Genomic DNA, 51,572 nt, shown 5'->3' with positions numbered 1-51,572 from the left:
TGGAAAACACGTCTTTAGTTGAAAGATGTAGATCATGAATATCAATAATAGGAGCAAGAGTACCAAGGAAACCATAAGGACTCCAGTTGTTGAACCAGAATGAGGAGGATCCCGAGCCCGCCCGCCCTCCAAGAGTAACCGTGTTTTAAGATGTTTTTAGGACGAATAATGGAAGACCAAGAGGGAGAGCAGTTGGCGTGAGCATTAGCATGAAGAATGTTTGGGCCACCTGTATATTTGTTGGAAAAGAGGTTCACCCAAAACTTATTTTTTGATTGGACCATATCCCAAACAAGTTTTCCAAGAAGACATGTATTGGCTTCCTTAGCTGCTATAATATTCAAACCACCAAGATGCTTTGACTTAGTAATCTTCTTCCAATTTACCAAGTGGACTTCCTTATTGTTCAAACCTCTCCAAACAAAATTCCGGGTTGTTTGATAAATGTTATCACAAATGTTTTGAGGAAGCCAATTAATTTGCATGTAATAAAACGGGATGGAAGATAAAATAGAAGTAGCTAGAGATAATCTACCTGTCCTGTTGAAGTCGCTTCTCTTAGGCCGCCCTTAAAGGATAGGGAATCCCAAATATTTGCTAAGGGATCGATACAATAATTATTTGGGAGAACTCAAGTCTAAATTTTAGTCGATACAATAATTAACTAGATTTTATTTATCTCTTGATCGATTGAACTACCATGATTTATTTCCTTTCAAAATCGAAAGTTTAAACAATAAAACAAGACAGAAGATGAGAGTTCTTTTTTTTAAACAAAGGTAAGTATGTAAGTTCAGCTCCTTAAAAAAAAGTATGTAAGTTCAGATTGAACTCATTTTTTATCAAAATATTTTTATAAAACTCAAATAATTGAAACTGGAATTTCTATCAATAGGTTAGAGTATGAAAATTCATTCTATGCATGTATATCTTTACTTTTATATAAAAAATAAAAACACGAGAAATCCGATTCAAAGACTTATTAACTTAAAAGATGAATCCCACCATATATTAGCAAAGGCTCCAATTAAAATTAGAGCAACACTTTGTATGGATGGACCATATCCGTCTCCTAATTTACATGTTATCAAATATGCACACAATATTAAGGAAGTCCGATTTTGCAGTTTATGTTTAACTAGATATATCCAAAGTATATTCTTGAAGCATCGTTCCTAATGGACCGATCATTCTCCACCATGTCTTGTAAACTTCATACTGTTGTAGTTATTAAATTTTAAGATAGTCATATATTATGCACCTAATTACAAGTCCCACATCGTTCAATTAAGAAAGTGTGTCAGTGTTTATATATGAGCATATTAAGCTACAAAAATACCGGGCTTGGTAGCGCAAGCCTATGACCCAAGTGGGGGTATTAAGGTGTTGGAAGTGGCCGGTGATATGTGTTGTGTCGGAAGAATCTTGGACGGAGCATCCTTGAGGAGGGAGTGTCCTGAGATGGGTTTTGATTGATTCGGACTCAAGGCTCAGGACGGAATGACCTGAAGAGTTCAGGTTAGTGCTGTCTTACCAGAGCAGCGCTCTCAATAAGTGGAGGTAATTCCAGTTGCAATCTGCCAAGATATCCCTACTTCCCAACCTTGTCATCTGGCACAACCTTCATTTTTGTGAAAAAGAAGGAAATTGTATATCGGATGATTATTGTATTTTTCTATTCTCATAGACATATTATGACCCATCGACATGATTGTGTAGTAGGAAAGTATAGATGAGAACCACAAAAGGAAAAGAGAGTTTGATGTTATCCGCGTCAGTGGCCAATCTCCAACGCGTACAAACAAATTTAATTTTTCTATAGGTATAATAAATAATTAATTTAAAATTTGAATTATTGTAAAAATAGTTTTTATTTTTAGCAAGTTCACACTTTAAATTTAAAAATAGTTTTTATTAACTCGGTTCGATCATCGATTCGACAGAAGTATTGAATCATTGAGTTAATGTCGAACTACTAAATCATTGATTGAAATCCATGATTAAATCATATTAAAGCAAATAACTCAATTAGTTGATCCAATATGAATATCAAAAACTGGCACACTCAACATTTATTCCAGCTTGAGGGGCTATTAAAAGATAATTTATATTGAGATGTATATGTTACTTGTGTAGCAAGTAACTGTGTGAAACTTAACTAGCTTGATGTAACAAAGTTAGTTAACTACATTAGTTAGTTATAGTTAGTTAGAATTATTGATTACGCTTTATATAAAGCTATAATGCTTCATTGCAATACTTAGATTTTGAGATAATAAATAAGAGCTTGTTTGAAATAGTTTTTGTTTTCAGTTTTTTGAAATATACAAGTTCTCTTTTCATAATGGTTATTATTTTACATGTTTTAGTTTTTTAGTCCCCAAAACTAAAAAATTCTAAACAGTTTCAAAAACTGTAATTTTAAAAATAGTTTAGTAAATAAGTTTTTAATTTTCAAGTTTTTAAAAACTAAAAAGGAGTTTTTGGAAAGTGTTTCAAACAAGCTCTAAAATTTCTTCTTCTCATTTTCTCGGTCTTCTCCGAAACTATGCACATTGCAAACTTAGTTTTTGCATCTATGGAGTTTGAGTGCATCTATGGAGTTTGAGATTACCTCTTAACATGTATTGTTGTTATGCTGCATTGAGTAATGCTAACAACACTCTTTCTAATACTCATTTTTTTATTGATTTAAATCATTGTTGTTCTACACTTTGAAAATTGAACCTACAAAAAATGGTGGAACATACATTGATTTCATTCAATAAAATAGTAAGTGCTAAAGAGAGTGTTTAAAAGTGGATGTTGCTAGCATTCCTCTACTGTATTTTATAATAATAAATCAATAAACTACTCGTGCTACGCACTCCAAAAATCAAATCGGCTGTTTTATGTTTTTCATAGACTCCAAAACGGACTGTTTGTTAATTTCCTTGAAATCTATGAAAGAATAAAGAGATGTTGGATTTATTTTATTTTTATTTAATTAACGATAAAGGACTCAAAGTTTATAAGAGAATGAATATGTATATTCGGTCAAAAAAAGAAGAGGGTATATTAAATTCATTATCACATCCTGATTGTCAAGAAAACATTATCACATCCTTTTGAAATGTTAACAATTTATATGTTATTAAACGGTTCCAATAATATTATTTTATTTTGTAAATTTCATGAAGTTAATATATCCATCACATATAAAATACATAGTTAGTTTATATCACTTTTCTACTAGTTTATCTCATTTTGTGTTCTACTTCAAACAGGGTTTGAATTTATAATTTAAATAAATAGTAATTAACAATACATTTTCTTTCAAAAACAATTCATTTGCATGTTATTTTATATTTATCAGGTAATTCAACCCGAAATTTTACCAAATAATTTAAATTTAATCTACTAGATTATTTCTCATCCATTAGTTTGTACCCAACAAATATAGACATCTTCTTGAAGATTCATAAATGGGGATACCTCCCACTTCCATGTATATTCCGTGCTCATCGAGGACATTAAGGACTTGTTGAATTCTAGAGGTTACACGCTCCACCACACTTTCAGATAAGGCAACTAAAGTGCGAACTTTATGGTGAAATTAGGAGTCTTTGTAGATGATGTTTTCACAATTCATTCCTCTTCTCCTGAAGGCTTGTTACCGCTTCTTAGGGACGAATTGGGAACACTCTTCATTAGAAACTAGTTGTTTTATCTTCTATTCCTGTTTTTCTTTCTTTTTTCCTGTTTTCTTTTTTAATTAGCCTTGTAAAAAAAAAATGGTAGAAAGACGTATCTTGAATTCAAAACCTTTAAATTTTAGTTATGTTAGTTTCTTTAAAGAAGATAAGTGTATATCATTTTTTTTAAAAGGTAAATTAGCCCACTTAATTTGACATAGAGTGAATTAAACTTGAGATCTTGAAGAGGAGCACACTCCCATCTCAAGCCAATACCACTAGACCAACGCAAATGAGTTGATAAATGTATATCCTTATGTAATCGTTCTTTGAACTTTAATGTGTTTATTCCCTACTGATGAGAAGATTATCCTTTTTATGCTAGAGCACACTAAGATAATGATCCTCTTGACCCAACTTAGATTGGTTTAAGCAATTTGTGTGTTGTATATGAAGTTCAGAATCCCGGCATCGTGATCATTAACCGTAAAAAAATCTCACATTTTCTGTTAGTTTTTTTTTTTTTTGTTGACAAAAGGGCTTAGTGTACTTGCCATCAAAATTGAATGAATCTATGAAAATAGACGTGATGCTTTGTGCTAATTTCTGTCCTCTGTTTCGTTCTTAATTACAAACAAGGACAGTTGTTAAGGGCGCTAAGTCTATCCCTACAGTAGACTGAACAGAGCTCCCATTTTAAGGACACTTTCAAACTTGGTCACACCATCGAACCGAATTCTGAATTATTACAACCCCTTTTCCCTTATAAATTAGAGGGCTATAAAAAAAATATATCAGGTCTAATCTTCATCTAAGGATTCTATCTATCAAGAATTAAGGAGAATGTAAACAAATATTTTTAAGACATCAATAAAAAGTTAAAGGAGACACTTTTATATAAGAAAATGATATGTACCTCCATTCCTTGTTACGAGAGGCATTAGAAAAATTTATCGATATTACGAGAGAATTGATTTTGTCATCTAAAAAGGTCTAATGGTGCAGTTTGTTGCCCGCTTGTCTTTTATTCAAATGTAAATAATGGTTTATATATATACAAATTCCTTCTTAGTAAAAAAAGAAATGTATTACTTTTATAAACTTACCTCTATAAATTATTGGTATTATAAAGAAAGAAAAATAATTTATGTTTTTCAATTATAAATCAAATATAAACGTTTTTTTAAAGAAATCATGTGGAATTTTAAAAACCATCCTATATCAGAGAACTATTGGAGTAAAGAAATGTTACGATCAATCACACCCTCCGAGAAGGGAATCAATGTGCGGATTTTTTGGTTAAGTTTTGTGCCTCATCATCAAACTTTGAGTTTCTTTGTCACGAGTCTCCTCCAGTGGATCTTTTGAATCTTCTTCGAAGTGATGCAGCTGGAACTTTTTATTTGAGAATGTAGCTCTTTTTTTTTTCTTGTTTCTTTTGGTTTCCTTTTTCTCTTTTGTTTTAGCTTTGTACACCAAACAATAAAGAGAACTATTTATTTCGACACAACCCCAACTAAAATATATTTAGGCACACTCATACAAAAACAAAGGAATTTAATTAAAAAAATTATTTGTGTAAATGCGTTTAAGCATTCTTAATTTGAGGTTGTGACCACATAAGGCTAACTCTTATATTAAGGGACACACAAAATGGAAAAGTGTCCTTAACAAACTTTTATTTTGATCAAGTCATGTATAATGTCTAATAAATCTGCGTGCTTCTGCAATAATAAATAAATAAATAAATCTGAGACGTCCTTGAATAATCAACACAGGCTGCTGAGAATTTATATGCAAGAAAAATAAAGTTTGTCAAACTCAATTTAAATTATTGTTGTGTTATTGGACCACAACTTTTTACACAAAATGGAACACCATATACCATTTAGATTACTCCATAACCACTTTATTTCATAAAAATATGGCTTAAATATGTAAATCGTCTCTGTAAATTCGCGTGTTTTTGATTTTCATCCCTATATCTTTTTTTTTGTTTAAAAACAGATTCTGTAAGTTATAAACAGACCTTATGTGAGGCTTATGTGTCATTCCAGATGTCCATGTGGCATAAGGTTTATAACTTACATGGTCTGTTTTAGAACAAAAAAAGATACAGAGATAAAAACCAAAAACACGCGAACTTACAGGGACGATTTACATATTTAATCTAAAAATATATATACTTCTGGCAATTTGTGCATATGTGACATAAATGGTTAATTGGATAATGAAATAATAAAATTTGTCAATGACACAATCTTGTGTTTAAGTTATATATATAATATTTTGAAATTGTCCAAAAAAAGGACGGTGTTCCATTTTGTGTCAAACTTTGTATTCCAATACATTTTCCACATTGTCATGCTCAAATATAACTTGAAAGAAATTTTATGCATAGCATATCCAAGAAAAACACACCGTAAGGCACGAGGAGCTAATTTACTACGTTCATGTTTATGAAGATGAACAAACACTACACAACCAAAGATACGAAGTGGTAAATTTGGAACTGTTGGTGCAATAACAACATCACTAAGAGCTTTAAAAGGTGTTTTATATGCAATAGATCGTGACGGTGTTCGATTAATTGAATATACTGCAAAAGCAATAGCTTCCCCCCAATAGGATAATGGCATATGAGCCTCTATTAATATAGCACGAACAACCTCTAACAAATGACGATTTTTTCGTTCAGTAACCCCATTTTGTTGGGGTGTATTGGAACAAGTTGTTTGATTAATAATGCCTTCTACTTCAAAGAAGTGTTTCAATTCAGAACTTTTATACTCTCCTCCATTGTCACTCCTAAGAACTTGAATTTGAGCATTATACTGAGTTTTAATCATTTTATGGAACTTCTGAAATAACAAATTCACCTCACTTTTTGATTTCATTAACCACAACCAAGTTACTCTAGTACAATCATCAATAAAGGTAACAAACCAACGTGAGCCACCTAATGTTGAAATTTTAGATGGCCCCCACACATCAGAATGAATAACCATAAAAGGAAAAGGACTTTTATTTAAAGTAAGAGGAAATGAAGTTCGGTGACTTTTTGCAAGTTCACATACATCGCAACGAAAAATTGAAGAATCCAAATTTTCAAACAAACTAGGAAATAATCTTTTGATATAGTCAAAGGATGCATGACCCAAACGTCGATGCCATAGCCAAACTTCAGTCTTATTCTTATTTTGCTTAGAGCTTTCCACTTTCAAAGCTTGACACAACAAATTGCAGCCTTTTGAAGTCAAGTCCAAGTAATACAGCTTCCCCCGCTTAATACCATAACCAATCGTCTGCTTTGTTCGGATGTCCTTAAAAACACAAGAGTTAGGCCAAAAAATAACAACACATGACAAGGATGTTGTGATTTCAGAAATAGATAAAAGGTTATGATTTAAAGATGGGACAACTAGAACAGAGTCAAGATTTAAAGTTTCAGTGAGAGATAAAGACCCTTCACCAACAACTGAGGCCTCACTACCATTAGCAGTACAAATGGATTTTTGTGAAGAGGGTTTAAGATTTGCAATATGTCTAGAATCAAAAGTTATGTGATTTGTAGCACCAGAATCAATTATCCATATATTATCTAAAACAGGTGCAGAGATATTTAGAGCCTTACCATCAATATTTGTTGTTGTCACCAATGATAAGCCCATTTTTCCATTGTCATCATTTGCATTTGTTTCAGCAGCAGCAGCAGCGAAAGCATTCTTAGAGCCCCGCTTTTTAGGTGCTCGACTGTGATCCCACCACTCTGGATATCCCACAAGTTCATAACAGCGATCTTTGGAATGTCCAGTTTGATCACAGTGGGTACACTTGTAAGCAGATTTGTCTGTACCTTTACTTGGTCTTTGTCGATTTCGAGTCATCATTGCAGCAGATTCAAAGTCTTTAGTTTCCCCCTTTAGAGTAGCGTGTCGCACAGCTTCTCGCCGAATCAAGCCATGACATTCTTCCAATCCTGGAATCGGATCCCTACGCAGAATTTCCCCACGAACTTGCTCGAAAGTGCCATCCAACCCAGCCAAAAATATATGGACCCTCAATCGATCAGTGGATTTTTTATATGCAATTGAATCATCAGGATCTTTCATGATCACTGTATCCCGATGATCCAATTCTCGAAATATCTCAACTAGTTCTCCATAGTATTCAGATAAAGGCCTTCCATTTTGTCTAGCAGCAAAAGCCCTTTGATTCAATGCAAAGACCTGCAATTCATCACTTCCATCGTAGAATGCCTTCGACAAGGCACTCCATATTTCATGGGCAGTAGGTATACGTAAATACCTCTTCATGATTTCAGGTTTCATGGACATCAATAACCATCTCTTCACTTTCTGATTTTCAGCATACCATTTCTCATACCCATCATCAGTTTCAGAAAGTTTCTTCATTTTGCCCCTAATATAAGAGAGTTTTTCTCTTTCAGCAATATGCATCTCCATCAATTGTGACCAAACATCATAGTTTGATTCATCAAGAACGATTCCAGCATTAAAAACGCCTTCAGATTGAACCACAACTGGAATTGATTTTATTCCAGATGCTTCAATATTTTTTTCACTCATTTTGGCTAGGGTTTCGAAAAGAAAAAAATAGGTATCGCTCTGATACCAACTTGAAAGAAAGAAGTATTTTATTACTGATACTTTCTCAATGAATCAGATGGGTACATACCATCAATATATATTGTTACAAATAAGCTACAACTTAGGAGTGAATTAGCATATCAGAGGCTATAAATTAGGAAAAACAAATAAAGCATACAACTGTACAATCCCTTAATCTAAGGAGATTATAGAGAGAGATATGAAGATAAAATCTCAACAATATATCCATGTACACCCAACAACACCATATTACTATAAATACTAGTGTGGCTATTACATCTGAATCATTATCTTTTTAACTTTTACATATCACAATGGCTTATGCTTCTTGTAGGAGTGCTTTCTTCACCTTTCTTCTAATTCTTACCTTTCTTTCATTTTCCCACATCAAAGTGTCTGAAGCACAAGCCAAACCTCCTCCTATAGTTAAGGAAGGGACTATCATGGACCTTCTACGATTCAAAATGTCCTAAGCTTGAATCTATCATCAGAAAAGATCTTCAATGATGATGTTGGTCAAGCTGCTGGCTTTCGTCGCCTTCACTTCCATGCCTGCTTTGTCCAGGTAAATACATTTAATGTATATTTAGCTTAATTAGTTAGGATCAGCTTATACTATAAACAATACTAATTAAGCATTACAATGCTTGTAATTAGCATATGTGGTGATTAAATTAGCTAACTTTGGAAATCCAAACTTATTATATTTGGTTATTTATGGATTAAAAAAATGAAAATGCAGGGTTGTGATGGATCAGTATTATTGGATGGATCAGCAAGTGAGCCAAGTGAGAAAGATGCACCACCAAACTTGAGTCTTAGGAAAGAGGCCTTCAAGATAATCGAAAAACTTCGTAGTCCCAACAAATTTGATAATAAATACTACCTTGATCTTATGAACCATCAGGGTCTCTTTACTTCAGACCAAGATTTGTACACTGATAAGAGGACTAAGGATATTGTTACTAACTTTGCTGTGAATCAATCTTTGTTCTTTGAGAAATTTGTTGCTGCTATGCTTAAAATGGGGCAGCTTAATGTTTTGACTGGAACTAAAGGAGAGATTCGAGCTAATTGCTCTGTTAGGAATAAGGGTAGCAAATCATTTCTTACTTCTGCTGTGGAAGGATTTTTAGAAATGTGATAACTACTAGGAAATATTTGTTTCTCTTTTCAAGAGGTTAGTTTTACCAGAATGTAATAATGTTCCTTACTTGTACTATAAGTAATGGAAAATCTAAGTGAGTGCTTTTTCATTTTGCATACTTGCAAGAAAGTTAATTTGGAAAAATAAAAGCTTGTATATTACATGTGTATGTGGCTATTTGTATCAATCGAGTGCATCTTTGGTTCGGTGGTGAAAAATATTGAAATCTAATGAGTTGATTTTACTTATAAGTAAGTTGAACACAAAAGTGATTTGAATAATAAAATTTACCTTAAAATCACTTTTATCATAAAAAATTATGAATCATAACATTAAGTTAGAATTATTTTTTTTAAGCAAAATCAATTCTATGCAAAAACAATCGAACATGTTAAAATCAATTTTAAACCTCGAAAATCAAGTATGACAGCCAAATCATGTGTTTTTTTTTTTTATCATGTTGTAGGTACAACTTAGGAATCTCCTAATCATGTGTTTAAAAGGCCAACATTTTCTATTTGGATAAATTCGTTGTAGCTATTCAAAATAAAGTTTAAATACAACAAAAAAAATTTCCCTCAAAACCACTTATTTTTTTCCTCAACTCATCGATTCAAAATAAGTTTAAATACAACATGGTAAAAAAAAAAAACACTATTTTTAATTAAAAATAGATTTTTGACCCGTGCTCCGCTAGGGTTTATTGTAAAGGATTTAACATACGAATAATAAAATGCAATATATAATTGGTAACGGTGAAAAAAATAAGTTCTAAGGTCACGTCTTTCCATTTGCAAAGTTCTAAATATAAAAATATATGAATTTTGTGTTGTGTGAAATTTTTACACGGTTTAAGGTTTTTTTGTTTTGTTTAGAGAGAAACACGTTTAAGGCTTGGTATATATAACCAAGTTTACATGGAAATTAGGGTAGCCGAGTTTGCATGGAAATTATGGTATTCAGTTTGTAAACGTATTAAATAAGTGTAGAAAATATTGTAAAAAAAAAGAGGCAACAGGATAGGAATGAAATAAAGGCATGAAATTGGTTAAAAAAAAAAGTGAACAAAATATTGTAAAAAAAAAAGGCATGAAATTAGTGCGATGAATTTTTCTAGTATTGTGTACAAAATATTGTCAAAAAAAAAAAAAAAAAGCAAGAGGATAGCAAAAAAAAAAAAGAGGATATGAATGAAATTGATGCGATCCATTTTTTTAAGGGAACATCTACGGTACACTCACAAAGTGAGGTGTACCGGTACTCCTGTTTCATAATTTTATAAATTAACGATCATTTTTTATGTAATAAATAGCTCTTTGTCAATAGTTATATTTTATAGAACATCATTTCATAAAAATAAATAAAAAAAACATCATTTCATTATTTATAACAATCATAATAATTTTTTTTACATATTATCGTAAAAAATAATTAATGTTCTCAATTATGAGCGAAAAAAATTCAAAAAATAATAATTTTATTTTGTTGACATTTTTTATGAATAAGATTTAGTTATTATAATTATAAATGATAAAAAATAATATTTTTCTTCAAAAAAACAACTCATTTAACTATTAATTTAAAGAGCGAGTGTATCAATACACTCAAATATATTGGGTGTACCATAGAATTTGCCTTTTTTTAATATTAAATAAGTGTACAAAATATTTCCTTAAATAAGAAAGTGTATAAAAAATTGTCAAAAAAAAAATAAATCCAAAAAAAAGTATAAAATAGAAGGCATTAAACGTGATCATTGATATGCTTATCGTTTCTAGAACAAACGTGCAACATCAAATAAGTGTAGTAAATATTTCCTTAAAAAAAAAAGGCAAGAGGATAGTAATGAAATTGATGCGATGCATTTTTTTCGATGTAATTTGTTAGGTTAAATAATTGCAAACCTAATAAGGCAAATGAGCGAGAAAAAATTAGGTTATATTGATGCAGACCTAACAAAATTAATAAATAAGGATAAGGATATGATCATAGTTTCTAGAACAAACGTGCAACATCAAATAAGTGTAGAAAATATTTCCTTAAAAAAAAAAGGCAAGAGGATAGGAATGAAATTGGTGCGATGCATTTTTTTAGATGGAATTTGTTAGGTTAAATAATTGCAAACCTAATAAAGCAAATGAACGGGAAAAAATTAGGTTAAATTGCTGCAGACTTAACAAAATTAATAAATAAGAATATGCTCATAGTTTCTAGAACAAACGTGCAACATCAAGTGTCGAAAATATTTCCTTCAAAAAAAAAAAGCAAGAGGATAAGATGAAATTGGCGCGATGCATTTTTTTTTTATTAAATAAGTGTACAAAATATTTCCTTATATAAGAAAGTGTACAAAAAATTGTAAAAAAAAAAGTATAAAATAAAAGGCATCAAACGTGATCATTGATATGCTTATAGTTTATAGAACAAACGTGCAGCATAAATAAGTGTAGAAAATATTTCCTTAAAAAAAAAGAGGCAAGAGGATAGGAATGAATTAATTGGTGCGTTGCATTTTTTAGATGGAATTTGTTAGGTTAAATAATTGCAAACGTAATAAAGCAAATGAGTGGAAAAAAATTAGGTTAAATTGCTGCAGACCTAACAAAATTAATAAATAAAGATATAAAAAATCATTTTAATGTGAATACCAAAAACCACTTATTTATAGAAAAAAAAAAAAAAAAAAAAAAAAGGTTCGGAAGCAACAAAGAATCAATATAGTTTTTAAATTATCATTCTATCACCAATAATCTTCAATCTTTAAACTATTAAAATTAACTAAAATGTCATTAAATTATACTTTCATCATCAATTTAGTCCTTCAAAAGAGACCAACAAAATGGATAGGAGTATAGTTTATAAACTTCATATGATTTTTATTAGTTTATGGATCAAATTGACACGATAATTCATTCATGCATAAATTGGCTGAAGCCTCCCTTGACCTTCCAAAAAGAGAGTTGTATTAATTACCACCAATCGATATCATATCAACAACACTCAAACGTGATACAATCATATTTAAATTTATTCAAAATCTTTTTTATTTGATTTATTTTTTGAAACAATGAAATAGATTTGATCATAAAATACAATCAAATAGATTTGATCATAAAATAAAACAACACAAAAAAACACAATCTTCCTTTCACTTCCATGAGTATCTTAACACACACACTCTTAATCCCTGTCTGCCATAAAGATGAAAATCCCCCTAAACTACGACGAGTCTTCTAGAGTTCACCATGAACAATACATCAGGAAAAAGCATGACCAGTTTTTCAAACTCCTACGAAGTTATATATACACAAGTCCTAAGAGGTTTTTTAAAGCAAAAGTGAAGATGTTTAAACGCAGCATAAACCTCCAACATCTGGTTAGTAGTTTATCATTATTCATTGCACTTCTCATATGTTCATATATACTTTTCTGCACTTTTTTTTCTATTTATATCCGCCATGTTTCTACCATATATATGCCATAATGCCATGATTTTTTATTTGTTGCATCCAGTGACATATTTAAATTGTTTAATCTTTGTTGGATTGAGTATAATGGACTGATGGAGTCTTTATCTTTGGAGGATTAAAATAGGGGTTAGGGGTTCATGCATTTTATGTCACAGATAAATAGAAACAGCATATGCTTATATTACCTAACATTGTCATTGTTGTGATACAAAGGAAAAAAGGTGAAGAAAGTAGTTTTCAGAAAAATAAAACCGAACAGCATTGACTGTTCATTACTTGATGTGTACTACTGAGTGTTGGGTGATAAAGGATCAACAAGAGCATAAGATAGCCTCCTCTCAGGAAGAAAAAAAAGAGAGCATATACCATTATTTGATATTTTTGTTTTTCGATGAATGGTCATACCAAATAAGATCATAAACGAATCTATTAGAGAGGAAGTAGGTAGAACTCAGGAGTAACAATTCTTGAAATGAATCTGAAGTGTTTTGAACATGTGAGAAGATGAATAGAAACACCAATCTTGAGATTTGATCGTTAACTAATGCCACATAAGGTGGTCTATGTATCACGGGTGCGGTTATCATGCATAAGGAATCCTTATGCACCCTGCATAAATCCCAGCTCATTATGCCAAAACCATTTTGCAGTGGAAATGGTTTCTGTGAGTTGGACTCCAAAACCATTTTGTTGTGGAAATGGTTTCTGTGACTCGTACTCCAAAACCATTAGATGTACTTAATTGTTTTCTTTGATCCAGCAGGGTGCAATTGAAAATAGAACCGCCGGAAATCAGCCTCGGGTGAGGAGGCGACCACCATCGGCTAGTGCCAAGGTCACCTAAACCAAACCCAAAGCCCGGATTCAAGCCTCGATCAAGCACTCGAACGCCGCCACAATCAAGTCGCCGGTCACAAACGCGACCAAGAAGAACTTCTCCTTTCCACTAATAACAACAACCGCTCCTCCGATCCCAAACCCTCTGATTCCGACCGCCGGGATCGGGACCGTGGCCGTGGTCACGATCGAGACAGTTACAGAGAAAGAGAGTTGTCGCTGTTGAGCTTCGATTTCAACGAAAACGAACAGTTGCTTGCCAGCCTCGTTCGTGTTGCTTTCCTCCAATCTGGTTCAGATCGAGCTTTGTTTCTTTTGCATTGGATGAGTTCACTGCAAAATTAGTGTGGAGAAAGGAAGAAAGTTGCCTGATCGGTGAAATATATTCTAAATCTGATGGTTGTGAAGTGTTTATGCAGGGTGCATAAGGAAATGACTTACGCATAATAACTTTGCCCATGTATCACTACCCGTATTTGGTCTTAGATACATACACACATGGCCCAAAGGTAGACCTTATGTCTTTAAAGTCTCAGGCCGAGTATGCATCACAATATTTTAAGAAAAATGTTGAAATTGCTAGACCGACACCTTGATCGGGATTGAAACCCCGACTCGTCCATTTTTATATGTGAGTTTTCAAATGTTATTGTCATTTTGTCTATCTATATAAAAAAATAGTAATATTATAATAACGTGATAAAATAATATGTCTGATGCACAACAGAATATGTAACTTATACATAAGCACTTTTGTAAGTACATATGCTATAACACCATTCTGAATTGTTATTATCAGCATCAAGGATCATATTTGATTTGGCTCCATTTTAACACAATGTACTATTCCATTTGATTGGCTCTACTTTAATACAATGTTCTATTCCAAAATAACTTATACTCTTGAGTAATTTTACATCACAAAAGAATCCAATAGAAAACTCTCACGAATGATTCTGTTGCAAAAACACATGAGCATGTTACATTAAACAAAATGGAGAGGAATGATAATAAAGTTAGGGAACAACTAAAATTGCTCCTCAATAAGAAAAGAGTATCATATTCAACAATATATTCTTAAAAAATTCTAATATTAACAGCCACACTAATATGACCATGATATAAAAATGGCAAAATCAAAATTGAGTGGCATGCAAATTGTGAGATTGGATCTTAAGTCAAATCAAAATTACCAATTATATTGATTTGAAATAGTCCAATAATCAAAAGAAAGAGATAGAAAAAAGAGCAATGCATGAATAAACAATTAATGAGGACCCCTAACTATGGGAGACATCCCTAAATGCATAGTTTCCAGGAACAGATACACAAAAACTAAGGACTCATCATATTTGAGACATCCTGGCCAATTGACAGCGATACTTTTGCTTCTCAACAACATTCTTCAACTTTTGATTTTTGATTTTTGATTTTGGAATGGCAGACGTTAGGAAGTTAATTGTTATATTAGTTTGTTTTCTTCCGCTTGATTTAAATCCTGAACCTCCAACTCTTTAACTATTAATTAAAACTAGTTAAGCTATCCAACCTCTATTTCTTCAACTTTGATATATACACTCTCACAAAATCTCTCTACATTCATTTAGATTGGATTTGAGTGCAGTTTAACTGCATTATCACATTTGGATGATCTGGTCTAAATCGAACAGTCTAGATGTTTTGACTGCACTTCAGTTATATAGTTCAACCGAACACATTCTCAACCAAGTTTGCGTTTATCTCTACAACATTTATTCTCTTAACTTTTCCCTTTTTCCCTCCTATTCAACTCTTTGAGCATGGTTTTACTCCCATGTCAAAAAAAATTCTTTTAAGGAACTCCCATGTCAACTTATTTAATGGTTCAAATATTTCTATATACGTTCTAGATATAAATGTTATATTAAAAATATTTGTTCATCTTAAATTATTTGTAACTTTAAAATATAAAGACAGTTTTTTATTTTATTTTAAATAATACTATATCATTTATTTAAATAGTCCCGTAAAAAATTCATTTATTTAAATAGTTATTCCATCTAACTACTCCATCTTCTATACTTTCGATTACTTAAAATATTATGATGTTTTTCTTTCACAATGGTACTTTAATTTTTAATACACTTTCCACGGATACTAGTAAGCTTAATTCGATTGACATGGACAATGCATGTTATACGCAGGGTCTGTGGTTCGAACCCTGACCACGATCACCACAAAAAAAAAAAAAAAATCATTTTGCATTAGATGAAATCCGTCCAAAAACTAGTACTCCCTTCGTTTCAAAATGAGTGTCGCTTTAGCAAAAAAAAAAATTGTTTTAAAATGAATGTCACTTTCAGTTTCCAATGCAATAATAATTTTTTCTTTTCAATTGTACCCTCCAATCATAGTTTTGAAAATCGGACCGGACCGTCCGGTTGAACCGGTCCGACCAGGAACCGGTGGGGTGACCGGTTCGAGTTGATAAATGGATCGGTCATGTAATCAAACCGGACTGAACTGGCGTGACTCGGTCAAACTCGGGAAAAACCGGTGAACCGGCGGGTTTGACAAACCGGACCGGTTTGAAGTAAAGCAGAAATTAATTGAATTAATTAAGCCAAAAAATGGCAGCGCTGGGTGTTTAACCCGCGTCTCCGAGCTTGCAAGGCAATCGCTTATCCACTGCAACATGAACCTCTTTTGTTTTAAAATTACTTCTTATTATTTATATATAATAACTGAACAGTTTTTTTTAGGGGAACGAAGTACACTCTATTTTTTTTAAGTAACCAAGCACACTCTTATCATTTAAATATTATTGTCCGACATCTCAAATATTTTAATAACCATTTTTTTTACAATATTTTTTTTGAAAGATTTTTTTTATTTTACTATATTTATTTGAATATATATTACTCTCTTCGTCCATATATTTAAACACCCATTTGATTTTATTTTTGTCCTTAAATGTAAACCTTTTTTAAATTACAACACTCATTAATTATTTTAGTTTCTAAAGTGACCGAGTCACCGATTCAATCCGAGTTAATCCGATTAAATAACTATATAAATTTAATCTAAGGACCGAGTTATCTAACCGAGTCATCCGAGTGGTTCCGATTCAGTCATGCGGTTCGACCAATGACTCGGTGGTTCGACCATTGACTCATTGACCCAGTACCCCCGCCGAGTCGATGACCGAGCCGAGTTTTAAAACTATGCCTCCAATTAATACTCTACACACTACTTCCAAAATATTACTTTTAAAACTAACCAATAATTAATAAGGATAATTTGGTAAAATAATTATTCTCTTTCTTTTAATCATTGCATTTATTAATATGTGTGTAAACACCTAAAACGACACTCTTTTGAAACGGATGGAGTATAATTTTAGAGAAATGATATTTGAACGATCATTTTCTAACAACTTTCTTTCTCATATATAAAATGTGTTTTTACTTTTTCTCTCTCTTGCTTTGATTTTGGGTCAATACTCACATTTTCTTTGTATATTTATATTGTCTCGTAAGTTGTCAACAAAAGTGGTTGTTCAAATAATATTCCTTATAATTCTAACCTTGATTCTTCCCTATCCTGAACCTACATAAAAATCATCATACGAGAAACAATCATGTCATTGCAATAAAAAATCACGCCTGTCGTTAATTATTGAATGGCAAGGTATCAGATGCAATGAACTACTTACCAGTTACCACATTTTCCTGATATAAAAAATGTGTGTCAACAAAAGTACTGCATTAAGAAGAATGGACAAGAAGTATCTATCGAAGATTGAGTCTAACAGAAGGAGTTAATCTCTCGCAATATGATCTAAAGTTTAAATTATAGTTCAGATAGATGTTAATATTTAGTATCTTGCAATGTCTTAAATATGATTACTTTTAATCGAAGAAACTATAAGAAACTTAAACCGTAGAACAACAGACAGAGGAGGAGACAAAATATATAATATATATACCAATAAGTAAATGACTAATTAGAAACTATATTAAAAACATTTAAAATTAGGAATTAAAACACTCAAATTAACACTAAGTAGTAATTACAGAGAATAAAAATGTAAAATAAATCCTCTGCACCATAACACACCAAACTACACAGAAAATCCATGTCCATAAAATCTATATGCAGCACATTACTATGCAAATTGCAAACGTTCGTTTTATACAATTTAGAGCAAAATTCAGTATTCACATACTGTTTAATACTAGTACTAATCTTACTACGCCTAGCATAATAATGATTAGAACACTATTAACAAAAGACACTAGTACTATAAGACATGATTATAGTTTGCAGCAGACATTACTCCTCAAAATATGAACAACAGCGTGTGTCGTGTGAAGTCTTTATCTGCGTGCCTTGTGTTTTCACAGATGCATGCCTTGTGTTAAAAGGGTAAAAGTACCCAAAACTGATCAGTTTAATAATATATGAATAATTCCAAATAAAAAACATGTGATATTAATAAAGATTGAAATGAAAAGAGAACATATTATCTAAAGAGTATTCTTTAATGGTAAATATTATTTTATCTTTTGTCAGAATTTGAACTTTGAATTTTTAACTTTTTAACTCATTTAATCTTACAGTTCAGTCGAGTGAGCTACACATCCCCATCGAAGCCAAAGAGTATACAAATTGGATGTTGAACTTATTTTTTTTTATTTCATATAACATTTCTCTTAAAAAACATAATAGGCAATTGAGTAATGGAATGTGAATGAATAATTGTTTTTCTCTTGTACGAGTCATTATTTAAATTTTGAGGGGTCATTTTTAGTAGTTACTGAAAAATATCATTAAGAACATGCTCAAGTGCCAAGGAATGCTTGTGGTAGCATTATGATGACTTGGCATTGCTGTTACGAACTTTGGATGAGAACCTAAGCACTCACCAAGTGTCCATATGTTATTACTTTCAACATGAAAAATATTCATATTTAGAGGGATTGTTCTAATTGTCTTGAATTTTGTGGTCCACAACAATTATTGCGAAGCTGATTTTACAATTTTAACTGTAAACAAAATCATATGCTTTTAACTCTTTTCAAAATAATATTGACCTTAATCGATCTACACCTAGACAACCACTAACTTTAAATTAGAAAAATACCATAAGTAACATACGTATAATTTAAGTCAAATATTGAGTTTAAGAATTATACTTTGTCATGTTAGTCATGTTTTATATTCTCACCAACCAGTGATTTGTCATCTATCTCATGAGTGCATGCAACGTCTTTCTTTGGGAAGCTTCTCATTACTCATTAAAGTAGGAATTGGTAGGACAAGCAATTTTCTTATACATTTTTATGATATAATAATAAAGATCAGTAAGTAGTAGTACTAGTTAATAATGTTATGTTAGTGATATATATAGTTATCATTCACTCACTGCAATGACAATGCTTTCTTTTAACTAATGGCAAGGTTTGGATGGTACACATCATGATATCAAGCCATATGCTTAAATCTCTTTACCACTATTGCATAATAATTTCGTTAAACAAATGGTTAAAAAAATTGAATTTTTTGGGCTTACAAAAAAAATTGATTCCTTTAGAAGGATTGAAATAATTGATCATACTTTATTTGCCTTTTAGTTGAACTCTAGTATAGTTTTCTTTTAATTGACATACTAGCTAGTGAAACAAAAATAAAAACAGTTTGATCATCTAACAAAAATACAAATGTATATTTTAATATATTTTTTTAAAGTATAATATAAACCAAATAATAAAGAAGTTAATAAAACCAAATAATGGAACAGTTGATTTGTAAATGGTTATTTTAGTCAAAAAAAAAAATCTTTTTATTGACTACTATCTTTAAAAATTATACAATATTTATCAAAAAAGAATATTAAATAAGAAATTAATAACAAAACTCAAATTTTCCAAAACAATTCTTCTGAAGGTCATTAACTATTGAGCTCAACATAAACATAATGAAAATGTGATAGCACATATGAATAAAAAAATATTGTCGTCGTCATTGTTATCATCATCATTATTATTTTTATAAATATTAACATGTAAAGTTTTTGGTATCAGAACATTTAGGAATATTTATTGTGATTTATTTTATGGAGATAAGATAAAATACCTCTTAGGAATAACGCATTTCCAGGAATAACTAAGAATATTTCTTTTTGTCATTTACATTGTTTATAGAAATGTAAAAGAAAGTTCACTTTAAAAGTCTCTTTTTTCACTTGTTAGCAAGTAAACATAGCATGTCGGCAAGTTCTAACTTAATTGGTAATGTCAAATTTATTTAGCCGAACATTTTATGTGCGAGTTTTCAAATGTTGTTTGTCGTGAACAAAAGGGCAGGAAAAAGTCATAAACTTTCATCTTCATGGTTTTGATTGATGTTTAGGTTGCTCGATTAATCCATGGACCATGATTGTGTTCAGTAACCAGCATGTTTAATTTTTCATTTTGCTAGAGGCTTGCAAAATTTTGGAATCTGAACAGCGCATATATTGATATGATGCTTGTTCTTGAAGAATTCAGACAATATTAAGAATGTAGGAGTGATTGCTTATCTAAAAAAGAAAAGTAAATAGGAGTATGATCATTTTCGTGGAGCTTCTTACTAAAAATCGTGGATGGGTCTAATACAACTGTACAAAATCGGTTTGTGAGGTGCTAAACATATTGTTAGGATATATATTCGATGTGGGACTCTTTAACACACACCATCACGCCCAAGACTGGGCATCTGGGATGTGGACATAAATGGTGGATGGTTTGATAGCAAAAATCTGATAGCATGTGGTCTAACGGATCTTGAAGGAGACTCTGATATCATGTTAGAAATTAGAAATCGTGATTAGGTCTAACGCAAGCCCACAAAACCAACTTGTGATGTGAGGAATGTCCCACCTATAAAACACATTGTCAGACTATCTCTTATTGGAACTCTTAACACTTCTGCAATTTTTTTTTTTTGTTACATTTATTGAACTTACTTTTATTTCTCACTTTCTTTTCAATTTGCATTTTCCTTTTTTCATCTTTGTTAATATATTAACAAGAGAAAATTCATAAAGATGTTGATTGCTCATTGGACAAAATCGACCAACTGATTCATTTAGAAGCTATAAATATTCGAATCTATAAGATAAGAAGAACCAAAGCTTTTAAAACCCACTTAAATTGGTACTAACCTCATACTACCAAACATGGGGGTCTACATGTACCCAAAAGTCTTTTATTTTCGTTTTCTAGTTTTTATAATCACGAACATATCGAAACAAAGTCCAATTCAAACTCTATCTTCTTTTTATATTTTTATAAATTATTTACTAATAAATTAAATTTCATGAATGAAAGTTAAGATCTGATCATTTAGATATGTGACAGCACAACTTGATCACACCCTCAATTATGTGGTATAAAAAACATATTATGTTAAATAAAATTTCGAAGGATATAGATTTTAAGATATTCATTAATAAAAAAATTGTGTAGCACAAATGGTTTTGTCCCATTTGTAGTTTGTACTACTAATAATACCGATATGACTTTGGAAAATCAGAGTTAGGCAGAGATGATAATTGCATTACATAATTTGTCTCAAAGCAAAATTTAAAATCTAGGCATGCAATACAATGCAATCTTTTGAATATGTGATTTGCATGAGAGTTCAAGGCCCACAAAAGCACTAAGCCACTGATTTTGACATTAGGTGGAAGATGACTCCAATTTTCATTACATATAGAAATGGTTGGGACACTAGAAGCTCCCCATGACCAAACAACATACATAAATGTCGATGAATGATGGCAAGCCAATAAACGTTTTTAAAAAATTAAATCGATATTTAACCAACTAGACCTCTGAATTATAGTTCAATCAGTTCAATCTGATTGAACTAAATCATGGTTCAACCTGATTATAAACTCAACCGATTGAACCGTACGATTCGTTCCGATTTTTAAAACATGGCAACAAATAAAAATTTAGCATTTGTTAAAAGCAAATACTAGTGCCTTATCTCTCTATCAAAAACTAGATAAAGCAACCAACTTTGTCCCCCCACTAAAAAGGGTAGGTCCCAATCTATTGCAATGAGAATTCACATTGTATCATCACTATTAGATAGTGGCATCTCCAACCAAAACCTCTAAAAGTATGTCCCACTTCCCACACTACCAATGACATTCATGATTCTTAAAATTCAAAAAGAGGCAGCTATGTATCCAACATCACACATGGGGTGCCACCACACATGATCATGACTTAAATCTTCCCTTCTTAAAACCTCACAACTTTCTCTTCATGTAATACAAACATTTCATGTTTCATGCAGTGAGAGAGATCAAAAGGAAGGTTGCTTTTTAGAAACAAGTGTGCTTTTTTGGTGATGGAGAAAAGCAAGTCATTTCCTGAATACTCTTGTTCTTACACTGAATTTGGATACAGTGAAAGGTCTAACTCATATAATTTCAATGGACCAAGTGATAAGGGAAGTGGTTTTTCTGCATCAAATGATTCAGAGCTTAAGAGGAAGAAGAGAATCAAGTCTTATAATGTGTTGGCAGTGGAAGGAAAGCTTAAAAGTAGTGTAAGAAACAGCTTCAAGTGGATCAAGAACAAGTTCAGCGATGTTCGGTATGGCGTGTGAACTGTGACTAGCCCTTAGATTGAATCAAATGTTTAGTAATCTTAGCTTTCAAGGTAAGAAATTGAAACAAACTAAAGAGGAAAAATATTTCTGGATGTATTTGTAAGATAAGATGTTTTACATGAAAAATGAATTAGGGAGCATGTTGTGTTTTTTTGGAATATATGTGCTTTGTAATGAAAATGTCATCAAAGGTGTCTAATGTTTATTGTAAGAACTTAGAACAAGTGAAAATTAGCATGCTTTGTATCAAACAAGCAAGAATTCTAAATGTTTCTAAGAATTGAGATTACTAATCTTAAGTTTTTTTCTTTTTGATGCATGGTCTATGCTTTTAATAACCATAAAAATATGATATTGAATAAATCTTAACATAGTTTACTTCATATATAAACTCAGCAAAAAAGACATTCCTTCGTAAATATTTAATTCTTTCTCCTAAGTTTTCATCTTATTTTTTGGCTAGGGTAGTTGTTGTTATGATAATAAATTTGCGATCTTACTTAAACAGTAATTTAAACAGCTTCAGTGTCTGTTATTGACTTTTATCTTAGATGCCAACCAAGTCTAGTCTAACCTGCCCAATTCAACTTTTGACCTTCTACTAAAATATTCTCAATAAGCTGATCAACAAAGAGCTGTTTGAGTTGATGTATTTGAGCTTATCAATATGCATAAGCTCATGTGATACTATTTGAGAGAGGTTATGGCAACAACAACTTACGACGTGTTTATAAGTTTTTTTCAGCTTATTTCTATAATCTTTTTATGCTAGCTTATGAAAACAACTTATATAAAAATCATTTGACTTTTTTTTTATATATATAATCTGAGAGGTGCAAAACCCTCGTTATGCTAGCAAGACATCTCAGCTAAGTTAGTAACTCAAGCAAACAACAATCATATGTTGCACACTCGAGAACAATAATTTAACTTTATTTTATCTTTTATTATAGAAATAGCTTAAAATAGACATACTAACAAAAGTGAACCTTTCACTGTTAAGGTTTGGAATTTTTACTTGGACTTGACCAATTGAGTTTCATTGTTTAACAGATGGTACCAAGGCTGGTGATTATCACAATATCACTTAACAGCTCCTTATTCACCATTATCTCTTTGTTCTGCATACCTTAATCCAAAAATTTAATGGTGGCACTCTATCAATTGATTATGAAGCTAAAAAAAAAGACAAAAGAGTAAAACAAAACAAGTAGGAACGATTAGAGATTTTCTCAAGACTATCACAGAAAGTGACAACTCAACTAACTTCATATAATGTATGACGTGAACAATTAAAAATATCTAGCCTTAACAATGATATATGTATAAGTAAATAAATACTTTGATAATTGGTACATAAGCATAAAATAATCAATTGCATGTTTCAAATTTCATTTGTGCCAAGTGTTAGCTCAATGTTACCGTAGTTATTCTTTTCTTCATTCTTCCAAGTTGCAATATATTAAAGCTTAAATAGTTGCTAAAATGCTAACATGGTAAATAATTGCATAACACTTCTATAACACATAGTAAACTGTATTTTTCTTTAATTCAATCATTGAAAATGACCCTTTTATTTCCAATGACAAAAAACGTTGAATATGTAGAGTAACTTTCAAAATACATAAAATCAAATGATATAATGAAATAATCAATTTTTTAGGTATACATAATCTTGGATTGCCTAATCAAAGAGTAAATGTTCTTCTGTTTTTAATTTTCTAAATTCTCTGGTGGAAGTGGACCTGAAAATCTGGTCTGTTCTGTATCTGCCATCATCTTTCTTGGTTGCATTTGGTTTTGGCTTGGATAATGGAGGAAGGTTCTTGATGTTTTTTTCACCAATATTTGCACGCCTACTATGGATTTTGTGGGGTTGCTTTTGATCAGAACCAAGAAATGGAGAGAGAAATAGGGGTGAGTGGTCCCCAACTCCAGCTTGGTTTACACTTGATGAAGTACTACTTGTTGCACTACCTGGTTCTTCACTTGGAACATAAGTTTCAGCCTCAGCATTATTTCTGAGTACCTGCAATAATAACCATGATGTTTATAGCACCATTTGCATAACTAAAATGATAATCTAACCCTGTGAATGGAAAAATTTTCATTAGTCACATGATGTTCTAAAGCATAAGGTTTAATACTCACCTCTTTTGAGGATACAGTATGTTCTATTGGCCTATTAGATGCTAAATTCTTGCGACGCTCCATAAATGTACGAGAACGCCTGATTTTAGAGTTAATATACCTGTAAATAAGAGCAAAGCAATAATTCTCACCAAGAAACTAAGATATATCACATTCACATTAGACGTATGATAATAAAATATAATGTATCAAAACCTTTATAGACAAGATTAACTTACTTTATCTGTTCTTTAGCTGGAGTATGCTCATCTTCTTCTTTGTAGATTGCAGGCAGACCAGATAGATCACAAGCCAATGGGCTTGTAAAGAAAAACTGCGGGAAAGAGATATTTGTAAATTCGGAATTGCTTAAGCATTAAACTGTTTCCTTGCATGAGCCTATATTGAGTCATCGTGAGAACATAAAGTCTATATTATGTTTTTTTTTCATCACAAAAATGATTAGTGAAATTAAATTGCACAAATTCATTAGACCATCAATGCTTAAGCAGAACACATATCTGTGAGATATGTAATTCTACAAGTCACTTGATTTATGGTGAACATACAAAAAACTTGGGATCCACATCCCCTTCAGTAATAATACCACGCAATAATCAATCTCGACCATTAATTCTTGATCAGATGGTCGAGATGAATAATTGGGCTGCAGGGAATATGTTTCCACAAATTTGACAACTCTTGTAAAACATTTCAAACTCATGTCATGAAACGGGAGTTAAATATAAGTTAAATACATACATGGATAAATAGTTCAAGATCTGAACCACATTAAGGAGAAGAAATTGCTGTCTTTACTCACCGGATTTTTAAGAGCTTTAGACGCACTACCGCGGAATGCAGGATCCAAAGCAAGAAGAGTACATAAAAGACCTAAAGAAGATGGGGGCAGATCATTGAAAGTTTCTACCAGACTTGGTCTATAAGACTTCAGAGGTACAAAAGTTGTAGAAAGTTTCAGCTTTCTCCAATACTCTTGCGACGGTGTGCCACATAACCTAAAAATTCTATGAAGTTGCTCAACCTGGAAGCAGGAAAACTTCATGATTAGCAGCTATACGCAGACGATATCTCACAAAATTATGCATAGAGCAATCCTTAAGATATATATGACCAAAGTGGTTCTTATAATGACTGCACAATTTTCACCTCTCGAGCTAGATTCTGGGATTGAATTAGGCTTAAAGACCGAATTCTAAGAGCAAAATAAAAGACAATGACAAATAGCCGAGTACACTTATCATTTGAGCCTAATTGTTAGTTACCTCTGTTCTTCCAGGCATGATTGGAATTCCTTTAAACATTTCTGCAAGGAGACATCCAACACTCCATAGATCAATACCAACTCCATAATCGGTGGAACCTAACAACAATTCAGGAGCTCTGTACCATAGCGTCACAACCCTGTTTGTGAGAGGCTGATCTTGATTTGGACTATAATAATTGGCAAGTCCAAAATCTGCAATCTGAAGCATCCCATTTTTATCAATCAAAAGATTTGACCCTTTTATATCTCGATGCAAAATTCCTCTATCATGGCAATGCTGAAGACCTGAAAGCAATTGATGCATATAGCATTTGACCTACATTGACTTTATAAGATTATTAAGGAGAATAAATGAATCCAACTGCTAAAATGTTCAATTCATCAAAGAAAATTCTTCTAACCTGTGGTTCAGTTAGTCTTTCTCCAGGCCGAGAAATAATTCTTGACAAATCTGTTGGCATGAAATCAAAAACTAGATATATGCTGTACTGCATTCTTGAAGTTGCTAACCCTTTAAGTTTTACTACATTGGGATGATCCAATCTCTGTAATATAGTTATTTCTCTTGCCATAAATTTAATGCTTTCAGGCTGTGATGTATTGAAGCGAACCTTTTTGAGGGCCACAATATCTCCGGTGTCTCGATCTAGAGCTTTATAAACATTGCTGTAGGTTCCTTGTCCTACCTACAAAATGTAAATAACATAGGCCAAAGTCAACTATAGCTTGCTCTCTTCTGCCAATATTTTTAGTTATTATAATCTTCCAATTTGGTTTTCTCTAAACAAACTATAAACTAATGAATTTCATCAAGACTTTCATATTAGATTGTCAATGATTAGAAAACAAGACCAAGAGGCTTAAGTTGCATTGAATATTGTACCAGACAATATTATTCTATTTCTAGATAGAAATCAATATTATGATTCCACGATTGCTTAAACTTTCCCGATATAACTAACCAATTGGATCCTTGGTTACACTTAGTACATACTTATGACCTATGACTAACAAGGCTTTGGAATTGGCAATTCAAATCATGTTTCTTAATTTGCAATTCAAATGCAAAAAGATTAACTTTGGAACACCTTAGATTCAAGCAAAGAAAAATATAACTTGCTGAAGAATGATGCCTCATCATGAAAAATGTCTGGAAGCATTGTTAGATATCCAAACTACCAAAGTATTCACATTATGAATGTAGTATTGAGACCAGACACAATAACGGATAGACCAGTAATAATTTGAGAAAATAGAATAATTGAATGTTACTAAATGTGTACACCGAACAGTGAACACGCTACATAGCACACTAAAGCCGATAGCCATTGAATTACCAAATCATTTTGTACTTGGAATTTTCCAAAACCCTTGACATAAATCATTGCTTAATCCATATATACTATACTACGTTTAAAAATCATGAAACAGAACTGTTACATGAAGAAAGAGCATCTAACCTTATCAATCATTTTGTAAGATTCGGCACTCTTGGCAACAACACCAGCCAACACTTGAGAAGGAACATTATCAACCAACCATTTAGGCCAACCATCCACCATCTCATCATCAAAACACCTATTCAACTGCTTCTTACTATCTTTCAACTCACCATCTCTCTTTCCTCTTGCACCACCAATATTGCCATCAACTACTTTATGCTTTCTGGGTTGTCTCTGATGTACATGATGATCAATATCCTTACCCTTTGCAACATATTTTTGACTTTGACCAGTAGATCTTCTGTGTGCAACAAAATCAGAACTTGGAACATACCCATTTTCCATCTTGAACCTGTCTAGTCCTCTATAGTTAGCTTCAGATTCTAATGGTTTGGCTTGAACACAGCCCATATTAATGGACCCTTGTAGATATTCAAAGTTTATTTTATAAGTATAACTCTCCAAAATAAAGAAAAGGTAGAAAGAATGAAAGAGAATAATGTGAATGCGAAAAGCCGACCATGGCCGGCACAGTTGGAATGTATAATAGTACACAAAACAGAAACCAATGGATGGAAATTTGCAAATGGCTTTGCTTAGTCCGAAGAGAGAAAATGACTGCGTAATACAGTACGTATTTATTTGGTATAGAAAAGAATATAATAGAATTAGAATGAATGAATCTGTCACATACAGTGCATTGAGTGAGAGAAGAAGAGAAAGACATGGACGTAAGACACGGAGACAAAGTCACACCCACTGTCAGAAACACACACAGTATTTAGGGGATCTTAAAAAAAGAATAAATCATTAATATTTCACTAATTTAACCTTTAAACTATGTAAAAGTTAATTAGTGAGATAGTCTTAGATTTTAAAGAAAATTAACAAATTTAATTATTAAACCTTTCAAAATAAAATAATTAAGTGGGGTTTGAATTTCGATCATTCTATTTATTTATCTTAATAATGAATTTATAGCCATTGATTACTTCATCAAAAGAAAATAATACTATCGGTATACATGTTATGATGAATTTCGAAAGCGTACCTATATCATAGTGCAAATTCTATGGTATATCCAAAAGTTCGAATGTATTGGTACACCAAATCCTTAAATTAATAGTTAAATGAGTTATTTTTTGTAGGAAAAAAATATTTTAATGTTAATTTTATAAAGGCTTAAATATATTATTGGTTCTTGCACTTTCAACATATTTTGATATTAATTTATGCATTTTTTTTTTTTTTTGGCATTGATCTCTATACTTTGTAAAAAAAATTGCAAATAATCATTTTTTTAATACCGATTACTACGCAAAAGATAGATGACAAAAATTGCAAATAATTATTATATTTTTTTTATAAAAAAGATAGATGACACAATCGTTAAAAAAAATACTGATTATTACGCACCATGTGGCACACTAGAAGACAGGATTTGCAGAATTAAAATATTTCAACTTTTTATTATTATTTTATTCATTATTTTTTTACTTAAAAGTATCATTAGTTCATTCATTTTCAGCACTTTAATTTGATATTGGTCATCGTGCTTTGGTATTGGTCCGTGAATCTTTTCTTTTAAATCTTTCAATGATATTATTATGTTTTATTATTATTTTATTCATTATTTTTATTGAGAAATTATCAAACAAAATAAATAAATAAACCTTTTTAAAGAAAGATGGGTGTGTATCCTGTATTGAATATTTGAAATGTATTTAAAAAAAGGGTAAATCAATTGAAATGTATTTGAATGAACCGTCTGTGCTTAAGGGAGTGTGGTTGTGGAACTGGTGGTTGTTTTGAAGCTCAAGAAATTGAAGGGATCAATTGGTTTCCTCTTGTAGAAATGGGAGGAAGAAATGGTACATAACATTTTTTAATGGTGTAGATTTAATGGAAAAAGTGGTTCAAGTTGCACTCATCTACTTGGTGGTGTAAACTAAATAGAATCAGAAGTGGCCGCAACTTACACATTTGTCGAGTAGTCAATCCAGTGGCCGCAGCTCACACATTTTTAAATGTGGAGAAGTGGGGTGTCAGGGTTCGAGCCCCTGCCCCTGCATAAATCATGTATTGTCTCTACCAATTGAACTAAGCTCACGGGAACTTGACGCTTAATAATTTAATTTGGAAATCATTGGTAATTTGGGAAATTCACCCTTTAATATACTTTCTAAAAAATATTTAATCCATTTGTCAATATAATAACATGTGTGTAATTGTAAAAAAGAATGAAAAATATAGATCTGGCACTGACATTGTTAATACTTAATTGGTTATGTCTATTTTAGTCGAATTAGATGTGTGATTTCATGTTGATTAGATCTCTAAAAGGATAATTGGTCATGTAAACATATATTGAAGATTCTGATTGTCTAAATTCAAGTTGTTGATTCATTTCTAATCGAATTATTTATAATCTATTGATCGGATTTATTTTATTTATATCATTAGTTGGTTGGGTCTATTTTGATCGACTAATAAGTGTAATTTCATCTTAACTATTTTTTTGAAGGGATGGTTTTTCTGATTGATACAAAAAATTTAATCGTCGAAATTTGAGTTTTTGATTCATCCTTTGTCCAATTATGTCATATCTAACCATCATATTAATTTTATTTGTCACCGTTAGTGGGTTGAGTCTATTTGAGTCGACGGATAAGTGTTATTTCATATTGATTAGGAATTTGAATAAATAGTTTATCTATTGATAAATGGAGAAGATTTGATCGTCGAAATTCGAGTCTTTATTCATTATTAGCTTAATTAGATCCTACCTAACGGTCAAACCAATTTATTTGATACCATTAGTAGGTTCAATATGTTTCGGTTGTCGGGATGTTTTCTATCATGTTGATTATGATTCTGAATGGATAGTTTGTCGGATCCGACAAACAATCTCTTTACAAGTCAATCCGACTAACTATCTCTTGAGAAACATATTCAACATGAAAGGACTTTTTCCCATCTAATGAAGCTTAATCGAATAACAATATCAAATAAAATTATTTTGATCGTTAGATCTTACCTAATTAGACGAAGAATGAATCAAGAACTAGAATTTCGACAATCAAAATCTTTAGCATAAGTCTATCCAAAATACTTACCATTTAGAAACTTAGTTAACATGAAATTACTATTCTCTATTGATTGAAATAACATAGTCGATTGACGATATCAAATAAAATTAATACAATTGTTATATATGATCTAATTCGAATAACAATGAATCAAAACTTGATTTTCAACTATCACAATACTCAGTATAAGTCAACTTGATAAATTATCCCTTGAGTAACTTAGTCAACATGAAATGACTATTCATTATCGACTGAAACAGGCTCAATAGAATAACAGTATCAAATAAATCATTATGGTCGCTACATATGATCTAATTGGACTAAGATTGAACTGATAATTTAAACTTTGATGATCAGAATCTTCGGAATATTGTCAATCCGATAAATTATCCCATCAAAAACCTAATCAACACGAAAATAATTTCTTTTTGTTGTGGTGGTTGGGGTTTGAACTCTGGACCTTACATATATTATGCATTGTTCCTACCAACTGAGCTAAACTCACGAGGACCGAAAATACATTTCTTTATTGGCTTGAATAAGATTTTTTAATTTTCAAACGTTTAAAATTTATATTTAATTCATATTTTGTTTCAAAATTTTAAACTTTTGTGGGTGAAATTATTATAATATTCTTAACATCTTTGTAAAAGTTCATGAAAAAATGAAAGGTACATATGAGTTGACTTAAGCATTTAAAAATTCATATTTTATTACAAAATTTAAACTTTTGTGGGAGAAATTTTTATAATATTCTTAATATCTTTGTAAAAATTTATTAAAGAATATACATAGTACATATGAGTTAACTTAAAAAAGTAGATAAAAATAGTGACTAAAAATATTGCAAGGATCAAAATTTGTTGAGATTTTTTAGGGAAATTAAAAATAAAATTTGATATATTTATAGGTATAAACAAATTAGGCAAACCTAACTATTTTTAGATTTTATCCTTATAATTTTAGATTATTTTTTACTATTTTTTCTTCTTAGAGGAATCTCATAATTTAATATTGTTGACATGCTTATATGACATTTTTAAAATTATTATGACTCGAAAGGGTAATGTGATATATTATATTGTCAAATTCTTTAAAAAGTTTATATTAAATATTAAAAGCGAGTTTAATCTCATTGATCTATAAATCATTAGTCTTTTTAAACTTATCACATTCCTGTTTTTGCTCAATTAACCTAACGACTCGGGTTCACACATTTTAAATGTAAATAGGTGGATAACTCAAGTTCGAACTGTGACCCATGCATAATATTGTTCTTGCAACTACGAACTGAGTTGTGTTTACAAGACTATATCACATTACTTATTTAATAATGGGTTAAATATGTTTTTGGTCCCTATAAATATACCAACTTTTTGTTTTAGTCCCTCTAAAATTTTCCGGCAACTTTTAGTTTCTATAAATTTTCAATCACTACTCTTGGTCCCTATTTTAAAGTTAATTTTTGTATTTTTTGATGAAATTGTGCAGAAATGTGTAGAATATTGTAAAAATCTTTCCCAAAAAAAATTAGAATTTTTTAATAAAACATAAATTAAATAAGAATTTTTAACCGTAAAAAATATATAATTCATATTTAATTCATGTTTTGTTAAACAATTCTAATATTTTTTTTTGGGAGAGATTCTTATAATATTATAAATTTTAATCAAAAATATGAATTCTACATATGAGCTTACTTTAAAGGAAGGACCAAAAGTGAAGAAGGAAAACTTTTGAGGACTGATAAGTGTTAGAAAGTTGTATTTTAAATGATATATTTTAGGCACTTTTGTTACTTGTTTTGCAAGTTACTGAGGGAAAAGCCGAGAGATAAGTGATTATTGCCCTTTTACGCTTTATCTATCTTACTTCACCCATTTGTGCAGGATTCGAACTCAAGACATCAAGCAAAGAGAAGAAAATGGAGAAAAGTACAAAGAGGCAGAAAAATGAGATCATTCGCCTCCAACTCGCCATGGCGAGCAGCAAAGGCGAGCAATTCCAGTAAGCAACAAAGATTGCACGCCACCAACTCGCAATGGCGAGTAAAAGGCGAGTCTGTTCGCCATGGCGAGTGCAAGTACTCGTGAGGCGAGTTAGGGCGGTTTAAGCTTCTCACTGATGACGTGGCACAAACCCAATGGTGAAGGAACTTCAACTCGCCATGGCGAATGAAGAAGCTCGCGAGGCGAGTGGATGCATATTTAGAATTCTATAAATAGCTCACTCAATCATTTCAATGAGTTAGTTTTTTGACTCTTAGTTTTTTATAGTTTTCATTTTGTAATATTCTTAGAGAGTGAGATAGGGCTTGTTCTTGATAGAGTGAGAGTGATAGAAAGTGGATTCTACATCATTTTGTTGAGAGATCACAAGTGTGTAATGGATCATTCTCTTTCAATTCATTCTTGCAAGGCTTCCATGACAATGAGTAGCTAAATCTCCATTGTTGGGATTAGAGGTACTTGATCTTAGCTTAACATGTAATCTTTTGATCTATAAATATATGGTTCTAGCATTATTTGATATTGATGTTATTCTTGCACTTTAATGCTTATGTTTGATTTAATTGTGATTGAGAAATACTTTTGAATCTAGGTTTAGAATAATCATCTATCAAAACATAGATTCTAGACATGAAATTGATGTTTTGATAATCACTTTTTGTATCCAAACTTAAAGCTTTCTTATCATTCAATAGATTGAGAAATCATCGATTAAATGATAAGACTGACTCTTGAATCATTCAATAGTTTGACACATCGACGATTGAATGATACAATTGATTTCACAATATTGTTTGGACACGAATGGTGTTGTCGAGGGATACGTGATAATATCAAAGAAAAGCTAGAATCCATGTATGATCATTAGGTTACGTGTGACGCTTGATCAATGAACTCTAATCCTAACAAGTTTCACGCCTTATTAATCTCAACTTCATCATTTGCAACTTAGTTATTCAAACAAACAACAAATTATCGTTTAACTTAGAATGATATTTGGTGTCGAACGGTCTGTGATATCGCAATAGTTCCTGAGGAGACGATATAAATATTTACTATTGTTTGATGCAAAAATACTACATCAAGGACTAAAAGTTAAATAAATTTTTTAGAAAACCTAAAACAAAAAGTTGACATATTTATAAGAATCAAAAGTATATTTAACCCTTTAATATTATTCATATGAAATAGACTTTTAAGGCAGAAAAGGTTATTGGAGGCATTCTTACATGGGCACGTACATAAATGAATAGTGTTCGGTCAAACACACGTAAGAAAACTTTTTTCTCAAAATACTAAATCATTTTATTAACAATTTTCTTTTTACTATTAAAAAAATATCTTTTGATGTGTGAATGCGCAAACACTATTCATTTATGTTTATGACAGAGCATCTACATTGGTAGGGTCTTTATCATTTAAGACCGATACCTAATAGATACCTCAAATGTGGAGAAAAAAATTGGGGGTCTCTTAAGACCTAGGTTCTCACTTAAAAGCCCTAATCTTAAGTGGACTCCACACCACTTTTTAATAAAATAATTGTTATTTGAGTTGCTTTGTTGCTTTTTATTAATAAATAGTTATTACTCCCTCCGTCCCTTAATAAATGACACAGTGGACTCAATTACGCATTTCAATGCATAATTTTGAGCTTAAATATATTGAATAATATGTTAGAAAAAATCATAAAAATTTGATATTTTGAAAATACTCATCGAGACGAATCTAATGATATCTTATATGATATTATTTATCTATGTATATTAGTAGAAAAATATGGTCAAAGTAAGCTAGGTCAAAATTGCAAATTTTTAAATAGGTCATTTATTGCGGGACGGAGGGAGTAGTATTTAGTGGGACTCATTTATACATTTTGATAGAGGATCTCCATTGAAGTAGTTGAGTACCTATTAAATACTATTATTAAAAAATAATAAAAAAGTGATGTGTGCATGTAAGACTCGTTTAAGACCTTAAATGTAAGGGTTTGGATGCTTTAATAGACTTTCCGCAAGGTTATTGATTTGAAGAGAAGGAACCAACAATCATTACGACCAAGGAGTTTATCATATTTTACCTTCATTAAGAAATATCCATAATATGGCACGAGTTTAACCCAAGAGAAAGAAGGTAGAATAAAATACAAAAGTGATATTGTTGGTAACTATATAGTTTGATCATTTTCTTTCAAAAAGAAAAAAATAGTATGATCATTTATAAAAGAAAAGAAGGAATATTAGTCGGTCTTTAGGCTAAAGAGTTTTAGAAAAGAAAAAAAATAGTTTAATTGTTTCTGTTCTTGTTTGGTCGGTTTTTATTGATGAGGTTAGGATAGATTATGATGAGGTTGAAAATGTTAGTGCTTGGGGCGATTTTCACCTAAAGAAAAACTATTGCTACTATCTCTCTACACTCTATTTTCCATCATCCTGGTTCAATCATTTTATACTACTTTGAATCTAGTTTAAAGGGTTATTTTCGTCATTTTTGCATGCACAAAATGCCAAACTATATAGTGGTTGATAGCAGAGCTGAAGCAGCCTCAGTGGCCTTTGCTGTTTTTTTGGAAAGGAAATAGAAAAAAAGGAGAAATAAAGAAGAAAGTTTTTTTGGTTGCATACTCTATGAGAAAAGTATAATTTACTATCCATTTTTAGTTTTTTTTTATAATAACCGTCAATTTTACTATTTTGTAAATTGTGAATGCAAATGAGATATTATTATTGTTCACCCAAAAAAAAAATTAGTGATGGGTTAAATTAATGAACTTAGTAAATGATTTTTTTTTATGGTGCAATTAGTATATAAATTTCTAATTTGATGTTTTCAGATTATTATTTTTAACAAATTAATTAAATATCTGTAAAAAAACAAAATAATTAAATAAAAAACATAATATACCTATAATTGCTAAAAAAATCACTATGAATAGTTTCTTAATCAGCCAAAAGTAACAAAGAGATTCAAAAAAAGGCGTGTCTCTTTAAAACAAAACAAAATATTTGAGATGAATTTTCAAAATATAAATTTGAAAAGTTGAAATGTTTAAATGAGTAAGGATCCTCTCCATTTGTCAAATTAAATGGAGTATATAATTTGGAGAGAAATAGACACAAGAAAAAGAGAGTAAATGCTTCCACTAAATGGGTCCCACCTACATTATATATTTTATACTTTTTTTAAAAAATAAAATTGAGTCTTTATCTCACCAAATGAAGAAAATAGAGAGGATCCTCACTTTGTTTAAATGCATATGTTTGGCTAAAGGGTATGAACGCAAAAAAGTTGTATTCGATGGGATTCACACTCTAGGTCTTAAAATAGGGGCGGAGCCACCCCCAGCTAGTCTGGGCACTAGCCCAGGCTCAGCTCCAACTTTCTTTGTAGAAAGCCCAGCCATTACTAGAAATTTTAGCTTTTCTTGCGGATTTTTTTTGTAAATTCTGCAGGAAACACATTTCTTGTAGATTTTGCCAAGGATTTAGGTTCCTAGAGGTAGTAGGATCTGCAAGAAAGATATATCCGCATGAAATGTGAAATTATCCGCAGGAAATGTGAAAATATTCGCATGAAGTAACATTTTACGATAAATATTTTACACAGACTCTATAAAATTTCTGACTCCACCACTCTCTTAAAGGCTAACAAGTAACAGCAACCATATGAGTTTGATAGCTCAATTAATTTAAATTAAAAGTAAAATGGTTGAAGATTCATGATTCAAGTTCCGATAAAAAAAAAAAAAAAAAAAACTACTCTACTCCATAACAATTTGCAATATATATAAAATAAAATAAAAGTAACAACAACAAAGAAAACTCTAACAAGAGTGCACACCTCTTTTCTCATTATTTAGTTTCTATATCTAAAATTATGCACTGAATTTTATTAGTAGTAGCATTTATACCATACTAAAAAGTAAAATACAATTGTATGTAGCGTAATAGCATAATATCTGAGAGTCATTTAATCAAACTCATTCCAAGCTGGTGATTCTGTACTTGAAAGTAGATATTGTTAACTTTTAGTTGTTGAAAGATCAATATGTGGACTTCTTTTCAAATTTCTTTACACTTGAAATTTTCAATCAATAATGTTGATTTTTGTGGAATTGTTGATGAAATATGTTAACTTATTACACTTTGACTTAGCATACAATTCAGTATTGTATCATTATTTTAACCATCACAATTTTCTGTTAGCTTATGGTTGAAGTTTCATGAGTGGTGTAAATTGCAATATGACAGTGTAGCTCACTTTTGCAAACGGAATGAATTGCAAATTCTTGTCATGTTTCTCTAAATGATTTATAGATTCAATATGGTATCATTTAAAAAAACTTTCATATCTAAAGCAAGAATTGTGCATCATGGAAATTGGAAAAGGATAATCACATTATTGTTATTTCATAACATAACAAAGCAAACTTGCTCGTTACATATGAAGATGAAACAAATTTGTTTACACATTGAAGAGCAATTCAAGAAACTATTGACAATGTATTTTATATAAAGTTATTTATTATTCAATCCAAATCTACTATTCCAAAATTCGAGAGAAGGATCTTCACTTGATCAACAAAGTCTGAGCCTGTTGCAAACTCGGTTAGCAACCCAACAGCAAAACCAAACATTGCCCATCTGAAGAAGAAACAAGAATTACAGATTTAAAATGTATAATCATTAAGGAGAAAAGAATGCGGCAAAATCTAAACTTTCTACCATATTTCATATATTTCTGAGGTATTGTCGGTTTTGAGCCTCTTGTGTCAGCACTCACGACTGTCCTTTGGTAAAAGGTGCATTGAGGGATAGATGAGTGCGAGTGCTTATTTAAACTAAACTATGCCTCGATTCTCAAGTGATGTGGGATTTTTGGTTGATCGGAACAAATACCATTCCCGTTACTCTATAAGCATCCAGTTTGAACAAGAGATAATACATAAATTTAAAAAATAAAAAAATAAAAACTACAAAAAAGATCAGAAAGAATAATATTAATTCCACAAGTACTTATTAATCAGATTTACAATTCTGGAAATGATTTTTCTACCAATTACTATTTGTTGGAGAGGAAAAAAATCTTAAACTAGTCTGCCTTGAAGGTTTCTACTGTCAAAGGAAAGCTCTAAGGACATTACAGATCAACAAGTTTGCTTGTATATGGACCCAAATGAAAATAATTTGTAATTTTTAATTCACATTACAACGTGTTGTTGAGTCTGGGGGAGCGTTGGAAGTAACAAAGGGCCGGTACTCCAACATTTAGCTCATCTCTAATCAACGTAGAACTAACTAATCACACTTGAATTCCAACACAGTCCAGTCCTACATTGGTTGCAATGTTTTAATTCTACTTCTACAACTCTACACGAAACTTTTTGTCGTTAAGGGGAGGAAGGGAGCTAAACTCTCAGTTATTGATAATCATCTTGATTTTCCTCCATCACTATCAAAACTACAGACCAAAGGTTATCATTATATTCTGAAAGAAGACATGATTAAAGCAATAAATTAGGGATTAAAAGCATTTAAAATTTGCTAGCTTATTATCGCCACAGCGTAACTGATACAGATTCAGTTCAATCAATAACTTCATGAACAGCACGTCTCCGCAGAGACTCAAAACTATCTAACTGGTTCTCCAATTGGACAAACAAGTTAATTAAGCACTTATAGCATAAGTGCTTATCACATAAGTGTTTGTGTAGAAGCTATTCCTATAACAAATGATAAAATAAAGTTGAACTGTTTCCCTAGGTTCTCCTAATTCCTAAAAAACTTATGGAAATAAGCTAAAAATAGCTCAAGGATATGTCATAAGTTATTTTCATACGATTTATCAAACAATCTCACAAGTTATTATATAAACTCAAATAAATGAATCCAAAAAAACCTAACTAGTTCTACCAACATAAAGAAAACACAATAAACATAAATCCAAATTAAGATTTAAGAGAGACTCCAACTTAAATTAACCCCAATTGAATAATATAAAGAATTTGTTTTTACCTTCCATTGCTAATCTCATTTTTGGCAATGAATCCAAAAAAGGGACCTTGATCTGCAGCTTGTTCAAGCTTCTTCTTTTTGAAATATTCCTGCAATTCCTTAGCCTTTTGTCTCTGAAACTCTAACGAAACAACACTTTTATCATCACCAACAAAAGAACTTGTCTTCTGAGGTTGTGGTGGTGGAGGCTGAGAAGGAGGTGAAGGTTTCAAAGGTTGAGGAAGATTAGACGGTTCTTTCACAGAAGGAGCCGCTGGTCTTCTCAAAGGACCATCATTCTGAACATTCCTTATAGTAACAGCATAAAGCTTGGAAGAAGAGAATCTAAAAGAATAAGATGAAGTTGAACAAGAAGAGGAAGATGAATGAGTTGTTGGGATTTTGATGCATGGGATTGAAGATGTTACAGACATGTTTTTTTGGGGGGATTGATGAATTTGATTTGTTTTGTGTATTTATCTTTGTTCTTTGGTTACAACTTTTTCTTTTGTTTTGGACATTGTGTTATCAAACTCAAAGGATAGGTGTGTGGACAAGGTATGTCCAAGTCTCAACTAGAAGAAAGTGGCTTCAGTTCATTGTAATTTGAGATGTAAGTACAATGTCAACCATTGGATTTTGTCTACTGTTTGACTCTTGAGAATCTAATTCTCCTTTGGATATTATAAAGACTTTTAGATAATTTTACAAAATATTTCTAATTTGGCACAATGGTATTCTAAATTTATTTTTTTTCCCGAACGCGGATATTGCATATATTATGCATTTTTAAAGGGATGAGATTCATACACTTAGTCCAGTTTAAAAAAAAATGTTTTTTAAAATTTAATATATTAAATTAATTTAGAAGATAAAAGAAACGCATAACAATTTTATTTATATCAATATAAGTTAAAACAACAACAAAAGAAAAAAAAATTACAATAAATATTTAAAAATGTTGAGTTCAACAATGTTTCAAAAAGTCAAATATATCTAGACGTGTCATTTGCAAGAAACTCATTGCTAACAAAACCATCATTATAGTTACCGAAAAGATTAGAAGTGTCAAAATTAGACTAAATAAATGTGTCAATTATGTTCCCTAGAAAGAAAAAGTTGTCAATTATGACATTCTTTTAAGAGTAATGATATATCCCACGAAGGAATTTCTACGAATTCAACGAAATAACGGTGCTTTCTATTAATTTCTTTCTTTTTTTTTTACAACAAAAAAAATAAAATTGATTGTTTGGTGGAAAACATAGGTGGTGTTTTGACAAATAAATTTATTTAAGGTAGTTAAATATATATTATTGGAATGATAAAATATAAAATATACATCCTTAAAAAAAAATATAAAACATACATATTTATTAAAACAAAATTTTAAAAAAATAAAATAAAAATTGGGTACCCAATGCTACCCCATGCTACAACAAGCATCATCCGCCCCTAAATTCCATAATGCTATCAGTGATGATTTATGTTTGTGCAGTTTGCCCTAACTTCAACAATTGATATTGAAGTTGAATTATGGTTTTAAATCATTAGTTCAGATACATGTTTTTTTTCCTACGTTCAGATTACGTCCAGATTTTTAAGTTAAGTGCTTATTTTAAGATTAAGTTTATTTGGGAGGGTGATTTCTCATCAATTGGTGTTAATTAAGGGATGGATCTTTTCATAGGTTGTCAAAAGACAACCTAACCATTAATCCAACTTTAATATGACGTTTTTCATAAATTTATTAAATGATCACATGTTTGATCAAATGATCCGAATTTTAATTTTAGAAATAATTTATTATTTTTTCTCTTGGTTAATTAACATTTGTACAACAAAAAAAAATTTACTTGCCATTTTCGTTATATTTTGCACCATTGTCATTTGATTTCTCATTACTATTTTTTTTAGAGATTCTATTTACTAATTTTTGTTGGATCATCTTTGTATCATGTTTGTATTGATTACTCTTTCATTTGTTGGATGATATTATTCTTTGAGTTCATGTTACTGATGTTCTTGTATCCGGTGTTTTAGCTTTTGTGATTTGCTTTCGTATATGTTCTTTTTAATTTTGGGTGTAATCGTTCATTCATTATCCCTTGTGCTTTTTATAAATCAATTTTCTTTGGGTTCTTCTAAGAAGAATAAAAATAAAAAAGTTAATAGGAATAAAGAAATAAGACTGGTGCTAGTCACACCCAAAAAAAAAACAAGTTACACCCAAATTTATTTAAAATTTTACAATAATATACCAAAATTGCCCTCTTCATGTAAATTTCTAAAAACCCATCTTTTATGATCATTCTGAACCCTTACCCCCTTTCATCAACAAATCACCATAGATGTGCAACCAAGATCTGAATCAACATCTTTGTTATTGATATGTACTATATTCATAAAGGTTAGTGAATTTCATGAATTTCATTTTCGATGAGTTTCTATTTGTTTATTGTTTGTTTTGGTATGAGATATGCTTGTCAATTTGATTTTAAGTGAGAGGTTAGTTTAAATTAAGTTTACGTGTATGTATATAAAAGGGGTTAGTGTAGTTTACGTATGTAGGTTAATGTAAATTCAAATTTACGTATGTTCAATTTAGGTTAGTGTAAATTCAGTTTACTTACGTTTAATCTAGGTTAATGTAAATTAAGTTTACTTATGTTCAATTTAGGTTAATGTAAATTTAGTTTACGTGTGTATATAGTATGTATATAAGAGGTTAGTGTAAATTCAGTTTACTTACGTTCAATCTAGGTTAATGTAAATTAAGTTTACTTACGTTCAATTTATGTTACGTATGTATATAGTATGTATATAAGAGGTCAGTGTAAATTCAGTTTACTTACGTTCAATCTAGGTTAATGTAAATTAAGTTTACTTATGTTCAATTTAGGGGTATATTAGTCATTCTGGAGTGTAACTTGTTTTTTTTGAGGTGTGACTAGCACCAGTCAAGAAATAATACCTCAGAGAATTTTTGGTAAATGATTAATCAAGAGAATAAATAATAAATTATTTTTAAAATTAAAATTTGGATCATTTGATCAAGCATGTGAGCATTTAATAAATTGATGAGAGACGTCAGATTAAAGTTGGATTAATTGTTAGAATTTGATGTCAAATTTAATTTAACACATTGATGATATATTGACCAACCACAATATGACAAGTGATCTCTCTTTCTCTCTCATAATTTTATTAAATAAAGAGTGACACGTGGTTGACCAATGTCAGATGACATTGACATCACATTGATATTTAAAGTAATTTTGTTGATAACATAATGTTATTTAAAGTGATATTTTTATAAAAAAAAATTATATATCAAACCTCGTGATTCGTTTATTATGGGTTAAAATAAAAATAATTTTAAAATTCAATAATTTAGAGATTTTTTAGAAAAAGAAAATGGATAAATTGTGCGAGAACTCTGTACTACATTGTTGGATCTGACTGACTCACCATTTTAATCTACACCGAAATTCTCAATGCATGGCATGCGTATCAAAACCACCTACTCTTTATTTCAATAATAATGAAGTAATTCAATACAGTTATGCCCCCTCTAAGAGAGAATAACTATTTTTTATTGCTTCAATATTGGAATAAATACTAGGCGAAAAAGATATAAATGCTATAATCATTCAAAAATTAGGATGTTACTTAAAACAGTTTATGACTTTGTTGAGGAGCTAAGATCCTCTCCATCTCCGATAATAAATGACAATGTTTATTATTCTCTCCGTTTTAAAATGAACTTCATTTAAGTTTTTACAAAATGGAGAGAATCTCAACTCTTTGTTGACACAATGACATTGAACTAGATAAAACTGAATTTTGACATGTAAATTTCTCGTTGAATTCAATAATATGCCAAATTCTCTCTCAATTACTGTTTGTGTTTATTTATGACCATGTTAGTCGTTTATGTTTCGTAAGAAACTGGCGGGAAAAAACAAGAACAAATAGGCGGGGAAAAACGATTCGTTGTGGAATTGGTTCAACAAGTGGTATTGATTCCCATGCAACTATCATCGGTTTATCCTCATTCCTCTGACTCAAAAGGAGTAGGCTCATGCCCTTGCTATACCCTAAAGCCAAGCAGAGGAGAGAAGAAACCTCCACCTTCTAATGCAAATATCACGAGTTCTGCTCATTGGCAAGCTTTAAAATGATTTCTTTATGTGACTCGCTCTCTCCTCGTAGAAGAACCAAAGCTACAACCTTTTCAACTAACAAGACATATCAACGATCAGATTCATATATTTTTTATTTTTACTTTTTTAACAATATGCTCTGTTGAACAAGTCCAATGTTAGTAGTGTAAATTAAATTTTAAAAAGTATGTATGACTGATTATAAAAAGAGCTTGAGATGGGTAGGGTGGATTATGAGGAAGAAGATGTTGAAAATGTTGGTGCTTCGGGTGATTTTCACACAAGAGAAAAAGGGTTTGCTGTTCTCTCTACTCTATTCCCCCATCCTAATTCAATCATTTTATATTACTTTAAGTCTACGTTAAGGGGTCATTTTTGTCATTTTCTTATGAAGCAGAGCAGAGCAGAAGCAGCCTCAATGCAGGTCTGTATTGCACTTGTTCTTGTATGGGAATGGAAAAAAAGGAGAAGGCAAGAAGAAAGTTTTATTGGTCGCATACTCCATAGGATTATTTACTTTCACTACACTATACAGCCTTTACCCGCGGGCAACATGCTAACTACCGGTTTTTCATCAAGGATTTGTTACAATTGCAAATTTTTAGGTAACTTGAGTTCGGTTGGATAATTTGTTTACCAAAAGATAATTCTATTTTAGGCTATTACCAAAATAGAATTAATTTAATTTAGGCTTTCACTTTAATAATTCAATTGAAATAGATCAAACTGGTATAATAACGATAAAAATATTATTTCTGATATAATGCAGGTCTGTACTTCATTATGATATCTTGTTTCATTTGAAATGTTGATGTTGACATGTAGCAAGGTATTGGAAAAACAAATGAGCAATCCTGAGAAAATTTTGTCGGTTAATAGAAATATAGACAAGTTTCAGATGACCTTGAAAAAAATATAGCTCTGCAAATCCCCAAGAACCATTGGACAGTTTGCATCATTTACAAAAGAATCAATAGCCTCAGGAATTTTACTCGCAGCTTTGCTTTTACATAGAGCACCAAGTAACAAATCAATCAAGACTTATACAGCACATCTGGTATACTCCAATTCCCCAAACCCCAAATTTCATGAAATTTCGTTATCCTTTAGAAACTATGATATGAATGATCACTCATTTTTCTTCATCCACTTAAACCAAACAATCTCACAACAGCCTATAAAACAATTGCCGGAACATGGACTTAATTTATACCTGCAACAGATATACCTAAAAAAAAAAAATCCTAGTCTTAACACAAATTCGTCAACAGGCAGCCACAATGATACTTTACAAAATATTACATTTGTATCATCTTTCGATAAAGCCATAGCATAGTATTTAGTTACTTCATATAAATAAGAACATAAAGTAGCATAAAAATGATGAATAAAAGAAAGGAATTCACACAAGAATTATACAACAAATTGATGACAGGTATAGGAGCAAAACTTGAAGCCGCAGCAAGCAATAGTAGAGACACAAACAATCACTCCCGCAACATGTTGGTGTATATATCTCCAAAGGACCAAAAAATCTTCACTCATTTTGCATCTAACCAAGTGATGTTGTGTTAAAGATGAACGTCCCGATGAATGACCCTAACGTCTTAATGAAACTCCAATTTACATTATCGCACAGGAACATGTTCTCTCATTTCCATTATCATATTCATCATCTGATCCATCCACTTCACTGCAGTTGAACGAAAAATTCTATCATATAGAATCAATTACAGGTAATAAACCACAAAAACAAACAAGAACAAGGAAAAATGTTCTAAACTTTTATCACAATCAACTCATATAATAACAGGTATGACAGCATATACACAAATTGGTTGACAACCTGTCAGGGTATAGGACAGGTTATTGACAAACAAGCTAACTGCAGTATGGCGTCATTTTTTCTATACTTGTTTAATAAATAATATATTCGGTTACTATATGCTTGCATAATATTGGGAAAAGATTTGAGACCTAAATTAGTTTCTATTAAGTCTTGGTCCATAAACTTTTTCTATTCTAGGTAAGTTCCTATAGTTTTATTCCAGTTTCAATTGGATCCCTGACTTAAGTAGAAGCAACAACGCTGCCATAATTTGCTGATGTGGCAGATAGAATGTCCACAGCAACAACCTTTTCCAAGTCAACATAGCATGCAAAAACTCATCTATTAACCAAACCTGCTCAGCTAGTCAGCCCTAACAACCAATTCTTTTGCAAAACCACTTCAATATGTAACAACAGATCCCCTCCAAGTCCAACCATCCCTCACGGCTCAAATTGTGCACTAGATCTCTACCCAACATGCCCGTCTCCAAATCATGTCATGTCATGTCCTGTAAACCATTTCAGGTCCAGCATAACAAGTAAGCCAAGGTAAACACCATAGCTGCATTCCTTCCCACATCCAGTCTTTTGGACAGATTCCATCAATAACAAGTAAGCCAAGGTAAACACACCATAGCTGCATTCCTTCCCACATCTAGTCTTTTGGACAGATTCCATCACCAATGTCAATGTCAATGGTGCTGAAGGCAGCAAATCAGCACTGCAGGACATGCAGTTTATATGAATAGGAGAACAACTCTACAAGCATTAGGCTGTAAAGCTTCGGTGATTAGAAGCAGTATTTAACATTGGCTTTTTACATTTGATTGATCTGTGGAGTTGCAGTGAGAGCCGCTGAAGAGCTTCTTAGGGGAGAGAAAAGAATGAAAAAAAGTACATGGGTTATTAGATGTGGTATCAACATGGAAAAAACCTAACCAGGTATACCCGCATGTGAACACTCAATTTGCCGATGACACTACAGCAGATTTGACCATGTTATGTATTCTACTTTAATCTCTATGAACAAGGTATGGACTATTTGCATTTCATGCGAAACTAGTGGCAGTATACAAGATGCCTACAGATCAACCAAAGAGTAATGCTTAATTCAATTCTACAAAACCAGATTGTATTGTGAGGGATGCCTCCTACTTATAAACACTTTTTCAAGTTATATCTCATCCAATGTGGGAATTTTAACATATCCTCTAAGGATCAGGACTAGACATCTCTGGTGTGGCCTGAGTGGCTTGATAACAAGTGGCTCACAGATCTGTATATGGCTCTGATATACCATGTAGAAAGTAATGGGGAAAATGCTTTCATGTTTATTACTACAGCCTAGGACTGTTTATATGAAAAAGTTACACTAAATGGTGTTCCAATAAACAGGACAACTGATGTACTGCAATAAATACAAATCATATCAAATTGAACTAAAATCAAATTGGACTAAATAAGATAAATCAAAGCCCTTGGATTATCCTAAAGATGTGGCAAAGAGTTATTTTTGAACGTAATAAATTGGTCAAAATCTCCACACAAACACAAAAAATACTGACAAAATCACTGAAGATCATAAAAGTAATTAAGGTTTATACACTAAAGAAATAATCAACATGGATTTGGTGTAGAACTATAATATGCATTATTATGTGCATAGTCATAGACACACAAAATTCCAAATAAGTAGAAAGTCAGCCAATTGTGTTTAATGATAGTTGATAATAACATCAAGCCCTGGACAGATCAATAAAGTGATTTTTTTTGGGTTAATATATGTTTACCCCTTGTAATATTGGCGGTTTCAGGTTTACCCCACGCAAAAAAATTTGTTTAGATTGCAACCCAGTAATTTGAAGATTCTTTGGGTTTGGACCTTCGTGGCATCAAATTTCAAAATTTAAGGTACTTTCGCCCCTGTAATTTAAGCAAATTTCGGTTTACCCCCTGGCATATCATCAATTTTGCCCAGTCAAAATTCATGAAGGTCCAAAACCAAAGAATCTTTAAATTACAGGGTTGTAATCTAAACAAATTTTTTTACAGGGGGGGTAAACCAGAAACCATTAATATTATAGGGGGGCAAACATATACTACCTCCATTTCAAAATACATGTCCATTTTGGAGAAATTGCTGTAACCAAGGACAAGCTAGCTGACATAAAAGTTCCTATTATACCCTTGTTTTTTATTTCCTTCATTTTACATTTATTTACCCCATCTAATAATCACTTCCAATACCAATACCAAATTTAATTAAAGTCAATCAAATGGCAATACCAATACATACCGGCAATACCGATACTAGTAAATGACATTATTTTTGCTTCGGTTAGTATTGAAAATGGCATACCAATACTAAATTTTTTCAACTTCTCTTATCTAAATGGCATGCTTCTAGAATCCAATTAGTTGGTATACAAGGGTAAAATAGACAAAATGTATCCTTAAACTATCAAAATGACATGCATTTTGAAACAAAAAATTTCTCCAAAATGGACATGTATTTTGAAACGGAGGGAGTATTAACCCCTTTTTTTTTTGCAGAAACTAAGTGATAGCATACCTAGAAAGAAAAAGGGGGAAAATTAGGATTTTATTTTTGTTTATAAACTTCTTGAGGACAAATTTTTTTTTTTTATCATAATAGAATAGGAACAATGATAGAGGGCAAGGCATCCTCTAATTATTAAGGTCAAAAACAAAAACCAAACAAATCGGAAAATAAAATCAAAATAACAAATTCTTCCTAGTTCCAAATCCAGTTCCAAGAAACCACATTACAATGGCCATTAATCAAACATCATATAAAAGTGAGTGAAATGCTGAAATTCCCAAAATTTATTATTATTCACCTCCAATCACAGACACCCAAAAGCTTGAGGAGAGGCATATGGCAACCGAAGCGCCACTCCTTACTTCATCATAAAATTCCAAAATAGATCAAAAGATATTAATTCAAATTTGCAGGATTAAATTAAGTCATTCGAAATAATCTACAATCATCAAAGAATACAAGTTGTCTTTAATTTTCAAATGGAAATCGTAAGAAGATTTGTACATCTATGTGTAGAAGGAGTTGGATTAAGGATCTACAAGTTTAATTGTCCGGCATTCATTGGACCGATATCATTTGGAATGAACAAAAATGTAAAATTCCTTAGAGCTTGGGAAAGCTATATGTCATGTTCTCAAATCTGAAATCTGTTGTTCACCTTCATCTCTCTGAAGTAAATCTAATTTAACTCAACTCAGCCTCAAGCTAAATGCTAGAAGTTTCATACATCATTCATCGCAGCGAATACAAAGATTTGGGATTTATAGTATTAAAAAAACATATATTTTTAAAAGGCCATCCTAGCATATCTCATTCATAATATCAATCAAACAAAATAAAGTATCAGTTGCCCATGTGTCCTGACAATAAAATAAAATCGGGTAAACAAGACCTCTAATCTAAAATTGTATAATAGTACGAAGAGAAAGGTTCTTCCTTTTATTACAGCTGATATCGAAAATAAAATATTCAAATACCTGGGCTCAAATTCTCGTATTTCAACAAGCTCGCTACCGCAAGCATCTGTCCACTGCACTCTCCTTCTTTCTGCTTGATCACCAGGAGTAAAAACCACATGTCCACCTGATGCTTCTTGCTCGTTAGTAGCCTCAACAGAAACTGATTTATTACTGTGTGGCCTTCTAATGCTACTTTTAAGAGTGACCTTTATACCATCATTGTTATCATCTATATGAGAGGGATCCTTTCCATCGTTAGAAACTGGTAGCCTTGGTGAAACATCATGCTGTTGGGTTGGTCCCACTTTAAGAGGTGATGGAGTATCAGGCCCTGCGGAAGTGCGACCAAAGCAAACAAAGGAGGCACACCCGCGGGAAAGGCGATTCTTTGTGGGAGCCAGCTGGAGTTGAGGGTCAGATTCTTGGACTACCAACTGGTAATGGTTCCACGGTGCAACTCTCATGGGTTTATCCTCATTCCTCTGACCCAAAAGGAGTAGGCTCAGGCCCTTGCTATACCCTGAAGCCGAAGCAGAGAAGAATCCTCCACCTTCTACTGCAAATAACATCAGTTCTGCTCATTGGCACGCCATAAATGATTTTTATATATCACTTCCTCCTTTTAGAAGAACAAATGCTACAACCTTTTCAACCAAAAGAAATCAATAATCAGATTGATTTTCCTTAGTTTCAAAATCCTTCATTTTCATATCTTTTATATTTTAATTTTTTTAACAATATTTTCCTATGCACTTGCACTCTTAAAAAATTAAACACAGAATATGCTCAGTTGAACAAGTTCAATATCCATAAGATAACAAAATAATTATTAAAAAAAAAAGTAAGATAACAAAAGCACATTTAACAATGATTATACAAATTAACAAAGCCTTTGAAACTAAGACAAGGACAACCAAACAAAAAACACTTTAAGACTTCTTCAAATTTCTAAATGATCCAAAAACATGTTGAATATGTAACAACCACCCAAAAAAACAGCTAAAAAGGAGCCATAAAGTAATTTATTTATGCTCTTGTAAAAATTAACAAAAATATCCAAGAGGTGTCGGCTCAGTGATAAGAATTAGACCTTATAACCTCAAGGGACAAAGTTCGAATCCTTACGAAAAATCGCACCAAAGATCTCTACTTTAATGCAACAACAACACATCACACATACAAATGCTAGCAAGAAATATCTCAAAAACAATCATAATTCCAAATATAAAATAAAAATAAAAACAAAATTAAATGAGAAAAAAAAAAAACAGCAAAGTTTTGAAGTTACTTGCAAATGCATGAGATAGAAATCATAAACACTGAAATCAAAGAAAGCAAATAGAGATTTGGAAGTGTCGGTTTTCAATTTTCATTTACTTTATCGAAAAATTAAGAACAAATCTTAGATCGAAGAAGAACAAGAAGAGGCGAGTAAACAGTACCGGAGAATCAGAAGCGCAGGTCGGCGGCGCGTGGATCGACGGTAAAGAATGGTAGATTATGCGGCCGTGAGTCGTCGGAGGAAAAACTCGGCGAGAAATTGAGTTGAGTGACCAATAATTAAGAAAAGATAAAATAAAACAGTTTCTGTGTATTTTTCATATGTTTCCAATTATTTAAGAAGAGGATAGGATAGTGACTCACACGGCGCATGATAGCGACCCTTTTTCTTAATGTGCGCAATGCTTTTGGCTTTGCCTTGCAATTTTTATCATTTTCTTCTTTCAAAATAGTATTTTTTGGTTAAAAAAAACATATAGAGTAATTTTAATTAAAAAATTAAAATTGGCATTGTTACTTGTTGGTAAATGTTTTTTAAATGTCTGTCTCCCACTCTTCCTAGAAGTCACTTGGCTGTGAAAGATTCTATTCAATCTTGAGGAACTTAGTTCGAGATCTGACGTTGAGAAAAATATTTTTTAAATAGTATTGTTAGTTCGTTAGTATTATTGTGTTTTGTTATGAGTTTATGAAAGTTTGTAACTTTTTTACCGACAAAAAAATGTTAGAATGAAGGTTTAAACATATTTTTGATCTTTTCAACTCTATTGCTAAGTTTATATTAGTCTTCTAACCCAAAAATAGTATATATTGTCATATTAGTTATTTACTTGTTATGCAAATTTATGTTCTTAAGACACAAATTAATGAACTAAAAAAGGAAATAAAAAATAAATTATGTTTTAAAAATATAAATGTCTATGCATTTACAACATTAAATACATAATTTTTTTAAAAATAATTATATCTTTAACTTCTTAACTTATACCTTAAAAACACGAGTTAACATTTTCTTTAATTAAATAGTAGTAGTAAGTTTCTAAAAAAAAAAAAAGTAGTGGTAAGTTATTTATTTTCATTCTTTTATTAGTCAAAGTCAATATTTACTAAGCATAACATTGATTTGGACACTCAATCACAACGTCATGTGTCATAAATACTCCGTCCGGCCCTTATTATAAAAAATAATTAATTTTTTTGGTTCATTGTACAAGTGATGTATCTAGACTATATTTACAATAAGATACATTAATTATTCTATGAATCTAAAAAGTCAATTTTTTTTATAATAAGAACCAATGGGAGTATTAACTTTTATTTATTTTTTGGTACATCATAAATGCTGACTTTAACTAACCAAATGAATTAAAAAAGTTAAAGTTTTTTAGTCAAAGAATCAATATGCATTAATTGCACTTTGCCCCATGTAGTTTACCAATTGTGTGATTTTGCATCCCATAGTTTTAAACGAGCGATTTTGTCCCCTATAGTTTTACCCCTTTCTGATTTTATGGTCCTTATGACATTTAGTGCTGATATGTCTGTTTTTTATCAATTAATGTGTGTCACGTGTGTAATTTCATTTTTTAAAAAATAAAAAAATGGTATTTTTCAGATTTTGAGAGAAGGAGGCACGTGATATTTCTTCTTAAAATATGAAAAATCATGTGCCCCCTTCTCTCAAAATCTGAAAAATACTATTTTTTTATTTTTTTTAAAAATGAAATTACACACATGGCACGCATTAATTGATAAAAAACCAGCACTAAATGTCATGAGACCATAAAATCAGAAAGGGGAAAAACTATAGGGGGCAAAATCGCTCGTTTAATTTTAGAGGATAAACCTCACAATTGAGATAAGAGATCAAGAAAGTGTTTTAAGACATTCTTATCATTCTATATTTTAACTCCTTTCTATCGGCTATCAAACTATTCTTATCAATCTACTTGTTTTTTCGTGATGATTCCTGTCTTGGTTGATATCATTTTGCTTCAATAGTTGCATAATGATCTACATTGTAAAATCTTTTTTATGATGGTTGTTTAGTTTTTTGACACATGGATGCTTGCTTAGTGGTTAATCTCGACAAATATATAATATATAATAAGTTTTTATAAAAATACATAATGATTTTCATATTAAATAAGATCGTTTTGTTATGATGTAGCCATCGTAAAAAAAAAGTAAATAAAAATAAAGAAGAATAAGAAGAAGATGTAGCTAGATACTTGTGGTTACGTGTCTTTTTAGTTCATTTTACTTTTTTTGTGCGATGAGTCTCACTGTCTCAGGGAGAAGATGAGACGTAAAGTAAAATGGTATTGATAGACATGATGAAATTGGTTTGTCAAGTTGTTACATGCTGCTTTTATACATACAAAAAAAAAAAAAATCCCTAAAGATGAATTTCA

General features: G+C 31.3%; 6 protein-coding genes across 7 annotated transcripts; 2 read left to right on the top strand and 4 right to left on the bottom strand.

Annotated features, from left to right (window-relative positions):
- Window positions 1-6,838: 6,838 nt before the first annotated feature.
- On the bottom strand, window positions 6,839-8,273 carry LOC120577686 (uncharacterized). Its single transcript, XM_039829485.1, has 2 exons — window positions 7,309-8,273; window positions 6,839-6,997 (listed from the first exon to the last, which is right to left on the bottom strand). Exons 1-2 carry the CDS (start codon window positions 8,261-8,263, stop codon window positions 6,960-6,962), a joined length of 993 nt encoding a protein of 330 aa, XP_039685419.1. The 5' UTR covers window positions 8,264-8,273; the 3' UTR covers window positions 6,839-6,959.
- A 311-nt stretch (window positions 8,274-8,584) lies between these two features.
- On the top strand, window positions 8,585-9,609 carry LOC11418431 (peroxidase 12-like). Its single transcript, XM_024777549.2, is given in 4 exon segments — window positions 8,585-8,736; window positions 8,738-8,796; window positions 8,798-8,870; window positions 9,048-9,609. Coding segments are annotated over 4 exon segments (651 nt in total). The 5' UTR covers window positions 8,585-8,619; the 3' UTR covers window positions 9,450-9,609.
- Window positions 9,610-21,922: 12,313 nt separating this feature from the next.
- On the top strand, window positions 21,923-22,701 carry LOC11408542 (uncharacterized). The gene has a single exon (XM_003592015.4). The coding sequence runs from the start codon at window positions 22,145-22,147 to the stop codon at window positions 22,403-22,405; it is 261 nt and encodes an 86-aa protein (XP_003592063.1). The 5' UTR covers window positions 21,923-22,144; the 3' UTR covers window positions 22,406-22,701.
- A 1,309-nt stretch (window positions 22,702-24,010) lies between these two features.
- LOC11419452 (probable serine/threonine-protein kinase At1g54610) lies at window positions 24,011-27,979 on the bottom strand. Its single transcript, XM_003592014.4, has 7 exons — window positions 27,287-27,979; window positions 26,228-26,512; window positions 25,825-26,142; window positions 25,362-25,583; window positions 24,778-24,872; window positions 24,560-24,659; window positions 24,011-24,437 (listed from the first exon to the last, which is right to left on the bottom strand). The coding sequence occupies exons 1-7, from the start codon at window positions 27,677-27,679 to the stop codon at window positions 24,093-24,095; spliced, it is 1,758 nt and encodes a 585-aa protein (XP_003592062.2). The 5' UTR covers window positions 27,680-27,979; the 3' UTR covers window positions 24,011-24,092.
- An 8,762-nt stretch (window positions 27,980-36,741) lies between these two features.
- Window positions 36,742-38,942, bottom strand: LOC11416333 (light-harvesting complex-like protein OHP2, chloroplastic). The gene is made up of 2 exons (XM_003592012.4): window positions 38,381-38,942; window positions 36,742-37,009 (listed from the first exon to the last, which is right to left on the bottom strand). Exons 1-2 carry the CDS (start codon window positions 38,791-38,793, stop codon window positions 36,895-36,897), a joined length of 528 nt encoding a protein of 175 aa, XP_003592060.1. The 5' UTR covers window positions 38,794-38,942; the 3' UTR covers window positions 36,742-36,894.
- Window positions 38,943-43,703: 4,761 nt separating this feature from the next.
- LOC11420351 (uncharacterized) lies at window positions 43,704-49,504 on the bottom strand. Of its 2 annotated transcripts, XM_013614154.3 has the most exons (4): window positions 49,320-49,504; window positions 47,896-48,521; window positions 47,217-47,279; window positions 43,704-44,218 (listed from the first exon to the last, which is right to left on the bottom strand). In XM_013614154.3, exons 2-4 carry the CDS (start codon window positions 48,444-48,446, stop codon window positions 44,149-44,151), a joined length of 684 nt encoding a protein of 227 aa, XP_013469608.1. In that variant the 5' UTR covers window positions 48,447-48,521; window positions 49,320-49,504; the 3' UTR covers window positions 43,704-44,148. The 2 variants fall into 2 exon arrangements, with proteins under 2 accessions (XP_013469608.1, XP_003592058.1); XM_003592010.3 differs by lacking the exon at window positions 47,217-47,279.
- Between the last annotated feature and the right edge of the window lie 2,068 nt (window positions 49,505-51,572).

The sequence above is a fragment of the Medicago truncatula genome, chromosome 1 (assembly GCF_003473485.1).
Source record: "Medicago truncatula cultivar Jemalong A17 chromosome 1, MtrunA17r5.0-ANR, whole genome shotgun sequence".
In the NCBI taxonomy this organism is placed as follows: Eukaryota; Viridiplantae; Streptophyta; class Magnoliopsida; order Fabales; family Fabaceae; genus Medicago; species Medicago truncatula.
Note: the sequence above shows the minus strand (reverse complement) of the source record. Positions and strands in the feature narration are given on the sequence as shown.

What these genes read in the sequence shown, in the direction of transcription:
- LOC11416333 (XM_003592012.4), bottom strand. Translation starts at nt 38,793, where the DNA reads ATGTCTGTAACATCTTCAATCCCATGCATCAAAATCCCAACAACTCAT. An exon ending in AATGAGATTAGCAATGGAAG is followed by an intron (nt 37,010 to 38,380) that starts GTAAAAACAAAT and finishes TTTCTTCTTCAG; the next exon opens with ATGGGCAATGTTTGGTTTTG.
- LOC11408542 (XM_003592015.4), top strand. Translation starts at nt 22,145, where the DNA reads ATGGAGAAAAGCAAGTCATTTCCTGAATACTCTTGTTCTTACACTGAA.
- LOC120577686 (XM_039829485.1), bottom strand. Translation starts at nt 8,263, where the DNA reads ATGAGTGAAAAAAATATTGAAGCATCTGGAATAAAATCAATTCCAGTT. An exon ending in GACAACAACAAATATTGATG is followed by an intron (nt 6,998 to 7,308) that starts GTAAGGCTCTAA and finishes TGTGTTTTTAAG; the next exon opens with GACATCCGAACAAAGCAGAC.
- LOC11419452 (XM_003592014.4), bottom strand. Translation starts at nt 27,679, where the DNA reads ATGGGCTGTGTTCAAGCCAAACCATTAGAATCTGAAGCTAACTATAGA. An exon ending in AAAGACTAACTGAACCACAG is followed by an intron (nt 26,143 to 26,227) that starts GTTAGAAGAATT and finishes AAGTCAATGTAG; the next exon opens with GTCAAATGCTATATGCATCA. An exon ending in CTAAAGCTCTTAAAAATCCG is followed by an intron (nt 24,873 to 25,361) that starts GTGAGTAAAGAC and finishes TCTTTCCCGCAG; the next exon opens with TTTTTCTTTACAAGCCCATT.
- LOC11420351 (XM_013614154.3), bottom strand. Translation starts at nt 48,446, where the DNA reads ATGTTATTTGCAGTAGAAGGTGGAGGATTCTTCTCTGCTTCGGCTTCA. An exon ending in ATACGAGAATTTGAGCCCAG is followed by an intron (nt 47,280 to 47,895) that starts GTATTTGAATAT and finishes TTTATGATGAAG; the next exon opens with TAAGGAGTGGCGCTTCGGTT. An exon ending in TTGGGTGTCTGTGATTGGAG is followed by an intron (nt 44,219 to 47,216) that starts GTGAATAATAAT and finishes GTTCAACTGCAG; the next exon opens with TGAAGTGGATGGATCAGATG.